The sequence below is a fragment of the Lynx rufus genome, unplaced genomic scaffold (assembly GCF_022079265.1).
Source record: "Lynx rufus isolate CCGP_SWC_20201006 ecotype Redwood Valley unplaced genomic scaffold, mLynRuf1.p SCAF_1, whole genome shotgun sequence".
Classification (NCBI taxonomy): domain Eukaryota; kingdom Metazoa; phylum Chordata; class Mammalia; order Carnivora; family Felidae; genus Lynx; species Lynx rufus.
In genome coordinates, this window is record NW_025814823.1 from 87,005,307 (window position 1) to 87,077,395 (window position 72,089).

General features: G+C 36.4%; 1 protein-coding gene across 2 annotated transcripts; it reads right to left on the minus strand.

The window, feature by feature from the left end:
* Nucleotides 1–10,950: 10,950 nt before the first annotated feature.
* Nucleotides 10,951–57,740, minus strand: GCSAML (germinal center associated signaling and motility like). Of its 2 annotated transcripts, XM_047082264.1 has the most exons (5): nt 57,568–57,740; nt 49,858–49,917; nt 43,871–43,920; nt 12,567–12,595; nt 10,951–11,689 (listed from the first exon to the last, which is right to left on the minus strand). In XM_047082264.1, exons 1-5 carry the CDS (start codon nt 57,594–57,596, stop codon nt 11,447–11,449), a joined length of 411 nt encoding a protein of 136 aa, XP_046938220.1. In that variant the 5' UTR covers nt 57,597–57,740; the 3' UTR covers nt 10,951–11,446. The 2 variants fall into 2 exon arrangements, with proteins under 2 accessions (XP_046938220.1, XP_046938222.1); XM_047082266.1 differs by lacking the exon at nt 49,858–49,917 and having other exon boundaries at nt 57,568–57,738.
* Nucleotides 57,741–72,089: the final 14,349 nt, after the last annotated feature.

Genomic DNA, 72,089 nt, shown 5'->3' on the forward strand with positions numbered 1-72,089 from the left:
GTTTCCCTCTCTCTCTTTTTTTTCCTTTTGCTCATTTTTTTCTGTTTCTTAAATTCCACGTATGAGTGAAATCATATATGTGTCTTTCTCTGAATGACTTATTTCACTTATACACTCATTTCCATCCACATTGGTGCAAATGGTAAGGTTTCATTCTTTTTGATAGCAGAGTAATATTCCACTGTGTGTGTGTGTGTGTGTGTGTGTGTGTGTAGCCACTCTTCTTTATCCATTCATCAGTTGTCAGGTTACTCTTTATATGGGTCAGAGCATCACACGCAAATAAATAATATGTTGTCTGAAAAATCCAAAAAGGCCCCCAAGTATTGTGAATCATTTTTTTGCTTAAAAGAGGGTCACATGCAGTTATTTATCCTTTACCTTACAAGGGATATCTCAACATGCCCCACACTACTGGGCCCCTAGAAATTTCACTGGGGTAAATGATCTCTGAATTTTAGTTGGATTTATTCTCACCCTACTGCTCAGCACATAAATGACTTAACAATAAGTCTAAAAATAACAATAAGTCTGTAAAATCATCAGAACCCAGAAGAGAGGCATGAAACAGACTTCCCCTTATCAGCCCAAGAAAAATCCAACTCTCTGACACTTTGATCTCACACTTTAATCTCAGACTTTCCAGCCTTTAGAATTGTGAGAAAATTAATTTCTGTTGTTTAGGTCATCTAGTCTGTGGAACTAGCAAACAAATACACCTGATTATCCAAGTATATTTATAATAGCTTTATTCATACTGTCAAATATCCATCAGCAAGTGATTATATTAATAAATCATGGTATAATCATCGAGTAATACTACTGAAAAAATATATTGACTACTAATGTAAGATAAAAAAAATGGATGAATCTCAAAAGCATGATGAATGCAAGATGCCTTACGCATTAAAAAAATACTGAAAGGGACAATTTCTATGAATCTCCAGCACAAACAAATATAATGTATAGTTATACTATGCAGATCATAGGTTGCCAGGACTGGAAAAATTGACTGAAAAAAGAGCACGATAGAGTACAAATGCTCTATCTCCTGATAGGAAAGTGATTACTGGGTGAATACATTTGGAAAAATTCTTATAACTCTGTCCTTAGGGTGGTTACATTTTGTTGTATACAATTATAGTTCAGGAAATTTTACTTAAAATATAAATTATAAAGTTCCAAATATTTAGATGCATAAAAAATTAATGATGAGAAAACAGCTTATGGATTAAGAAACACTTTTACAACAATAGTTCTTTGCTTTTGCAGCTGCATAAAATAGGAATTTTTTTTAATTCTGCTTTGATGAGAAACTGAATCTCAGAAAGATTAATTGGTTTATCCATGACTTATGATTAAGGAACAGGTCATATTTAAGCATTTCAATTTTAATGTTCTTTCTACTAAACAAGACTATTCATTAATCGATTACCTGACCCTTCTGTAATACCACACCTTTTTGTTTTATTGATGGTTTCCTTTTCTGTGCATAACATATTTATTTGGATACAGTCTCAAAGAGTAAAAATTTGTATAAAACATCTAAGTTAGTGATGTCTATCAATTGATGTTTGTCAATGACCAAAAGGTCAATATGTCATAATTGTATAGAAAAACGAATCCTAAATGTGTTGTCAGTTTTAAAAAGTTGACATTTTATTTGTTTATATTTATTTATTTATTTTTAATAATTTATTGTCACATTACCTAACATTCAGTGTATACAGTGTAATCTTGGCATCGGGAGTAGATTCCCATGATTCATTACTTACATACAAAAGTAGCCTTAGTAATAAAGGTAAAAATAGAGGGATTATTTACCAATTTGCATGAATTTTATTTATTTTTATTATTGAAGTAAATTAATATACAGTGTTTTATTAGTTTCAGGTGCACAGTATAATGATTCAACAATTCTATATATTTCTCAGTATTCATCAAGGTAAGTGTACTCATAATTCCCTTTATCTTTTTCACCCATCCACCCCACCCACCTCCTCTCTAGTAACCACCAGTCTGTTCTCTGCATTTAAGAGTCCATTTTCCTTTGCTTCTTTTTTCTTGGTTTGCTCATTTGATTTATTTCTTAAATTCTGAATGAGTGAGACTACATGGTACTTGTCTTTCCCTCTCTAACTTATTTCACTTAGCATTATATCCTCTTTTCTGTTGTTGAAAATGGCAAGATCTCATTCATTATTATGGCTGAGTAATCTCCCATTGTTTATATTTAACATGACTTTTCTATCCATTATCTACTCTCCAGTATCTATGCGTGGACAGTTAGGTTGCTTCCATATCTTGATCATATATCATATATATGCTACAGTAAATATACAGATGTATATAATCATACATACATATATATATATAATCATATATAATGCTACAGTAAATATACAGATGTATATATCTCTGTGAATTAGTGTTTTTTTTTATCCTTTGGATAAATACCCAGTCATGGAATCACTGGATCATATCATAATCTTATTTTGAATGTTTTCAGGAAACTCCATAGTGTTTTTCCAAGGTGGCTGCAGCAGTTTGCACTTAAATCAACAGTCCATGAAAGTTCTTCTTTCTCCATATTTTTGCCAGCACTACTTATTGTCTTTTTGATTTAGTCATTTTTACAAGTGTGAGGTAGTATCTCATTGTGGTTTTGATTTTCATTCCCTGGATGATTAGGGATGTCAGGCATCTTTTTATGTATCTGTTGACCATATTTATGTCTCCTTTGGAAAAATATCTTTTCAAGTCATCTGCCTATTTTAATTGGATTATTTGGGGTTTTTAGGTTTTAAGTTATATAAGTTCTTTATATATTTGTGATATTAACCCCTTATTGAAAATATCATTTGCAAAAATGTTTTTCTTATTCTGTATGCTGCCTTTTTGTTTTGTTGATGGTTTCCTTTACTGTGCATAAGATATTTATTTTGATAGAGTCCCAAAGTTTAACTCAGCTTTATTTCCCTTGTCTAAAGAGGCATATCTAGATAAATAGTTCTACAGCTTATGTCAAAGAAATTACTGCCAACAATTTCTTCTAGGATTCTTATGGTTTTCAGGTCTCTGAATGTATGTATGTAGGTCTTTAATCTATCTGAGGTTTATTTTTTATGTATGGTATAAGAATGTAGCTTTTAAGTTTTCCCACACCACTTATTGAAGAGACTATATTATCTGCATTACAAATTATTGCCTCCTTTGCCCTAGATTAATTGACCATATATATGTGGGTTTATGTCTGGACTCTGTATTCTGCACCATGGATCCATGTGTCTATTTTTGTGCCAGTACTCTACTGTTTTTATTACTACTGCTTTGAAGTATATTTTGAAATCTGGGATTGCAGTACCTCCAGCTCTATTCTTCTTTCTCAAGAATGCTTTGGCTATTCAGGTTCTCTTCTGGTCCCATACAAATTTTAGATATTTGTCCTAGCTCTGTGAAAAATGCTATTGGTATTTGGATAGAGATTCCCTTACATATGTAGAGTGCTTTGGGTAGTATACACATTCTAACAATATTGGTTCTTCCAATCCATAAGCATGGTGTATCTTTCCATTTGCTTGTGTTGTCTTCAATTTCTTTCAGCAGTGTTTTATAGTTTTGAGAGCATAAGTCTTTCACCTGCTGGGTAAGTTTATTCCTAGGTGTTTTATTCTTTTTGGTGCAATTGTAAATGAGAGTGTTTTCTTAATTTCTCTGCTATTTCACTATTAGTATATAGAAATGCAACCTATTTCTTTATGTTAATTTTTATCTTGTGGATTTGCTGAATTCATTTATCAGTTCTAATATTTTTTGGTGGAGTCTTTAGGATTTTCTATGTATAGTAGCATGTCATCTACAAAAAAGTGACAGTTTTACTTATTCCTTATCAATTTAGATGGGTTTTATTTTTTTGTCTTGTCTGATAACTGGGGCTAGGACTTCCAATAATATGTTAAATAAAAATGGGGAGAGTGGACATTCTTTTCTTGTCTCTGATCCTAAAGTATCTTAGCTCTCAGTTTTCCACCACTGAATATAATGTTAGCTATGGGTTTTTCACATATGGCCTTTATCACATTGAGTTATGTTCCCTCTAAACCTACCCTTTTGAGAGTTTTTTTAATCATGAATGGAGGCTCAGTTTTGTCAAATGCTTTTTCTGTGTCTATTGAAATGATCATATTGGTTTTATCTTTTCTCTTGTTAATGTTACGTGTCACATTGATTTGCAAATATTGAACCACCAAATATTGAACCAGTTTCATCCCTAAAAAAATCCCACGATCATGGTGAATGATTTTTTAATGCATTGTTGGATTCTTTTTGGTAATATTTTGGGCAGTTTTGCATCTATGTTCATCAGGGATTTTGGCCTGAAATTTGCCTGATGTTTTCTTTGTTTGCAGTGTCTTCATCTGGTTTTGATATCAGGGTGATGCTAGCTTCATAGAATGAATTTGGAATCTCTCCTTCTATTTTTTTTAAATAGTTTGAGAAGCATATTTATTCATTCTTCTTTAAAAGTTTGGTAGAATTAACTTGTGAAGTCAACTATTCTTGAACTTCTCTTTGTTGGGAGTTTTTTTTTTTTAATGTTTATTTGTTTTTGAGAGAGAGAGACAGAGACAGAATGTGAGGGCAGAGAGAGAGGGAGACACAGAATCTGAAACAGGCTCCAGGCTCTGTGTTTCTGTCAGCACAGAACCCGACACAGGGCTTGAACTCATGAACCACAAGATCATGACCTAAGCCGAAGTCAGACACTTAACCGACTGAGCCACCCAGGGATCCCTGTTTTTTGGGAGTTTTTATTATTGTTATTACTGACTCAACTTTATTTCTAGTAACCAGTCTGTTCAAATATTCTATTTATTCCTGAATCAGTTTTGAAAGGTGACATATTTCTTGGAATTTATCTATTTCTTTAGGTTGTCTAACTTGTTGGCAAACACTTTTTCATAATATTCTCTTATAATCCTTTGTATTTCTGTTATTTTTTGTTTTTATAATGTTTATTCAAATTTCAGTTAGTTAACATACAGTGTGATATTAGTTTCAGTTTGCGTTGGTTTTTATTTCTGCTCTTTTATTTCTGATTTTATTTATTTGACTCACTTCTTTTTTTTTTGTTGATGAATGTGATTAAAAGTTTATCAATTTTGTTTTTTTGTTGTTGATCTTTTCAAAGAACCAGCTCCTGGTTTCATTCTTGTGTTCTATTTTTTTTTCTCTATTTTATACATTTCTGATATAATTTTTATTATTTAATTTTTTTTTCTGCTGGCTTTGGATTTTGTTCTTCTTTTTCTAGGTCCCTTATCTGTCAGATTAAGTTGTTTAGTTCATGTTTTTCTTGCTTCTTGAGGTAGGTCTATATTGCTAAAAAATATCCCTTTTAGAACAGCTGTTGCTACATCCTAAAGATTTTGAACCATTGTATTTTCAATTTCATTTGTCTCCATGGCATTTTTTTTTCATTCCCTTTTGATTTCTTGGTTGACTCATTTATTGTTTAGTAGCATGTAATTTAGCCTAAAGGTATTTTGTAATTTTCCCAGATATATTTCTGGGATTGATTTCTAGTTCCATACCATTCTAGTCAGAAAAGGTGTATGATATGATTTCTATCTTTTTTAATGTATTAAGACTTGTTTTGTGGCCTAAGATGTGATCTATTCTGAAGAATGTTCTATGTGTACTTGAAAGTAATGTGTAACCCACTGTTCTAAATGCAGTGTTTTGAATATATGTTAGATCCATCTGGTCCAATATGTCATTCAAAGCCAGTTTCATTGTTTTTCTGTCTGGATAATCTATCCATTGATGTAAGTGTGTTTTTTATTTTTTTTTTTTAATTTTTTTTTCAACGTTTTTTATTTATTTTTGGGACAGAGAGAGACAGAGCATGAACGGGGGAGGGGCCGAGAGAGAGGGAGACACAGAATCGGAAACAGGCTCCAGGCTCTGAGCCATCAGCCCAGAGCCTGACGCGGGGCTCGAACTCCTGGACCGCGAGATCGTGACCTGGCTGAAGTCGGTCGCTTAACCGACTGCGCCACCCAGGCGCCCCTAAGTGTGTTTTTTAAAAGTCCTTTGCTATTATTGTATTTCTGTCATTTTGCCCTTTATTTCTGTTTTACATATTTAGGTGTTTTCCATGTTTGGTGCATATATATTTATAATTTTTATATCCTTAGGTTACCTCTTTTATCATTATATAGAGTTATTCTGAGTCTCTTATTCCATTCTGTTTTCAAGTATATTTTGTCCAATATAAGTATTGCTACCCCAGGTTTCCTTTTGCTTCCATTTACATTAGTAAATATTTCTCTATCCCCTCACTTTCAATCTGCAGGTATCTTTAGGTCTGAAGTGACTCCTCTTGTAGGCAGCATATAGATGAGTCTTGCTTTTTTATCCATTCAGCCTCTCTGTCTGCCATACAGTGTTATATTAGTTTCAGGTGTATAATATAGAGATTCAGTAATTCTATACATTACTCAGTGCTCATCATGATAAGTATACTCTTAATCCCCTTCACTTATTTCACCCATCCCCCACCCACTTCCCCTCTAGTAACCATCAGTTTGTTCTCTCTACATAGGAGACTGTTTTTTGTTTGTCTCTTTTTTCTTTGTTTATTTTGTTTCTTAAATTCCGCATATGAATGAAATCATATGGTATTTATCTTTCTCTGATTGACCTATTCACTAAGCATTACACTTTCTAGATCTATCAATGTTGTTGCAAATTGCAAGATTTCATTATTTTCTTGTATTAGTTTTATATATATATATTATATATAACATATATATACATAATACACCATATATCTAGTATCACTATATATGTTACTATATATATAGTATTACCATATATATTATGCATATATATAATACGCTATATATATAGTATTTCTATATATATTACTATATCTATAGTATTACTATATCTATATCTATATCTATATCTATATCTATATCTATATCTATTCAAATTGGAGTCTTTGTATTCTTTAGGTAAATATCCAGTAGTGAAGTTACTGGATTGTATGGTATTTCTATTTTTAATTATCTGAAGAATGTCTATACTGTTTTTAAGTGGCTGCACCAATTTGCATTCCCACCAACAATGCACAAGAGTTCCTTTTTCTCCACATCCTTGCCAATATGTGTTTCTTGTGCATGTGTGTGTGTGTGTGTGTGTGTGTGTGTGTGTGTTTCTTTTAGCCATTTCGACAGGTGTGAGGAAATATCTTATCATGGTTTTAATTTCAATTTCCCATAGATGAATGATGTTGAGCATCTTTTTATGTGTCTGTTGGAAATCTGGATGTCTTCTCTGGAGAAATGTTTGTGCATGTCTCTGCCAAACACCCTATGTCTTTTGATTGGAGCATTTAGTTTATTTAGATTTAAAGTAATTATTGATTGGTATGTACTTATTGTCATTTTATTTCTCACTTTGTGGTTGTTTTTGTAATTCTTGTGTGTTCCTTTCATTTTGTCTTACTATTTTCACTATTTCTTTAGTGGAATGCTTTAAAATCCTTTAAAATTTTTGTTTATCTGTTATAGGTTTTTTAATTGTGTTTACCATTAGGTTCACATATAACATCTTATTAATATAGTAGTCTACATTATCACTAAAGTTTGAACCCATTTTAAAAGCACTAGATTTTTACTCCACTCTGCATATTTTATGTATATTATGTCATAGTTTACATTCTTTATTTTGTGCATCCCTTGGCTGATTTTTGAATTTATAATTTATTTTACTGCTTTTGTGTTTTAAGCACCATGCTGATTTTATAATGATTAATCTACTACCTTTTTATATGTTTGCATTACCTTTTAAAGGTTTTCCTTTTATAATATTCTTTCTCCTGATTATGGTATTTTCTTTCCACTCAAATAATTCCCTATCATATTTTTTGTAAGGCTGGTTAAATGATAATAAACTCTTTTAACTCTTGTTTATCTGGGAAATTTTATAACCCCTTCTATTCTGAATAGTAATTTTGCTGGATTTTCTTGGCTTCAGGATTTTTTTTTAATCTTTTGAGGGCTTTGAATATATCATGCTTCCTTCTTTTGGCTTGTAAAGTTTTTGTTAAAAGATCAGTTGATATAGGTCACCTGATGGCTGAGTCGGTTAACTGTCCAAGTCTTGGTTTTTTTTTAATTTTTTTTTTCAACGTTTATTTATTTTTGGGACAGAGAGAGACAGAGCATGAACGGGGGAGGGGCAGAGAGAGAGGGAGACACAGAATCAGAAACAGGCTCCAGGCTCTGAGCCATCAGCCCAGAGCCCGACGCGGGGCTCGAACTCACGGACCGCGAGATCGTGACCTGGCTGAAGTCGGACGCTTAACCGACTGCGCCACCCAGGCGCCCCCAAGTCTTGGTTTTGACTCAGGTCATGATGTCATGATTTGTGAGGTCAAGCCCCTGCATTGGACTCTGTGCTAACAGTGTGGAGCCTGTTTCACATTCTCTCTCTCCTTCTCTCTCTGCCCCTCCCTTGCTTACTTTCTGTCTCTCTCTCTCTCAGATTAAATAAATAAATTAATTAATTAATTAAACTAAAAGAAAATTTTTTAAAAGATCAGCTGATAGCTTTATGGGATTTCCCTTGTATATAACTTTTCTCTTCTCTACTGCTTTTAAAGTTCTTTTATCACTACTTTTTACCATTTTATTTGTTATGTGTCTTGGTGTACATATCCTGGGGTTGATTTTTCGGGGGTTTTCTGTGCCTCCTGGATGTGGCTATCTGTTTTCTTCCCCAGATTAGGGAAATTTTCAGCTATTATTTCTTTAAACAAATGTTTTGCCCCCATCTCTCTGTCTTCTCTTTCTGGTATCTTTATAATGCAAATGTAGGTTTGATAATGTCACCTAATTCCCTTAACCTATTCTTATATTTTTTACAATTTTTTTCTCTTTGCTGTTTAGCTTCATTGCTTTCCATTATGCTGTCTTCCAGATCATTGATCTGCTCTTCTGCTCCCTCTAATATGCTATTGATTCCCTTTACTGTATGTTTTATTTCAGTTATTGAGATCTTTATCTCTGGTTCTTTTTTATATTTTCTCTCTCTTTGTTGAAGGTCTCACTGAGATTTTCTCCTCTTTCCTCAAGTCCAGTGAGTATCTTTATGACCATTACTTTGAATTTTCTAACAGGCATATTGCCTATTTGTTTCATTTTGCTCTTTTGCTGTGGCATTGTGCTATTCTTTTATTTGAGACATATCCCTCTATCTCCTCATTGTGTCTGACTGTCTGTATTTGTTTCTATGTATTAAGAAAGTCATCTATGTTCCTGATCTTGAAAGTAGTGCTTTATGAAGAAGAGTCCTATGGTGCCTTGTAGCACAATATCTCCTGTTCACCAGAACCAAGCACTCCAGGTGCATCTTCCATGTCAGTTGTATGTTCCCAACTCTTGCAGCTGAGCCATGTTTGTTTTCAGTCCAATTGTCTGCAGTGACCCATTTTGCCTGTTATATGCACACTAAGCTGGGTTTGGTTCTAGTTCTGTTAATGGGCTTGTCTCCAGCTGCCATGGGCTTGTAGTTGGCAGTGTCAGTAGTCAGAGCTGATGCCTCCCTCAGCCTATTTGCTGGGACTGCTGTCACAGTGAATGCAGGGCACTTTCACTATGCTGCCTCCTGAGAAACTTTTGTTGTTGGGATGATCTGGCCATCAGACCAGATGACTACTCTAAATCCATCTATTGAGACTTCAGTCACACCAACTTGAAAGGTGCTCTCCCTGTATTGTCCCCTGAAAAGCTTTCATTGGTGGGCGAGATCAGTTAGACTAGATGCCTGCCCCCAGTTCATCCACTTGGGTTGAAATTGCACTGATCAGTCAAGCACTGTCTCTGTGCTGCCAGCTATAAGATTCAGTTGCTGGGACTGCTGGTACACTGGTCTGATTATCTTCTCTTTTCCCCAGGGCAGGAGTCACTTCCAAGTGGTACTAGTCCCTGTTGGGGTTGCTTCCAGGGTGTGTTGGGGCTTGAGGCACTTTGGAGGGAGGCCTACAGAGTGGGGTGGGTTAGAGGGTGTAGATCTGCAGGGAAATGTGTGGGTGAAGTGCATGGAATTAGCAATGTGGAAGACATTCCTGCAAATATTGTCTGGTTATTTAGAAAATGGTGACCACCAGTATTTTTATTCTTGGTGAAGCCTTTTAATGATACCTGCCCCTCCAATACATGTTCTGAGATTAGTAAATAAATCTCTTGTACACTCTAGGCACTTTTCAAACTGCTGCTTCTATGCTGCATCTCAGCAGGGTTCACTCTTATGTTGTCTCCTTAAGGGTGGGCACTCAGTTTCCTATTGCCCTCCAGCTGTCCTAGAGATAAACCCACTGATTTTTAAAGTACCTGGAGTTAAGGCCCACTGACTATAGAAACCCACTTGTTTCCAAAGCCAAATGTTATGGGCACTTGTCTTAGTTCAGGTCCCCCATGCCTGGGGTATCTAGTGTAGACGTCTTATCTTCTTGTTTTACTATGCTTGTGGTGGCTTTCTCATTTGTGATTAGTCTTGACAAGTATTTGTTTCCCAACTATGTATCTTCCTTTTCTACTTTTTTCAATATGGCCTCCTCTTTATGATTAACTATGGAAGATCTGTTCTCCCAGTCTTCAGGACCTTTTCAGAGTTGGTTGCATTGATGTGTCTGTTATCTCAATGTCTCTGTGGGGCGAAGTGATCTCAGGATCTTCCTATGCCTTCCATCTTCCCAGAAATCCAATATACTGAATTTTAAGACTCAAAACTATTCACCTTCCTTCAGCAGAAGTAGCTAGTCATAGATTAAATTAATTAGTATGTTGTGAACAAAGCTATATGCACAAACCTTATATTTGTTTTTTACTAATCTTTGAATCTTGATTTACCATTGAAGGAAAATACAATAAACAACTAAATTTGATACATTTATTCTTTTATAATGACTCCCAGCTTCTCCTCTCAGAAAGGTCAATATCAAAACCTATGGATTTTTGAACTGTGACCTCAAATTAACAAGCAAAAACTTCCAATATGTGAAAAAAATCAAAATTTAAGTAAAAATCAGATTAACAAATGGTCTGGTCATTGATCTTATATTTTAAAAGTTTATTGAGTAGATTATACCTCAAAAATGAAATAGATTATGAGTGGAAATTTTGTCATTTGAAATTTGTAGAGCAGTGTTGGAATTGGATGTTAGGTCATATATTGATGGATGTTCAATGCCCTAGGAAGATTCCACCATTTCCATGTCCTCAAACCTTACAAAGAAATGTAGAATACTCTATAACCTTATGTCAATTTATATGGCTTAACCCAAACCACAAAGATGTCATGTTTCAGAGATGCAGAAACACTCCTTTGGAGGCTACTAGTTTGTATCATCTTTTTTGGTGGAAGCATGAGATTTCTAGTGGGGAAGCACAAGTTCATAATCATGGTCAGCGGTACAGGAAGAAGGCCTAGTAGCACAAGTCATCCTGAGAAGGGCATATTCTGTTTCGGGCCCATTTCTAAATGGCTTCACTGTCTTTGTGGTGGAGTCTATATTCTCATAACCATCATCGTTGGAGCTCAGGGAAGGCCTCCGATAGGAACTGTGGCTAATGACAGTGTAGCACACTTCCTCAGAACCACTGCCATTCTCATGTTCCTGCCAAGCACAGAAAAATAAAAATAATAATAAATAAAGGATCCAGGATCATCTATCAAATTTGAGCTCAACATCTGCCCTTTGTTTCTTCTTGTCTGATGGTGATCTTACATTAGGTATCCAAACTACTACTCATTATACTTTCATTTCACTTCAAATATTAAAAGGGAAAAGAAGGATACTATTATCCTTCTGAATATTTTTTTTAAAAAGTAATGATATACATTAAGTCACAGATATTCAGACATAATATATGCAATAATTATATGTCAATAAGTAGTTAGTCAAACTACATAAAAAATAAAGTGTCATAAGATAAAATACGATTAAAATTTTGAGCTTAAATACATTTTTGTTGCATAGACCATGAAAAAAAATGGAAAACATTAAAATACTGCATTATAATTAAATCAATAAAATGCTTGTGATATAGTATTAAAAGGAATAAACATTCTTTATGTGTCTATTAACCACCATGTGGTCCACCATGCTTGTAAATATAAATGCTAATTCCTGGGTTTAAACATTAGAAGGCAATATGGAAAGCTGAAAAGAATTAATGTTTTTGGTGGTCAAATTATAAGTGTAAATTGACTTAATTTTATTTTTGTTACAGTAGTTTTGAAAATTAAAATGATAAGCTTCAGTAGAATTAGGACAACAATAAGGACAACAACAAACTTGCCAATCATTTAAATCAGTTAAAATATATATTTTTTTAATTTTACAATTTTTGCATTAAAAATATAAGGAAAATTATTTAAAACATAAAGTGCTTTGCAAGTTCATTCAGAAATTATCAGAAGGACCTATAGCTACCCTTAAATAAAGTCATCTGTATTTTGACATTTATCACACAAGTTAATATTTTTATTACCTGATTAGAGGCAGATAAAACTTCTTTGCCTAAAGGATAAAAACAAAAATTGACATTTTTGGACTATCACAAGTTAGGGGGAAAAGGTTTTCAATACAGTGATCTAACTGCAAAGAAGCCCCTCATCTAAGCATGTGACACTATCTCATGTTGTTATGGAGGTTCTCAGACCTGAATGACAAGATCAAGAAAGAATTATGTTCAGGAAGCATTAATACTATGTTTCTGTGTAAGTGACATGCACCATATTTGCTGAATAAATATGGATTTTGGAATTGGGTAATAAAATTTTCTCCACAAACATGCCATAAAGATAAAGTATGGAAAGTTCAAAGAAAAAAAATTATATATGAAATTTAGGATATAAATTTGATTAAAGTATCATAGGGAAATCATATGTATTTTTTTTAATTTTTTAAAGTTTACTAACTTTTGAGAAAGGGAGAGACAGAGTGCAAGCGGCGTAGGAGCAAAGAGAGAGCAGGAGACAAAGAATCTGAAGCAGACCCCAGGCTCTTGAGCTGTCAGCACAGGGTCTGATGTAGGGCTTGAACTTGCAAACTGCGAGATCATTACCTGAGCCAAAGTCAGATGCTTAACCGACTGAGCCACCCAGACACCCCATATAATTTTTAAAGATAAGCAATCATAGAGATAGATACTCAAATAACAAGATTAACTATTTCAAATTAAATACAAATATATTCAGGCTAATTATATCTGTCAATGCTGAAGTAGTTTGTATTTTTGTTGTTAAGATTAGATTCACAAGTACCATTTTTTAGATACTTATATATTCACTTGTTCATGTCAATTTTTAAGAGTTTATTTGGTTTTTCATTTCCTTGCCTCAGGAGACATATCTAGAAAGAACTTGCTACAGACAATGCCAGAGAGGTTACAAAACTAAAAAGGTAACCTACAAAATGATAGAAGATATTTACAAATGACATATTTGATAAAGGTTTAGTATCTAAAACATATTAAGAACTTATAAAACTCAATACCCAAAAAACATAATCCAATTACAAAATGGGCAGAAGACTTAAATAGACATTTTTCCAAAGAAGACATCCAGATGACCAACAGACACATGAAAATATGCTTAACATCACTCATTATCAGGTTAATACAAATTAAAGCCATGTTGATACCACCTCACACCTGTCAGAATGGCTAAAATTAACAGGTGTTGGTGAGGATGTGGAAAAAGGGGAACCTTCTTGCACTGTTGGTGGGGATGCAAACTGGTGCAGCAACTGTAGAAAACAGTACGGAGGTTCTCTAAAAAGTTATAGTGTTTGTTTTAAAGTATAAATTGTCCAATATAAGTATTGCTACTCTGGATTTCTTTTGACATACATTTGCATGATAAATGTTTCTCTAGCCCTTCACTTTCAGTCTTTTGGAAGAGCAATTTAAGATCACTCAATGGCTGTTCCTACCCATTCAGCAGCCTGAACAGTGGGAGCTGCAGACTAGTTTTCAGTGGCAAGCTGAGTACTCCAGTCTTCAGTAGGGAACTGCTGAATAGGCGCAGAGGGCACCTGCATGCCTTCAGGGCAGTCTGCGACTTCAGGATGAGTGAACTCAGGAGGTGAAAAAGTACATTCACCTGGAAATTGCTCCTTGATCACAGTCTTTTCAGCAGAGGTGTGCTCTTTCTTTTCAGGATCTCTGTAGAAGTAGAGATCAGGTATGATATCCCTAAGTGTTCACAGGCTATATCATTCATTCAAACAACTTCCTGGGCAAGCATCCACCAGATCAGACCCATTTAGTGAGCTCCCTATTGTTGCACAAGATGGCAATGTCCACATAGTGCAGAGGAGAGTCTGTGTTACACAGAGCGATGGTAAGCAGGTTAACATAAGATGCCTCTGTGAGAGCTGCTTGTCAGCCCTGGGATCAGTAGCCATCAGAGGTCTTGGTTCCCAGAAGACCTCCTGGATCTAGTTAGTGAAGTTTCCAAAAATGAAATGGCCAGCAATAAGTGTGGCTCCAGTAGCATCAACACACTGCAGCCCAGCTCGCTGGCCAGTACTCCTGGATGGGATAACACTGACATCAGCCAGGTTTTCAATGGCAACACAGGCACAAGCTGCCAGCAGAAGCTTCTCTCAGGTTCTCTTCAGATCTATGATGTAGATGCCATAATTTTTCTTTTGTAGATATACTGTTCCATTTGGAAGTCAAGGTTGGTGCCACCTACCACAAGGAATTTGAGGACATCCTCCTCATTCATTTGCAGGACATCAAGTCTCTGGATTTTTCCCTTTCAGTTATGACTAGAATGCAATATCATATGAATCCCTCCCTGGGTAGCATGGAAAAGGATGGGTCTTTATTTTTTCAATCCATTCTGACACTTTATGTGTTTTGAGTGAAGTATTTAGTCCACTTACATTCAAAATAATTATTGATAGATATGTATTTATTGCCATTTTATTACTTATTTTGTGGTTGTTTCTGGAGATTTTCTCTGATCCTTGCTTGTCTTTCTATGCTTTCCTGATTTTCTTTAATGGTATATTTGGATTCTTTCTCTTTATTGTTTGCATGTTTACTACTGGTTCTTACTATATGGTTACTATTACATTTGTATACAAACTCTTCTTCAAAATGAAATCTATATTAAGTTGATAGTCATTCAAGTTTCAACCCATTTTTCCCCTTCCCTCCCCTGTTTTATGTTATCATATTTTATAACCCTTTTTTCTAGTGTGAGTTCCTTGACCAAATTTTATAGATATATTCATTTTTACTACTTTTCTGTTTCATGTGTTTACACTGTCACTTGAGATCTCTCCTTTGCACTTAAAGAGTCCTCTTTAGACTCAGGGAGACAAAATTTCAGAGGCAGCTGGGAAGATGGCAGCGTAGGAGGGCGCTGGGCCAACTGCGTGTCCTGCTGGTCACTTAGATTCCACTTACACCTGCCTAAATAACCCAGAAAACCAACAGAAGACTAGCATAACAGAGTCCACAGAGCCAAGTGCAGACGAGAGGCCCAAAGAAGAGGGGCCCCTCCCGAAGCGGATCTCCGAAGGAAAAGTGAGCTGAGCCTGCCCCTCCCGCCTCTGTGCACTTTGCCGATCCACCCCAGCTAATAAGCCAGATCCCCAGCACCACAAGCCTGGCAGTGTGCAAGTAGCCCAGATGGGCCACACCACCCCACAGTGAATCCCGCCCTAGGAGAGGGGAAGAGAAGGCACACACCAGTCTGAGAGTGGCCCCAGCGGTGGGCTGGGGGCAGACATCAACCTGACTGTGGCCCCGCCCACCAACTCAAGTTATTCAAGACAGCACAGGGGAAGTGCCCTTCAGTTCCGCACCACACCAGGGACTATCCAAAATGACGAAATGGAAGAATTCCCCTCAAAAAAACGTCCAGGAAAAAACAACAGGTAACGAACTGATCAAAAACGATTTAAACAATATAACAGAAAGTGAATTTAGAATAATAGTCATAAAATTAATCGCTGTGGTTGCAAACAGTATAAAGGACAGCAGAGAATCTATTGCTACAGAGATCCAGGGACTAAGGAACAGACAGGAGGAGCTAAAAAATGCTATCAATGAGCTGCAAAATAAAATGGAGACAACCACGGGATGGATTGAAGAGGCAGAGGAGAGAATAGGTGAACGAGAAGATAAAATTATGGAAAAAGAAGAAGCTGAGAAAAAGAGAGATGAAAAAATCCAGGAGTATGAGGGGAAAAGTAGAGAACTAAGTGATGCACTAAAGGGAAATAATCTACACATAATTGGTATTCCAGAGGAGGAAGAGAGAGGGAAAGGTGCTGAAGGTGTACTGAAGAAATCATAGCTGAGAACTTCCCTGAACTGGGGAAGGAAAAAGGCATTGAAATCCAAGAGGCACAGAGAACTGCCTTCAGACGTAACTTGAATCGATCTTCTGCATGACATATCATAGTAAAACTGGCAAAATACAAGGATAAAGAAAGAATTCTGAAAGTAGCTAGAGATGAATGTGCTGTAACATATAAAGGGAGACCTATAAGACTCGTGACCGATCTCTCTACTGAAACTTAGCAGGCCAGAAAGGAATGGCAGTAGATCTTCAACGTGATGAACAGAAAAAATATGCAGCCAAGAATCCTTTATCCAGCAAGTCTGTCATTTAGAATAGAAGGAGAGATAAAGGTCTTCCAAACAAACAAAAACTGAAGGAATTCGTCACCACTAAACCATCCCTACAAGAGATCCTAAGGGGGATCCTGTGAGACAAAGTACCAGAGACATGACTACAAGCATGAAACCTACGGACATGACAATGACTCTAAACCCATATCTTTCTATAATAACACTGAATGTAAATGGACTAAATGCGCCAACCAAAAGACATAGGGTATCAGAATGGATAAAAAAACAAGACCCATCTATTTGCTGTCTACAAGAGACTCATTTTAGACCTGAGGACACCTTCAGATTGAGAGTGAGGGGATGGAGAACTATTTGTCATGCTACTGGAAGTCAAAAGAAAGCTGGAGTAGCCATACTTATATCAGACAAACTAGACTTTAAATTAAAGGCTGTAACAAGAGATGAAGAAGGGCATTATAGAATAATCACAGGGTCTATCCATCAGGAAGAGCTAACAATTATGAATGTCTATGTGCCGAATACAGGAGCCCCCAAATATATAAAACATGACTCGCAAACATAACCAACCTTACTGATAAGAATGTGGTAATTGCAGGGGACTTTAACACTCCACTTACAGAAATGAATAGATCATCTAGACACATGGTCAATAAAGAAACAAGCCCTGAAGGATACATTGGATCAGATGGACTTGACAGATATATTTAGAAATCTGCATCCCAAAGCAATAGAATATACTTTCTTCTCGAGTGCACATGGAATATTCTCCAAGATAGATCATATACTGGGTCACAAAACAGCCCTTCATAAGTATACAAGAATTGAAATCATACCATGCATACTTTCAGACCACAATGCTATGAAGCTTGAAATCAACCACAGGAAAAAGTCTGGAAAACCTCCAAAAACATGGAGGTTAAAGAACACCCTACTAAAGAATGAGTGGGTCAACCGGGCCAAAAGCTTTGGGATGCAGCGAAGGCAGTCCTGAGAGGAAAATACATTGCAATCCAGGCCTATCTCAAGAAACAAGAAAATCCCAAATACAAAATCTAACAGCACACCTAAAGGAAATAGAAGCAGAACAGCAAAGACAGCCTAAACCCAGCAGAAGAGGAGAAATAAGAAAGATCAGAGCAGAAATAAACAATATAGAATCTAAATAAACTGTAGAGCAGATCAACGAAACCAAGAGTTGGTTTTTTGAAAAAATAAACAAAATTCATAAACCTCTAGCCAGGCTTCTCAAAAAGAAAATGGAGATGACCCAAATAGATAAAATCATGAATGAAAATGGAATAATTACACCAATCCCTCAGAGATACAAGCAATTATCAGGGAATACTATGAAAAATTATATGGCAACAAACTGGACAACCTGGAAGAAATGGACAAATTCCTAAACACTCACACGCTTCCAAAACTCAATCAGGAGGAAATAGAAAGCTTGAACAGACCCATAACCAGCGAAGAAATTGAATCAGTCATCAAAAATGTCCCAACAAATAAGAGTCCAGGGCCAGATGGCTTCCCAGGGGAGTTCTACCAGACATTTAAAGCAGAGATAATACCTATCCTTCTAAAGCTATTCCAAAAAATAGAAAGGGAAGGAAAACTTCCAGACTCATTCTATGAAGCCAGTATTACTTTGATTCCTAAACCAGACAGAGACCCAGTAAAAAAAGAGAACTACAGGCCAATATCCCTGATGAAGATGGATGCAAAAATTCTCCATAAGATACTAGCAAATCGAATTCAACAGCATATACAAAGAATTATTCACCATGATCAAGTGGGATTCATTCCTGGGATGCAGAGCTGGTTCAACATTCGCAAATTAATCAACGTGATACATCACATTAAGAAAAGATAAGAACCATATGATCCTGTCAATCGATGCAGAAAAAGCATTTGACAAAATTCAGCACCTTTTCTTAATAAAAACCCTCAAGAAAGTCGGGATAGAAGGAACATACTTACATATCATCAAAGCCATTTATGAAAAGCCCACAGCTAACATCATCCTCAATGGGGAAAAACTGAGAGCTTTTTCCCTGAGATCAGGAACACGACAGGGATGTCCACTCTCACCACTGTTGTTTAACATAGTGTTGGAAGTTCTAGCATCAGCAATCAGACAACAAAAGGAAATCAAAGGCATCAAAATTGGCAAAGATGAAGTTAAGCTTTCACTTTTTGCAGATGACATGATATTATACATGGAAAATCCGATAGATTCCACCAAAAGTCTGCTAGAACTGATACATGAATTCAGCAAAGTTGGAGTATACAAAATCAATGTGCACAAATCAGTTGCATTCTTATACACTAATAATGAAGCAACAGAAAGACAAATAAAGAAATTTATCCCATTCACAATTGCACTAAGAAGCATAAAATACCTAGGAATAAACCTAACCAAAGATGTAAAAGATCTGTATGCTGGAAACTCTACAAAGCTTATGAAGGAAATTGAAGAAGATATAAAGAAATGGAAAAACATTCCATGCTCAGGGATTGGAAGAATAAATGTTGTCAAAATGTCAATACTACCCAAAGCTATCTACACATTCAATGCAATCCCAATCAAAATTGCACCAGCATTCTTCTCGAAACTAGAACAAGCAATCCTAAAATTCTTATGGAACCACAAAAGGACCCGAATAGCCAAAGTAATTTTGAAGAAGAAGACCAAAGCAGGAGGCATCACAATCCCAGACTTTAGCCTCTACTACAAAGCTGTCATCATCAAGACAGCATGGTATTGGCACAAAAACAGACACATAAACCAATGGAATAGAATAGAAACCCCAGAACTAGACCCACAAACGTATGGCCAACTCATCTTTGACAAAGCAGGAAAGAACATCCAATGGAAAAAAGACAGTCTCTTTAACAAATGGTGCTGGAAGAACTGGACAGCAACATGCAAAAGATTGAAACTAGACCACTTTCTCACACCATTCACAAAAATAAACTCAAAATGGATGAAGGACCTGAATGTGACACAGGAAACCATCAAAACCCTAGAGGAGAAAGCAGGAAAAGACCTCTCTGACCTCAGCCGTAGCAATCTCTTACTTGACACATCCCCAGAGGCAAGGGAATTAAAAGCAAAAATGAACTACTGGGACCTGATGAAGATAAAAAGCTTCTGCACAGCAAAGGAAACAACCAACAACACTAAAAGGCAGCCAACGGAATGGGAAAAGATATTTGCAAATGACATATCAGACAAAGGGCTAGTATCCAAAATCTATAAAGAGCTCACCGAACTCCCCACCTGAAAAACAAATAACCCAGTGAAGAAATGGGCAGAAAACATGAATAGACACTTCTCTAAAGAAGACATCCAGATGGCCAACAGGCACATGAAAAGATGCTCAATGTCACTCCTCATCAGGGAAATACAAATCAAAACCACACTCAGATATCACCTCACACCAGTCAGAGTGGCCAAAATGAACAAATCAGGAGACTATAGATGCTGGAGAGGATGTGGAGAAACGGGAACCCTCTTGCACTGTTGGTGGGAATGCAAATTGGTGCAGCCGCTCTGGAAAGCAGTGTGGAGGTTCCTCAGAAAATTAAAAATAGACCTACCCTATGACCCAGCAATAGCACTGCTAGGAATTTACCCAAGGGATACAGGAGTACTGATGCAGAGGGGCACTTGTACCCCAATGTTTATAGCAGCACTCTCAACAATAGCCAAATTATGGAAAGAGCCTAAATGTCCATCAACTGATGAATGGATAAAGAAATTGTGGTTTATATACACAATGGAGTACTTTGTGGCAATGAGAAAGAATGAAATATAGCCCTTTGTAGCAACGTGCATGGAACTGGAGAGTGTAATGCTAAGTGAAATAAGCCATACAGAGAAAGACAGATCACTCTTATGTGGATTCTGAAAAACTTAACAGAAACCCATGGGGGAAGGAAAGGAAAAAAAAAGGAGGTTAGAGTGGGAGAGAGTCAAAGCAGAAGAGACTCTTAAAAACTGAGAACAAACTGAGGGTTGATAGGAGGTGGGAGGGAGGAGAGGGTGGGTGATGGGTATTGAGGAGGGCACCTTTTGGGATGAGCACTGGGTGTTGTATGGAAACCAATTTGACAATAAACTTCATATATTGAAAAAAACAAAATTTCAGTTTAAAAAAAAGGGTCCTTTTTAATATTTCTTGCAAGGCTGGTTCAATGGTCACAAACTCCTCTCATGTTTTTGTGTCTGGGAAACTCATTATCTCTCCTTCTATTCTGAAAGTCCTGGTGGACAAAGTATTCTTGGATGCAGATTTTTCCATTTATCATGTCTTATATAGCATGCCACTCCCTCTGGCCTACCAAGTTTCTGTTAAGAAATCTCCATCTAGGGGCGCCTGGGTGGCACAGTCGGTTGAGCGTCCGACTTCAGCCAGGTCACAATCTCGCGGTCCGTGAGTTCGAGCCCTGCGTCAGGCTCTGGGCTGATGGCTCAGAGCCTGGAGCCTGTTTCCGATTCTGTGTCTCCCTCTCTCTCTGCCCCTCCCCCGTTCATGCTCTGTCTCTCTCTGTCACAAAAATAAATAAACGTTGAAAAAAAATTAAAAAAAAAAAAAAAAGAAATCTCCATCTAGCGTTATGGCCCTCCATGTAAGTTAATAACTTCTTTTGTCTTGCTGCTTTTATGGTTTTCTCTTTATTGCTCTATTTTGCAAATGTATTTACAATGTCTTGGTGTTGGTTGGCATTTATTGATCTTGAAGGGAGTTCTCTGTGTCTCCTGGCTCTGGATGTCTGTTTCCTTCCCCAGATGAGGGAAGGTTTCAGCCATTATTTCTTCAAGTAAATTTTTTATGCCCCTTTCTCTCTTTTCTTCTTTTAGAACTACTATGATATGAATGTTATTATATTTGATGGAATCACTGGGTTCCCTAAATCTATTCTCCTTTTCATAATTCTTCCTTCTGTCTTTGTTCAGCTTCGTCGCATTCCACTACTTTGTCTCACAGACCATTAATTCATTCCTCTGACTCTCCTACCCTGCTGCTCCTTGCATCAAGTGCGTTTTTAATCTTGTTTATTTCATCCTTCATCTCTGATTGTTGTTTTTTGTTTTGTCCCTGTGGTAAGGGTCTCACTGTTGTCTTCTATTCTTTTCTCAAGCCCAGTGAGTATCTATATGATCATTGCCTTGAATTCTATATCAGGCATGTTACTTATATACGTTTCACTTAGATCTCTGCCCAAGGCCTTATGTTGTTCTTTCATTTGGGATAAATTCCTCTGTCTTCACATTTTGTCTAAGTCTCTGACTTCTTTTGTGTGTTAGAAAAGCCACTTATGTCTCCTATTCCTGAAAGTAATGGCCTTGTGAAAAAGAAGTTAGGTAGTGGCTAGCACCTCAGGGAGTGTGTTGTGTGTGCTGTGTGTGCTCTGCTCTTGTCTTCTGGCTGCTCCATCCTTCATGCCAGTCATCTGTAGAGGCTCTCCTTGCCTGCAATCGTCAGTATTTTGCCCCTAGTCAGAATGTGGTGAGTTTTAACTAGGTGTGCTTTGATATGCTTGTGTAATGAAACTTGACACCAGTACCACTGGAAGTGAGGCCCTGCAGAACTCTCTTGTTTTCTTGGGAAACATGGTGTGGGGAGGGGTTTTAGCTGGTCTTCTGGGGAAGTCCCATGCTGGGAGTGATGCAAATGTGACTGAAAAGAGCAGTTCACCAGATCACAGTTCCGTTGGTCTTGGTGTAAGCAAATTATCCAGTGTCTGCACTATGCTGTTTTTTGCAGGTGATCTGTGCTTATGCTGAGGTGTGCAGGTGATGGAAATGGCACTGGCCAGATCCTTTGTTCCCAGAGAAGTGTCTCCATGAAAGCTACCTCTCAGGGATGCATTCTGAGAAGACCAAATAATCTCCCACCCGTGTGCCCCAACTCCTTCAAATCATTGTTTCCATGCTGTCTGCTCCCAGGTTGTCAGCCCAGCATGCTGCCATTTAAAATTCCAACTTTTAGGCCCTACTGGTTGCAAGAACTCACAAAATTCAGGTGCTCTCATTTTCTAAGCCAATGGTTTTGGGGAAATGTTCTCCTTGTTCATTCCTCTGTTTGCTAATCTCTCTCCCATCCTTCTCTGCAACCATGGCTACCTCCCTTCTATAGCACCCGTGATCTTTTTCTCCCCGAAACTACATTTCTGCACTTCCTCCCTTCTTCATTGTGGTTTCTTCTTTCCCTTTCATTGTTGAGTTTGTTCTGTTACTCTTGCCCTCCATTTGTGGGGTATTTAGGATAATTTGCTTATCTAGTCATGTTTTTGGAATGAGGGAAGACTAGATTCCTCCTACTCCACTGCCATTTTCCTGCTCCCCACAACTAGTATTTTTTAAATTAGCAATATAGAATGAGGGAAGTCACAGAGTACTAAATATGGCAAAAATCCCAATTTATAAGAGGAATATTGAGTAATTCTTAAATTTACAACTTAATCGACTTGATGGTGACCCATAAAATCTTTGTATATATTAAATAAATTTAACAGTTTCTGCAAAACAACAATATGTTAATAATTTCTCATAGCTCACTATTTTTCATAAATAAAAAGTCATGTTCAATGCACTGATTTCATGTATAGAATAACATATATGTATGTATATACGTACATATACATATATATGTATATATATATAACTTTATAAATGTATTCATATACAATTATTTAATTAAACAAAATATCGACCTTAATACTGTTTTATTATCATGAACTGAGGGAATTACATGGCCTTAATACAATTCAATTATACCATTAACAAAAATTTGAAGAACCAACTATCCATATAAAGGGGATGAGAAAATCAGACTACTGGGTGAAGTAGTTATCATTATTGATGCTGAAGATGTTAAAATTTTCAGGAACAAGCATATTTAGTCTCAGGTTAAAAACATGGAACATGCCATGACTGCACTAAAGTCCAGTTGAATTAAGATTCAGAGTAGATTTCTTATTTAAAGTTAGGGTATTGATTAGAAAAGAATATGACTCTTAAAGTCAGAATGATAATATCTGGGAGAATTTCTGATGACTACAATTACCCTGAATCCCAACCTCCAAGGCTTTTGTCAGATGAGGCACTCCTTCTGTTACTGGATAATGAGGCTCTTCATACTGAAAACCTTGAAGACATCATCTTGTAAGAAAAAGTCAAAGATTATGCCTTATCAAAAGCACTTCAATGTATTTATCCTCAAAATGAAAATCAGACCCAACATGTCTTTGAAATGGGGTAGATTGTAATAGCAAGGTATTATGCTAAGAAAACACCAAATCAAGAAAACAAAAGTGTTAATTCAGCATCATGGTTTTGTTATTGAATGAATTCCTAGATTTTGAGGAAAGCATACGTATTTTATATGACTAAATGAATGTCTTCATATCAGTGCACTTACCAGAGGGTCTGGACTTAATACTGCAACTCAGAGATTTAAAAGCACTTCTAATCATTAATTAGAGTGGATGCCTAGAAATTGATCTCAGCAATGGCAAAATTAGCAAAATTAGCTCCAGTGTTTCATGTTGTATTAGTCTCCTTTTGCTGCTATAACCAATTACCACAAACCTGATGGTTAAAACAATACATGTTAATTATCTTAAATACTGGAGATCAGAATTACAAAATGAGTCTCACATCAAGGAATTGATATGGCTGAACTCATTTGTGCAGACCTTAGGGGAGTTACATTCTTTGTCTTTTCTAACTTCTAGAAGGTGGCCTCAGTCCTTGGATAATAAACCCCCTTTTTTCAATGCCTGTGATATAAAACCAGCATTGGCTGTTTGAATTTTACTCCTACTACATTATTATGACACTGTTTCTGCTGTTCCTCTCTTACACCATTTAAAGACCTTTGTGTTTACACTGGCCTCACCTGGATAAACCAGGATAGTCTCAGATGAAAATATGACACCACATACCCAAAATGTGGAGAGGAGAGGAGTGAAGAATGGATCCAAAGTTAAATAACCATCAACTTAATAAGACTGCTACATGCAGAAGTTGTTATAAACAAACCTAATGTTAACCACAAATCAAAAACTAGTAAAAAATACAAAGAATAAGGAAAAAGAAATTTAACTGTAACACTAAAGAAAATCAGCAAACTATAGAAGAGAGAACAAGAATGTAACAAAGAAAATATTCAGAAACAACCACAACAAAACAAGTAATAAAATGGCAATAAATATGTATCTACCAATAACCACATTGAATGTAAATGAACTAAATGGTCCAATCAAAAGACCAAAAGGATTTTAAAAAAAGACAATACTCATCTATATACTGCCTACAAGAGACTCATTTGAGAACTAAAGATATTCGGGGCACCTGGGTGGCTCAGTCAGTTAAGCAGCTGATTTTAGCTCAGGTCATGATCTCACGGTTCATGGGTGTAAGCCCCACATAGGGCTCTGTGCTGACAGCTCAGAGCCTGGAGCCTGCTTCAGATTCTGTGTCTCCTTCTCTTTCTACCCCTCCCCTACTGGTGCTCTGTTTCTCTTTGTCTCTCAAAAATAAATAAAACTCTTTAAAAATTAAAAAAAAAAGAAATAAAGATACTTGCTAATTGAAAGGGAGTGGGAGAAACATCTATTATGCAAGTGGATGTCAAAAGAAAGTTAGAGTACAATACTTATATTGTACAAAATAAGCTTTAAAATAAGTAATAAGAGAAAAAAAGGACACTATATAATAATAACAGGGACAATCTAGCATGAAGAACTAACAATTGTAAATATTTATGCACATAGCATAGGTGCTCCCAAATCCATAAAACAGTTAATAAGAAACATAAAACAATAAATTGATAATAATACAATAGCAACAGGGGACTTTCACACCCCATTGCATCAATGAACATGTTGTCTAAATGAAAATCAACAAAGAAACAATGGTTTTGAACAGCACGCTGGACAGATGGACTTGACAGTTATATTCAGAACATTCCATCCTAAAACAACAGAATACACATTTTTTTCAAGTGCAGATGACATTCTCCAGAATATATCACATATTAGGCCAAAAAACAAACCTCAACAAATTGAAAAAGATTGAAATCATACAATGCAACTTTTCTGACCACAACACTATGAAACTAGAAGTCAACCAAAAGAAAAAATCTGGACAGAACACATATATATGGAGGTTAAATGATATGCTACTAAATAATGAATGGATTAACCAAGAAATCAAAGAATAAATTTTTAAAAAGTACATGGAAAAGGGTGAAAATGAAAGCACAACTGTCAAAAACCTTTCGGATACAGCAAAAGTGGTCATAAGAGAGAATTATATAGCAATGCAGATCTACCTCAAGAAGCAAGAAAATTTTCAAATCAACAGCCTAATCTTACACCCAAAGGAGCTAGAAAAAGAACAAGTGAAACCTAAAGCCAGAAGAAGAGGAAATAATAAAGATTAGAGCAGAAATAAATGATATAGAAACAATGAAAAAAGCAGAAAAGATCAATGAAACTAGAAGCTATTCTTAGAAAAAAATAGTAAAATTGATAAGCCTGTGGTCAGACTACTCAGAAGAAAAGATAAAGGACTCAAATAAATAAAATCACAAATGAGAGAGCAAAAATAAGAAAAATCACAGAATAACAATTATAAGAGAATATTATAAAAAACTATCAGCCAGCAAATTGGACAACCTAGTAGAAATGGAAAAATTCCTAGAAACATATAAATTACCAAAATTGAAACAGAAAGAGTAAACCTGAAAAGATGAATTACCAGCAAAGTAATTCAAACGGTAATCAAAAACCTCCCAACAAACAAAAGTCCAGGGCCAGATGATTTCATAGGCAATTTCTACCAAACATTTAAAGAGAGTTAGTATCTATTCTTCTCAAACTAAAATAGAAAAGGAATGAAAACTTCTAAATTTCTATGAACCTAGAATTACACTACTTGCAAAACCAGATAGACTCCACTAAAAAAAGAAAACTACAGGCCAATATCTCTGATGAACACAGATGCAAAAATCCTTGACAACATAGTATCAAACAATTTCAACAAAACATGAAAAAGGTAAGAGAAAGGATAACAGCCATATGATAATTTCAATACATCCAGATAAAGCATTTGACAAACTACAACATCAATTCATGAAAAAAAAATTAACAAAGTAGCTTTAGAAAGAACACACTTCAACACAATAAAGGCCTTATATAAAAAACCAACAGCTATCATCATTTGTAATGAATGAAAACGGAGAGCTTTTCCCTTAAGGTCAAGAATAAGAAAAGGATATCCACTCTCACCTCTTTTATTCAATATAGTAATGGAGGCCCTAGCCACCACAATCAGACATACATACATACATACATACATGGCATGTGATCAGTAAGGAAGAAGTAAAAACTTTCACTATCTTCAGATGACATGATACCCTATATAGAAAACTTGAAAGGCTCATCCAAAAAACTGCTAGGACTGGTGAATAAATTCAGTAACATCACAGGATGCAAAACCCCTGTACAGAAATCTGTTGCATTTCTATAATTAATAATGAAGCTGCAGAAAAAGAAATTAAGGAATCAATCCCAATTAGAATTGCACTGAAAATAATAAGATGCTTAGGAATAGACCTAACCAAAGAGGTAAAAGACCTGTACTCTTAAACTATAAAACACTAGTGAAAGAAATTGAAAAGAACACAAAGAAATGGAAAGATATTCTATGCTAGTGGATTGGAAGAACAAATATTGTTCAAATGTCTATACTACCCAAAGCAATCTATCAAGGTAATCCTTATCAAAAGACTAACATTTTTCACAGAACTGTAATGAACAATTTTAAAATTTGTATGAAGCCATAAAAGAACCTGAATATCCACAGCAATTTTGAAAAAGAAAAGCAAAGCTGGAGGCAACACAATCTGGACTTCAAATTATATCACAGAGCTATAGTAATCCAAACAATATGATACTTGCACAAAAATAGACACATAGATCAATGGAACAAAATAGAAAACCCAGAAATAAGTCCACAATTATGTGGTCAAATATTTTCACAAAATCAAGAAATAATATCCAATGAGAAAAAGACAGTATCTTCAACAAATGGTGTTGGGAAACTGGACACTAACATAAAAAAAAAAGAAATTGGACTGCTTTCTTATACCATACACAAAAATAAATTCAAAATGGGATTAAAGACCTAAATGTGAGACCCAAAGCCACAAAAATCCTAGAGAATAGGAGAAAATATTTGCAAATGAATTAACCAATAAAGGATTAGTATCCAAAATATATAATGAACTTATAAAATTCAGCACCCAAAAACCAAATAATCCAATTAAAAATGAGCAGAAGGCATGAACAGACATTTCTCCAAAGAAGACATCCAGATGGCCAAAAGACACATGAAAAGATGCTCATCATGACTTATCATTAGGGAAATGCAAATCAAAACTCCAATTAGATATCACCTTGCCATTGTCAGAATAGTTAAAATTAACAACACAAGAAACAACAGGCATTGGGGAGGTTGTGGAGAAAGGGGAACCCTCTTACAGTGTTGGTGGGAATGCAAACTGGCACAGCCACTCTGGACAACTATATGGTGGTTTCTGAAAAAGTTAAAAGTAGAACTACCCTATGATCCAGCAATCCCACTACTGGGTATTTACCCAAAGATTGCAAAAACACCAGTTCAAAAGAATACATGCATCCCAATGTTTATAGCAATATTACCTATAATAGCCAAAACATGGAAGCAGTCAAGTGTCCATCAACTGATGAATGGATAAAGAACATGTGGTATATACATGATTTCACTCATACGTGGAATTTTAAAAAAATGATGAATGTAGGGGTTTTGGAAAAAAGATTCAAACCAGCAAACAGACTCTTAACTATAGAGAACAAATTGAGAGTTGCTGGAGGGGAAGTGGGTAGCAGGATGGGTTCTATGGGTGATGGGTATTAAGGAGGGCACTTGTAATGAGAACTGGGTGTTATACGTAAGTGATGAATCACTAAATTATACACCTGAAACTAATATTACATTGTATGTTAACTAACTGGAATTAAAATAAAAAACTAAAAAGAAAAAAATCCAGGATACTCTCCCCATTTTAAGATTCTTAATTATATCCTCAAAAATCCCTTTTTTCATATTAAAGAAAAAATAATTCAGATTTAAATTGGATATCTTTGGGGCCTTAATTCTGCCTACCACACATGTATTCCTTAGTATTGAAAAAAACAAAAATATCTCAAGATTTGGGACTATATGAACATTAAAATAAATATATACATATATATTTAATGTTTATTTATTTTTTAGAGAGAGAGACAGACAGACAGACAGAATACGAGCAGGGGAGGGGCAGAGAGAGGGGGAGACACAGAATCCAAAGCAGGCTCCAGGTTCTGAGCTGTCAACACAGAGCCCGACATGGGGCTCCAACTCACAAGCTGTGAGATCATGACCTGTGCGGAAGTCGGATGCTTAACTGACTGAGCCACCCGGGAGCCCCTTAAAGAAAATATATTAATGTAACCTGCTCATCCATCCCCCACATTTCATAAAATAGCACAAAAAAAATATTTTTCCCAAGTCCCTTATACCATGAGCATTATATTGCTTTCTGAAACACAAAATTAACTCACTGTTTGTTTCCTTTTTAGGAAGTCTGGTAGTCCTATTATTTGTGAGATGTTAGTGAACTGCAATGTCTTTTCTGCAATTCAACCCAATATTTATGACCGAACCGCAACAGTTGGTTCCATGAATGATTGAAGGTAACAAACTCTCCAAAATATGAAAACCTGGTTTTAGTTTTACCACCTGGTTTTGTTTGGAAGTAGAGAGGATCACAATGGTATTGAAATATGAGACACAAGTGGTCCACAGCACACACAGCAAAGAGTTTGTTAAAGTTAACTTGTAGTTCCCCAAGTGGAAAAGGCCAGCATAAACACTTCAACAGGCCATTATGGAAAGAATGAGGAGTATAAAGATTGGAGCTATAAACTTATTGCTTCTGAAGCACATAAACAGAGATCATGAGACAATCATTTGTAATTCAAGACCAAATAAATTTGGTCAAAAGGCCGAATGAAATTGCTTTGAAAGGATCTCCTTCGTACCTTAGCCCACTAGTCAGAGTAAAGGAGAAAATATTTTCTTCCCTGTACTTGTTTCAGAATGAGAGGAAAGGATTCATAAACACATCCTGTGAATTTCACCACACCATGAAAACATGGGTAAAATAGTTATGTTAACAATGGGCAGCAGCATCACATTGTTTCTCCTGTTCTCCGGTGACCTGGTCCAAATGGAATGTAAACAAACTAATCAACAGCAGTGTATCTTCCCCTAAGGAAATCAGGAAAAGATATAAAGGTGGTGATTTTTTTTAAAGTTTTTATTTAATTTCCAGGTAGTTAACATACGGTGTAATATTAGTTGCAGGTGTACAATACAGTGAATCAACAATTCCATACAAGAGGTGCTCATCAAAAGTACACTCATAAATCCCCAACTTCCCCATTTAATTTCCCTTTTTTGGACATTTTCACAAATTCAATTAAATGGCAAGTTCAATCACATTTATTACTTCAATTGAGGTCTGTTTACTTGAGTAAAGTAATACAATGACAGACATCTAACATGCATTTTATTTTACGTGGAGGGACATCAGCACAGCTACATTAGTGTATTCCGGGCTCTATCAATTTCTGTCTTTTGGTGAAAATATGCTTTGCAGAAATATTGATCATTTCGTATATCCATGGTCTACTACATGGAGAACATAAAGCTAAGTGTAGGTGAACAGGAAGGGTCAGGTACCCTAGGTTACTTTAAATGCATGTCTAAGGAAAATGAAAGAGCCAGCATCTCAGTGAATTTTCTGAATTATTTCAGGGTAAAGCCATCCAAATCATTTCGCATCTCTGTTTGCTGTCAAAACAGCACAGTATTTTGTGAGTCTCTTTGATTTTGAGTAAACCATATACCACTTTAAATTGGACCCAGAAAGAGATTCTCCTGTGGTAGAGGACTAATACAAAATTTGATTTCATAAAACTATTAATGAAATGAACACTAGCAAAACTGATTAATTAAAAAACAGATGGAAAGCACACACACATGCATCCACACACAGAAACATTAGAAATGAGCAAGAAGCACCACTATAGATCCTGTAAACATTAAATACATACAGAGATATAATAACAATTGTAAGATTTAAGACTTTAAAATTTTAATTGAAAAAGACCAATTTAATGAGAAATGGAAATTGTAAGGCTGACAAGATGAAACAGAAAATAAGAATAGTCTGTAATCACAGAAGCATTTTTATCTGTACGCAAAGAAGTTTTTAAGTAAATGTCATCGCCCTAGATACCTTCACCAGAAAATTCTACCAAAGACTACAAGAAGAAAGATTAATCAGACACAAATCTTCATGCAAGTAGAAAAAAATCCAAGGCTGGATTACTGAAGGACACCAGAATTTTAGGTGTCCCCAAGAAAGGGCAGTGTCAGGTAGCATAAAGGTTACTGTGACCTAAGATAGTGTAGAGGTCAGAGAAATGGAGGAAGGAACGATGTTAAGAGGGAGATGTTGAGCAATGTTTGTAAGTGCTAGAGATAAGATAATTGAAACTAACATTGACAATTGTCCTTTAGACTCTGTAGTTACATTTTGGCAGAGGCATTCATATTTTTTTAAACAAAACACACAGTTAGACATATATTTTATACCATACTTTAGTACGATCATTTACATAGACATACAATCAATATAATTGTCTTATATGACAATTTTATGTGTAATGCACTATGATGCTTTTCAAAATATGTTATTCTATTTATGGCTGTGATGAGGTTTAATGAAATACATTTATTTCATAGCCCATGAAATGTGCTCAATGAAACAGTAGTACCACAAGCATGTCACCATGAGCTGAGAGGTGATTAAGAAATGCAAAGTTTCAAATGATGAGGCTACACAATTTTTTTTTAACACACTTGGTTGTAAAATGAGAAGACAGTTGAAGAATAGCTATAAGAAGTGAGTTTGTTTCAGATATGTCTGTCCCACAAACATATTGTTGTTCATAACTGTTTATTCTGAGAAGTTAACATGATTACTGCACCTGGATACTATGTCAAAAAAGTGAAGACTAGCCCAAAACAAAAAAGAAAAGGAAAAGAAAAAAGAAACACATAACACAAGCTCATATTCAAAATGGTCCTATTTAAAACATCTATACATAAATTAAAATCAGCAGGATTTAGGTTAATTACTTCCCATAGAAGTTTATAAAGTATATAAATATATTTATAAATATATATATATATATTTATAAAGTATAAATAAATCATATAAAATAGTTTAATTTTGGTTTTGTTTCCCTTGTCAGATAAAACATATCTTTTAAAAAAAATGTGTATATGACCAATGTCAAAGGAGTGACTGCCTGTGTTTTCTTGTTTCTGTGTTTTATGGTTTCAGGTCTCACATTTTGGTCTTTCATTCATTTGAGGTGTGTGTGTGTGTGTGTGTGTGTGTGTGGTGTAAAGAAGTGGTCCAATTTCATTCTCTCACATGTTGCTGTCCAGTTTTCCCAACGTCATTTGTTGAAAAGACTTTTTCCAATTACATATTCTTGCTGCTTTATCATAGATTAATTGACTGTGTAAGTGTGGATTTATTACTGGGGTCTTTATTCTGTTCCATTGATCTATGTGTCTATTTTTATGCCAGTACTATACTGTTTTGATTACTACAGCTTTGTAGTATAACTTAGAATCTGACATTGTAATATTTCTGGTTTTGTTCTTTTTCAAAATTGCTTTGGCTATTCAGGGTCTTTCCTGGTTCCATACAAATTTTGTTATTTGTTCTAGTTTTGTGAAAACTTTGGCATTTTGATGAGGATTTCCTTAAATCTGTAGATTGTTTTGGGTAATGTGTACCTTTTAACAATACTGGTTCTTGCAATCCATAAACATGGAATATCCTTTCCATTTATTTGTGTTATCTTCAATTTATTCCCTCAATGTTTTATGGTTTTCAGAGTCCAGGTTTTTAACCTCCTTGGTTCAGTTTATTCTAAGATATATTATTCTCTTTAGTGCAAACATAAATGGTATTGTTCTTTTTCTTTAATTTCTCTTTCTTCTACTTCATTATTAGTGCATAGAAATGCAGCAGATTTCTGTATACTAATTTTGAATTTTGCAAATTTACTAAATTCATTTATCAGTTCTACTAGTTTTTGATGGAGTCTTCAGGGTTTTCTATATATAGTGTCACATTATCTGCAAATGAAAGTTTTACGTATTCCTCGTCAATTTGGATGTCTTTTATTTCTTTCTCTTGTTTGATTATTGTGGCTAGTACTTCCAGTACTATGTTGAATCAAAGAGTTAGGAGTAATTACACCATAACTTTTTGCAAAAAAAACAAAAGTTTTTGCAAAGGTAGCCATCAGCAAAACAAAAAGGAAACCAATTCAGTAGGACAAGACATTTGCAAATGATGTACCTTATATATAAAGATTTAATATCCAAAATGTGTAAATAACTTACACAAATCAACACCAAAAACAATCAATTACAAAAATGGACAGGGGAACTGAATAGATATTTGTGCAGAAAGCACATACAGATAACCAATAGACACATGAGAAGATGCTCAACATCACTCATCATAGGAGAATACAAACCAAAACTAAATGAGGTATCACTTCACACCAGTCAGAATGGTTAAAATTAACAGCACGGGAAACAACAGGTGTTGATGACAATGTGGGGAAAAAGGAACACTTTTACACTATTGGTAGGAATGCAAACTGGCACAGTGACTCTGGAAAATAGTATGGATGTTCCTCAAAAAGTTAAAAATAGAACTACCTTATAACCCAGTAATCACACTACTGGTCATTTACCCAAAAATACAAAAACAATTTCAAAGGGATACACGTATTCCTATGTTTATAGCAGCATTATTTACTATAGCTAAGTTATGGAAGCAACTCAAGCAACATATATACATATAATATGTATATATGTGCAATAGAATATTATCCTATTCTATTTTATTCTATAGAATATTATTCATATGTATGTATATGTATGCAATAGAATATTATTCAGTAGTAAAACAAGAATGAAATTTTGCCATTTGCAATGACATGAATGAAACTAGAGAGTATTATGCTAAGAAAATAAGTCAGTCAGAGAAAGGCAAATATCATATGACTTCACTCATACATGGAATTTAACAAAACTAGTGAACTAAGGAACAAAAAAGGAGAGAGAGGAGAGAGAGAGGCAAACCAAGAAACATTGTTAATTATAAAGAAGAAACTGATGGTTACCAGTGGGGTGGTGGATGAAAGGATGAGTGAAGTAGGTGATGGTTACTAAGAAATATACTTGTGAGGGGATATGCTTGCCCCAAATGGCAGAGAGACAGGGGGATCCATCTGTCCCGTGTCCCTCAAACAAAGAAGTGTAGAAGCCAAAGGACTTTGAACACCAGAGCCTGGGAGGAAAAGAGACTGAATCTACTAGGAAGAAAATGGGAAAACTAGAGAAAAGATAGGTGGGTGATTGTGAACTGGAGGAGATAAAAAAGGCTGCATGGGAATAGAGGGGAGGGACCCCTTTCTGCAGAGAAACAAAGGGAAGAGAAAGAGCAGATAGGGAATTGTCGGACCATATCTAGACAGGAGAAAGACCTTGGACTGAGACTGAGAGGGATCTGATCTCTAACTGCGGGGATTTTCTTCGGACTGGGGCCAGATCCGTGTTTACGCACCTGGGGAAGTGGGGAGCCAGGACTGGGTGAGGTTGTAGGTCAGAAACTCAGTCCACAGCTGGAGAAAGTGGTTCACTCCCTGAGGGCTGCATGATAGCATATAACCTGCCTGCATCTGCCACCCCTGGGTGCAGTGGTTGGACATAGGGCTCAGTCTGCAGGAGGATAAGGCCGCCATTTCTCTGCAGTGTTGTGGGAAAAGACAAAGCCTACCTGTGTCTGCCACCCTGGGGGCTGGTGACGATGAGGGCTGTGACTCAGTCCACAGGGAGGCAGTCCTCCCTGACATGCGGCTGCACAAAGCCAGCTGGGACCACATATCGCCACACAGAGAGGCACTTCCCCAGTGCCAGAGCACAGAGTGGGATGTTGAATCCTAGCCAAGCACGGGGTCATGGGACTTGGTGGCATGAGAAGGCCGCCCCCATCTGCACCCACTGGCACAGTGAGAATGATTCAGTGTCCACTGGGTCTGGCTCCATGGAAAAGAGATGGGAAATCACCATTCTCCCACCACCACCACCACCATCAAGGCAGGGCCTCAGGGGTCACTCCCTGGGCCCATAGTGGAGGTGGGTCCAGAAAACATCAAACCGTGCCCCCTTGTACTGAGTAACTGCATATCCACCAGAGTAGCACAGACCCTAGAGACAGTTACTACCTACAAGTGATGCAGCATTACCTGGATTAACACTAGGGCTATTCCAAGGAACAAATCAAAACACACCTGGTGGGGGGGTACAAAATATTACTACGAATAGGGTAATAAAATACCAAAGTCACAACAACAAAGAGCAAGTAGCAATCCCCGAAAAACACCTCTTGAAGGGCCATGGACAGTCTATGGCCATCTTTTAATATGAAAGTGCTTGCAGGTGTAGAGGACAAAAGCTTTTAAAATGGTAAGGGAAAGAAAAATAGCCAAAATGATGAAATGGAAGAATCCTCCTCAAAAGAAACTGCAGGAAGTAGCAACAGCTAATGAATACATAAAAAACAATTTAAGCAATATAATGGAATAAGAATTTGGGAAAATAGTCATAAAATTAATCGCTGGGCTTGAAAAAATCATAGAGGACAGCAGAGAATCTATTGCTACAGAGATCAAGGACTAAAAGATAGTCATGATGAATTAAAAAATGCTATAAATTAGGTGCAAAATAAAATGGAGGCGGCCACAGTGGGGATTGAAGATGCAGAGGACAGAATAGGTGAATTAGAAGATAAAACTATGGATAAAGAAGAAGCTGAGAAAAAGAGATTTAAAAATCCAGGAGTATGAGGGGAGCATTAGAGAACTAAGTGATGCAATAAAAGGGAACAATACTCATATCATAGGAATTCCAGGAGAAGAAGAGAGAGACAAAGGGGCTGAAGGCATATTTAAAAAAATCATAGCTGTGAACTTCCCTGATGTGGGGAAGTAAAAAGGCAGTGAAATCCAAGAACAGAGAACTCCCTTCACACTTGATCTTCTGCACGACATATCATAGTGAAACTGGCAAAATACAAGGATAAAGAGAGAATTCTGAAAGCAGCTAGGGATAAACAGGCTCTAACTTATAAAGGGAGACCCATAAGAGTAGTGGCAGACCTATCTAATGAAACTTGGCAAGCCAGAAAGGAATGGCAGGAAATCTTCAATGTGATGAACAGAAAGCATATGCAGCCATGAATCCTTTATCCAGCAACTCTGTCATTCAGAATAGAAGGACAGATAAACGTCTTCCCAAACAAACAATAACTGAAGGAATTCATCACCACTAAACCAGCCCTACAAGAGATCCTAAGGGGGATTCTGTGAGTGAAATGTTGCAAGGACCACAAAGTACCAGAGACATCACTACAAGCATAAAACATACAGACATCACAATGACTCTACCCATATCTCTCAATAATAACACCAAATGTAAATGCACTAAATGCTCCAACCAAAAGACATAGGGTATCAGAATGGATAAAAAAAACAGGACCCATTTAATTGCTGTCTACAAGAGACTCATTTTAGACCTGAGGACACCTTCAGATTGAAAGTGAGGGGATGGACTACTATCTACCATGCCACTGGAAGTCCAAAGAAAGCTGGAGTAGCCATACTTATATCAGACAAACTAGACTTCAAATTAAAGGCTGTAACAAGAGATGAAGAAGGGCATTATGTAATAATTACAGGGTCTATCCATCAGGAAGAGCTAACAATTATAAATGTCTAAGTGCTGAATACGGGAGCCTGCAAATACATAAAACAATTAATCACAAACAAACCAACCTTATTGATAAGAATGTGGCAATTGCAGGGGACTTTAATTATCCACTTACAGTAATGGATACATCATCTTGACACAGGATCAATAAAGAAACAAGGCCCATGAATGATACATTGGATCATGTGGACATGACAGATATATGTAGAACTCTGCACCCCAAAGCAACAGAATGCACTTTCTTCTCCAGGGCACATGAAACATTCTGCAAGATATATCACATACTGGGTCACAAAACAGCCCTTCATAAGTATACAAGAATTGAGATCGTACCATGCACACTTTCAGACAACAATGCTATGAAACTTGAAATCAACCACAGGAAAAAGTCTGGAAAACCTCCAAAAGCATGGAGGTTAAAGAACACCCTACTAAAGAATGAGTGGGTCAACCGGGCAATTAGAGAAGAAATTAAACAACATATGGAAACAAATGAAAATCAAAATATAACAATTTAAATGCTTTGGGATGCAGCGAAGGCAGCCCTGAGAGGAGAATACATTGCAATCCAGGTCTATCTCCAGAAATAAGAAAAATCCCAAATACAAAATCTAACAGCACACCTAAAGGAAATACAAGCAGAACAGCAAAGATACCCCAAACCCAGCAGAAGAAGAGAAATAATGAAGATCAGAGCAGAAGTAAACAATATAGAATCTAAAAAAAACCTTAGAACAGATCAATGAAACCAAAAGTTGGTTTTTTGAAAAAAAAAAAAAAAAAAAACAAAGATAAACCTCTACCCAGGCTTCTCAAAAAGAAAAGGGAGATGACACAAATAGATAAAATCATGAATGAAATGGAATTATTACAACCAATCCCTCAGAAATAAAAGCAATTATCAGGGAATACTATGAAAAATTATATGGCAACAAACTGGACAACCTGGAAGAAACGAACAAATTCCTAAGCACCCACACACTTCCAAAACTCAAACAGGAAGAAATAAAAAACTTGACTAGAGCCATAACCAGCGAACAAATTGGATCAGTTATCAAAAATCTCCCAATAAGACTCCAGGACCAGACGGCTTCCCTGGGGAATTGTACCAGACATTTAAAGTAGATATGTTTCCTATCTTTCTCATGCTGCTCCAAAACATAGAAAGGGAAGGAAACCTTCCAGAATTGTTCTATGAAGCTAGCATTACTTTGATTCCCAAACTAGAGACCCAGCCAAAAAAGGGAACTACAGGCCAATATCCCTGATGAATATGGATACAAAAATTCTCAATAAGATACTAGCAAATCAAATTCAACAGCATATAAAAAGAATTATTCACCATGATCAAGTGGGATTCATTCCTGGGATGCAGGGCTGGTTCAACATTCACAAATCAATCAATGTGATACATCACATTAATAAAAGAAAAGATAAGAACCATATGATCCTGTCAATTGATGCAGAAAAGGCATTTGAAAAAATTCAGCACCCTTTCTTAATAAAAACCTTTCAGAAAGTCGGGATAGAAGGAACATACTTAAACGTCATAAAAGCCATTTATGAAAAGCCCACAGCTAATATCATCCTCAATGGGGAAAAACTGAGAGCTTTTTCCCTGAGATCAGGAACACGACAGGGATGTCCACTCTCACCACTGTTGTTTAACATAGTGTTGGAAGTTCTAGCATCAGCAATCAGACAACAAAAGGAAATCAAAGGCATCAAAATTGGCAAAGATGAAGTCAAGCTTTCGCTTTTTGCAGATGACATGATACTATACATGGAAACTCCGATAGACTCCGCCAAATGTCTGCTAGAACTGATACATGAATTCAGCAAAGTTGCAGTATACAAAATCAATGTACACAAATCAGTTGCATTCTTATACACTAACAATGAAGCAACAAAAGACAAATAAAGAAATTTATCCCATTCACAATTGCACTAAGAAGCATAAAATACCTAGGAATAAATCTAACCAAAGATGTAAAAGATCTGTATGCTGAAAACTATAGAAAGTTTATGAAGGAAATTGAAGAAGATATACAGAAATGGAAAGACATTCCCTGCTCATGGATTGGAAGAATAAATATTGTGAAAATGTCAATACTACCCAAAGCTATCTACACATTCAATGCAATCCCAATCAAAATTGCACCAGCATTCTTCTCGAAACTAGAACAAGCAATCCTAAAATTCTTATGGAACCACAAAAGGACCCGAATAGCCAAAGTAATTTTGAAGAAGACCAAAGCAATTTTGAAGAAGACCAAAGCAGGAGGCATTACAATCCCAGACTTGAGCCTCTACTACAAAGCTGTAATCATCAAGACAGCATGGTATTGGCACAAAAACAGACACATAAACCAATGGAATAGAATAGAAACCCCAGAACTAAATCCACAAACGTATGGCCAACTCATCTTTGACAAAGCAGGAAAGAACATCCAATGGAAAAAAGACAGTCTCTTTAACAAATGGTGCTGGGAGAACTGGACAGCAGCATGCAGAAGCTTGAAACTAGACCACTTTCTCACACCATTCACAAAAATAAACTCAAAATGGATGAAGGACCTGAATGTGACACAGGAAACCATCAAAACCCTAGAGGAGAAAGCAGGAAAAGACCTCTCTGACCTCAGCCGTAGCAATCTCTTACTTGACACAACCCCAGAGGCAAGGGAATTAAAAGCAAAAATGAACTACTGGGACCTGATGAAGATAAAAAGCTTCTGCACAGCAAAGGAAACAACCAACAACACTAAAAGGCAGCCAACGGAATGGGAAAAGATATTTGCAAATGACATATCAGACAAAGGGCTAGTATCCAAAATCTATAAAGAGCTCACCGAACTCCCCACCTGAAAAACAAATAACCCAGTGAAGAAATGGGCAGAAAACATGAATAGACACTTCTCTAAAGAAGACATCCAGATGGCCAACAGGCACATGAAAAGATGCTCAACGTCCCTCCTCATCAGGGAAATACAAATCAAAACCACACTCAGATATCACCTCACGTCAGTCAGAGTGGCCAAAATGAACAAATCAGGAGACTATAGATGCTGGAGAGGATGTGGAGAAACGGGAACCCTCTTGCACTGTTGGTGGGAATGCAAATTGGTGCAGCCACTCTGGAAAGCAGTGTGGAGGTTCCTCAGAAAATTAAAAGTAGACCTACCCTATGACCCAGCAGTAGCACTGCTAAGAATTTACCCAAGGGATACAGGAGTACTGATGCATAGGGACACTTGTACCCCAATGTTTATAGCAGCACTCTCAACAATAGCCAAATTATGGAAAGAGCCTAAATGTCCATCAACTGATGAATGGATAAAGAAATTGTGGTTTATATAAGAATGGAGTACTTTGTGGCAATGAGAAAGAATGAAATATGGCCCTTTGTAGCAATGTGGATGGAACTGGAGAGTGTAATGCTAAGTGAAATAAGCCATACAGAGAAAGACAGATACCATATGTTTTCACTCTTATGTGGATCCTGAGAAACTTAACAGAAACCCATGGGGGAGGGGAAGGAAAAAAAAAGAGGTTAGAGTGGGAGAAAGCCAAAGTATAAGTGACTCTTAAAAACTGAGAAGAAACTGAGGGTTGATGGGGGGTGGGAGGGAGGGGAGGGTGGGTGATGGGTATTGAGGAAGGCACCTTTTGGGATGAGCACTGGGTGTTGTATGGAATCCAATTTGGCAACAAATTCCATACATTGGAAAAAAAAATAAAGTAGATATATTGCCTACCTTTCTCAAGCTGTTCCAAAACATAGAACGGGAAGGAAAACTTCCAGGCTTATTCTATGAAGCTAGCATTACTTTGATTCCCAAACCAGAGACCCAGTCAAAAAAGGGAACTACAGGCCAATATCCCTGATGAATATGGATACAAAAATTCTCAATAAGATACTAGCAAATCGAATTCAACAGCATATAGAAAGAATTATTCACCATGATCAAGTGGGATTCATTCCTGGGAGGCAGGGCTGGTTCAACATTCACAAATCAATCAATGTGATACATCACATTAATAAAAGAAAAGATAAGAACCATATGATCCTGTCAATTGATGCAGAAAAGGCATTTGAAAAAATTCAGCACCCTTTCTTAATAAAAACCTTTCAGAAAGTCGGGATAGAAGGAACATACTTAAACGTCATAAAAGCCATTTATGAAAAGCCCACAGCTAATATCCTCAATTAGGAAAAACTGACAGCTTTCCCCCTGAGATCAGGAACACGACAAGGGTGTCCACTCTCACCACTGTTGTTTAACATAGTGTTGGAAGTTCTAGCATCAGCAATCAGAAAACAAAAGGAAATCAAAGGCATCAAAATTGGCAAAGATGAAGTTAAGCTTTCACTTTTTGCAGATAACATGATACTATACATGGAAAAACTGAGAGACTGCACCAAAAGTCTTCTAGAACTGGTACATGAATTCAGCAAAGTCTCAGGATATAAAACTAATGTACAGAAATCAGTTGCATTCTTATACACTAATAATGAAGCAAAAAAAAAAAAGAAATAAAGAAACTGATCCCATTCACAATTGCACCAAGAATCATAAAATACCTAGGAATAAACCTAACAAAGATGTAAAAGATCTGTATGCTGAGAATTGTAGAAAGCTTATGAAATTGAGGAAATTCAAAGAAATGGAAAAACTTTCCGTGCTCATGAATTGGAAGAATAAATACTGTTAAATATCAATACTACCCAAAGAAATCTACACATTCAATACAATCCCAATCAAAATTGCACCAGCATTCTTCTCAAAGCTAGAACAAGCAATCCTAAAATTGGTATGGAACCACAAAAGACCGCAAATAGCCAAAGTAACTTTGAAGAAGACCAAAACGGGAGGCATCACAATCCCAGAGTATAGCATCTCCTACCAAGCTGTAATCATCAAGACAGCATGGTATTGGCACAAAAACAGACACATAGGCCAATGGAGTAGAATAGAAGCCCCAGAATTAGACCCACAAAAGGATGGCCAACTAATCTTTGACAAAGCAGGAAAGAATATCCAATGGAAAAAAGTCTCTTTAACAAATGGTGCTGGGAGAACTGGACAGCAACATGCAGAAGAATGAAACTAGACCACTTTCTTACACCATTCACAAAAGTAAACTCAAAATGGATGAAGGTCCTGAATGTGAGACAGGAAACCATCAAAACCCTAGAGGAGAAAGCAGGAAAAAAACTTCTCTGACCTCAGCTGCTGCAGTTTCTTACTTGACACATCTCCAAAGATAAGGGAATTAAAAGCAAAAATGAACAATTGGGATCTCTTGCAGATAACAAGCTTCTGCATTGCAAAGGAAACAATCAACAAAACTCAAAGGCAACGAACGGAATGGCAAAAGATATTTGCAAATGACATATCAGACAAAGGGCTAGTATCCAAAATCTATAAAGAACTCACCAAAGTCCACACCCAAAAAACAATAATCCAGTGAAGAAATGGGCAGAAAACATAAATAGACTCTTCTCTAAAGAAGACATCCAGTGGTGCCTGGGTAGCTCAGTTGTTTGGGCGTCCAACTTCGGCTCAGGTCATGATCTCGTGGTTTGTGAGTTTGAGCCCTCACGTCAGGTCTGTGCTGACAGCTCAGAACCAGGAGCCTGCTTTGGATTCGGTGTCTCCCTCTCTCTCTTCCCCTCCCCTACTTATACTCTGTCTCTCTCTCTCCTTCAAAAATAAACATTAAAAAAAATTTAAAAAAGACATCCAATGGCCAACAGGCACATGAAAAGATGTTCAACGTCACTCCTCATCAGGGAAATAAAAATCAGAATCACACTGAGATATCACCTCATGCCAGTCAGAGTGGCTAAAATGAACAAATCAGGAGACTATAGATGCTGGAGAGGATGTGGAGAAATGGGAATCCTCTTGCACTGTTGGTGGGAATGCAAACTGGTTCAGCCACTCTGGAAAACAGTGTGGAGGTTCCACAAAAAATTAAAAATAGATGTACCTTATGACCCAGCAATAGCACTGCTAGGAATTAACCCAAGGGATACAGAAGTGCTGATGCAGGGGTTCTTGTACCCCAATGTTTATAGCAGCTCTTTCAACAGTAGCCAAATTATGGAAAGAGCCTAAATGTCCATCAACTGATGAATGGATAAAGAAATTGTGGTTTATATACACAATGGAATATTACGTGGCAATGAGAATGAAAGATATATGGCCTTTTGTAGCAACATGGATGGAACTGGAGAGTGTTATGCTAAGTGAAATAAGTCATACAGAGAAAGACAGATACCGTATGTTTTCACTCTTATGTGGATCCTGAGAAACTTAACAGAAGACCATTGGGGAAGGGTAGTGGAAAAAAAAATTTACAGACAGGGAAGGAGGCAAACAATAAGAGACTCTTAAAAACTGAGAATAAACTGAAGGTTGTGGGGGGGGGGCGGTGGGAGGGAGGGGTAAGTGGGTGATGGACATTGAAGAGGGCACATGTTGGGATGAGCACTGGGTTTTGTATGGAAGCCAATTTGGCAATAAGTTTCATATTTTTTTTTAAAAAAAGTATACTTGTCAAGATGAGCACTGGGTAATGTATAGAATTGTTGAATCACTATATTGTACACCTGAAACTAATATACCACTGTATGTTAAATATACTAGAATTTTCAAAAAACCTAATAAATAAATAAAAATGTACAATTCACAAGAAAAAAAAAGAAATTCAGGCTACCCAAGAAAAACTTAAATATTTCTAATAGGGCATATAGCTAAGAATCTGTTTTTTTTTTTTCCTGTATGTTACATGTCATTTGGTCAACAGTCTTTGGATTATTAGATTTTTAACAAGGTAAATAAATTATATCTCTAATAAAAAAATGACTACAAAAGTGTAAAAAAAAAGTAAAAATCTAAGGAAAACAATATAAATAAAACAAAATAAATCATAAATAAATCATTACTGTCATACAAAAAGTAATAAGATCAGTTTTCTTAGACAAAATAATAATAATAATAATAATAATGATAATGATAATAGTGACACCAAGCAGTGCTTCCTTCAATCCTGTCTAACATAGTATCAGAACCACTTTAGGTGTTTAAACTTACAAATTCCCTTGTATGAAAAATATCATGAAGCAATGACTTACTTTTCTTATCTTGAACTGGATTTTCTCTCTCAAATGTAGCCATTTCCTGCCTACAAAGGAAAGAGATAATAACATGATACACTCCAGTTATCTGAAGCTGAAAACACACTTGAAGGAAATGTTTCACTGGTCTTAACATAAAGTCATTGGTAGATTTAGAATTCAAGTGTTATTTGAAATTAAATCCTGCTTACTTTGTTTCAGAAAAACCATGAAATAGAGCTGATAACCCTGTGAGAGTTGATGATTATGTTAATTAAGTTGATGAGGGGGGTTCTTTTCACAAAGTATACATAAATCACATTTGCTTTAAGTATTTTAAAATTTTGTCAATTATAACCCAATGAAGCAGGAAAGAAAAACCCAAAGTCTAGCAAAAGAATAAGAAGCAGAGAATAAAACTCCATATTTTATGAAACTTAAAGAATTACTAGACTATCATACTAGGTATAATATCATATGTATGTGGAACATATGTGCAATATAGTGAAATTTGGAACAACTTGAGGGAGAATATTGAAAGCCAATTTATTTCTCTGTTGTTCTTGATGAGGGAGGTAAATAAGGTAAAAAAAAAAAAAAGGAAGAAAACAAAGGAAGGTAAATAAGAAGGTCCAAAAAATTCAGAACACAAATTTACAATGACCTAAATTAATAAGTGCAGACTGGTGATGAGAGAAATAGAGATTATCTCTACAGTGACACGATTCCACACCAGAACAGGGAGTGAGTGGCTAAAAGGAGATTGAGTACCAACACATGGTCTACTATTTCTCTGTCTCCCAGTCTCATAAACTTGAGGGAAAATGTAGACAAAGAATTTTGTAATGACCTGCCCACCTCAAAGAGGGCAATATACACAGAACAGAGATGTGCCCACTGCAGAGGAAGAATTTTTGGTGAGGAGGCAGTCCGAGACAACATACCAAAAGCAAAGCCTGAATCTTAGCTTATTTCTCCTTTGCATCTTCCCTAAAGAAATACACAAAGGTAAACACACACCATGTTATCTCACCTACTTCCATTCAAAACACTAAGCACAAAGTTGCAAACATGAATTAGATAAAATAATAATAATAATAATAATAATAATAATAAAAAGAAAACAGAAAATATATTAAAGGCAGATAGATGTAATATGTTAATTATTATTAAAAATAATAAATGGATAAAGTAAGTGGCTAGCATAAAGCAGGAAAACAATTGAAAGAAACAATAAAATATTTAGAGAGATTAAAACAGCACTAAAAGCATCAATACGTAAAATCAATTATTTCTAAAACAAGCCAGCGGCATATGCTTGAAATAAACATTAACTTGTAGAAAATGAGAATGTAGTATGGTTAGAGAAAGGAAAATAAAACATAAAGAGATGATGTCATACATACAGAATAGTTAATCTTGGAGATGAGAACCACATAAATGAAACAAAACCATTCAAAGATACAATAAGATACCTGAAATAAAGACTTCAGCCTGAAAATTGATTTTATGGAGAACTAACACAAATCACATGGAACATTGAGATGTGCAATAGATTCTGCACTTCAAGAATAATGATAAATTCTAAAACATCCATGAGGAAAACATTGTGAAACTACTTCATCAGTGAGGTGCGTTTAAGGTAGCCCAAACTTCCATCTGAAGGCAAGCCCACAAAATGGTGAGGAAAATAGGATTACAAGAATCCTATGACTCTCCAATAAATGAAAATGGGTATTGTCAAATATATTAGTATTGAGGGGATATAAAACCTATGAATTCTTTAGGAAAAAAGAACAAATCAGAAGATGACTGTAAAACCACATTTCAATTTTATAAAATGCAAAGTCATGTTATAAAGAAGTTGTTGAATGATGAATCTAACCTGTGCAGCCAGCTCTGTGGTTGAAGGTCTGGCCATAATTCATCTAATTTGAGTTTTGTCCTTATAAGAAGAGGCAATTTCGACACAGATAGTCATAGAGCAAAGATGATATGAAGACACAGGGAAAAGATAGGGATATAAGCCAAAGTGAGAGGCCTGAGAAGAGACTCACTCCCTAGCACTTTGATCTTGGATTTGAGGCATCAAGAATTGTGACAAAATATATTTCTGTTGAATTTCCCAGTTTATGGAACTTCATCATGGTAGCCCAAGCAAAACGAATGCAGCCTAATATGTAGAAATTAGTTCAGACAATATTAAGTGTTAATACATACTCACTCTTATCCTCTTTGTTTCCTGCAGGGGAGTTGCCTGCTATTCCCCAACCTACCTTGACCCTTCCACCACATCGGTCTACACACATATTACAAGATAAAGACAATAAACTGCTCTCATTTCAGAACAAAGATGGACAGGATATGACATAGATAAAGACAAAACCACAAATACCTACAATTATGATGAACTATTACTTACCAAAATAGAATCAATATGAAGGAAAGAAAAAAAATGAACATGAACGGAAACAAAGTAGTAGTAGATTAATTTCTCTCAGACAGCAAGAAAAAATCAAGAAAAATAAGAACAGAGAATATCTGAAATACATAATTAATCAAGTTTCCTGGGGCACCTGGGTGGCTCAGTTGGTTAAGCGCTACCTTCAGCTTAGGTCAAGATCTCGTAGTCTGTGAATTCAAGCCCCGCATCAGGTTCTGTGCTGACAGCTCAGAGCCTGGAGCCTTCTTCAGGTTCTGTGTCCCTTTCTCTCTCTGTCCCTCTCCTGCTTGCTCTCTCTCTCTCTCTCTCTCAAATGAATAAACATTAAAAAAATTTAAACATCAAGTTTTCCTAATAGATAAATTTCAAAAAGTATGACCCTTAAAAAAACCCGTCATTGTAATTTTCAAAGTCTACGGGGCATAATAAACAAAATGCTAACTAATACTTATCAAATGCTGGTTCCACTCAGGCATTGTACTAACATATGAATGTTAATTTTTAAAATGTTACCTTTACAATCTAAAGTTACAGTATTTTTAATTTTAAAATTATTTTCCATATGAAGAAACCACAATTTAAAGAATATAAGTAACTTGTTTCAATGTTGAGGCACAATAGATGGTAAAGAATTTTGATAAAATCCACAAGCAGAAATAACATTATAATGCAATAAAATCAGAACTTATTATCAAAAATAGAAAACAAATTTGGAATTAAAAACAACTCATATTCAAGAAAACATAAAAAGCAAAGTAACAAAATGTTGGAAAATAATATTTCCTTTAGCAACACATGGGATACATACAGATAAAATATTATTTAGAGAAAAATTTATATTCTTGCATGTCCAATTTTTAAATAAGAAAAAAAGTAGAAAACACAAAATTTAAGTTTTGAATTCTAAGCAATTAGAAGACCAACAGTGAAAAAATAAGGAAAGCAAAAATAAAAACCTCATAATGATAAAAGCAATGATACTGTGACATCTTGAGAAAAAAAGCAAAACAGAAATCAGATCAGTGGTTGCCAGGGGTTGCTCGTGAGGGGAAAAGCGATAAAAATATTCCATATCTTAATTGAGATGACATGAATATATGTTTTCCTAAACTTATCATACAATTTACCTAACAGTGTGAACTTTATAGTACTATAGCTCTATAAAACTATATTTTAAAAAATTAAGTGACTTGAAAGAGCTCATACTATCCTTAAACATATGTTTAAAATAATGAATTAAATGATAATATTCTAGTGAAAATAAGATAACCAAAACTGACTCAGGAAGATGCACAGAACATAACATCATTCAAAGAACATCATCCTATCAAGCTAGCCAAAAATGAAACTGAATTTAATTCTAGCCCACTTAAGTCTTATATTATATATATGATTACAATTGACTTGGGTAGTCAAAACAATTGAAATCTTCCTCACCAAGCTGACTGGTTAAAATTCTGAATCCTATTCATAAAATTTGCAGTCACTCTGGAAAATGGTTTGGAGGTTCCTCTAAAAGTTCAAAATAGAACTACACTGATGATCCAGCAATCACACTACTAGGTATTTACCCAAAGGATACAAAAACACAAATTCAAATGGATATATGCACCCTGATGTTTATAGCAGCATTATCTACAATAGCCAAGATATGGAAGCCCAAATATCCATGGAATATTACTCAGGCATAAAAAAAGAATGAAATCTTTTCATCTGCAATGACATGGATGGAGCTAGAGAGCATTATGCTAAGTGAAATAAGTTGATCAGACAAATGCCACATGATCTCACTCATATGTGGAATTTAAGAAACAAAATAGATGAGTAAAGGGTAAAGAAAGAGAGAAAGAAAGGCAAACCAAGAAGCAGACTATTAACTATAGACAGCAAACTGATGGCTACCAGAGGGGAGGTGGGTGGGGGGATGAATGAAATAGATGAAGGGGATTAAGTCCCCCCTTAGCATGATAAGCACTGAGTAATCTATAGAATATTGAATCAATATATTGTATGCCTGAAACTAATATAACACTCTATGTTAACTAACTGGAATTAAAATAAAACTTTAAAAAAATCGTTTGGATGGGAACACCGTAGAACATTTCATTTTTCTTCATTTAGTTATTGTCTGTTTATAATAAAAACTTGCATGTATTTGAAAATGTCAACATTTCAATTCCTTTAAAAGGGAAAATTAGAAAAGAACAGTAGCATAGATCTCATTTCAGACATGATAAAGCAAAAGTCGAGTTTAAATGACTTTGCGTTGTACAGAATGTATTTGTGGCAGCCTGAGAAAAGGATCTTGGTTCAATAACATCACCTCTTCAGCCACACACTATAAAGGGGGGTTCATTACAATGGCGGCATAGCCACCCTACTGTCTCTACCTTTTCCTCTGTGAAAAGAAAGCGTAAATTAAATACTTAGGGAATGGCTAATTACTCCAAACATCATTTCATATCACCAACAAATATGGGCCTTCCCCTCAATCCCTCATTGTTTCACACTTAGAGAAAAAGAAACCATCTCATAGATAAAAACCCAGATGGTGAGATGCAATGATTAGGAAAGAGGTTGAATACAAAGATATGAAAATCCCATGGTCAGCAAAGAAGGGAGGGTGTTTCTATATAAGCTGGGGCAAGTTATCAGTGTGAGAAAGCTGTTGTTTTTCCACTCTTTTTTTTTTCCTTTGAGTATCTTGCAAAGGTTGGGCAACAGAGAGACAATGGCAAGTCAAGCAGTGGTCAGAGATCCAAAGAGCACATGGACTATAAAAAGCTAAACTAACAAATATAAGATTACCAGTTGATAGAAAGGTTTAATGCAGTACAGGAAATCCATAGGGTGTGGATGCAATGTTCTCACATCATGTACTTAAGGACATTTTTGGGAGAACAGTGTGAGAGTCAAAATTTCCAGGAAGAGATACTTTCAGGCATAAGGACGGAAAATAAAAACCATGAGTGCTAAAAGAGCAGTACTAGTGCACAGTAGGGCATTGACTTCAGGCTGAGCTTGGTGGCTTAAAGAACATTAAATGACAGCAGAATTCCTGGAAGATAATGGATGAGGATGGGGAGTGGGGAATGAGAGTAGAGAGGCATTCAGGGGTCAATCCTTATAGGATTGTAGTCCCTGGTGAAGAGTTTGTATTTTATTCTGAATACAGTGGAGAACAATTGAAGGGTCTCGAGGAAAAAGCATGATGAGACTTATATTTCCCAAAAATTATTCTACGTGTGAAGAATAAGTTGGAAGTGTGTCCATTGTAAATAGCCAACCTGAAATAACCATCCTTTATTTCAGTTCTGTTTGTACATGTACTTTGTATAACCATGAAGAAATGAAACATGTGCACCAATAGCCCATTATTTTTAGGGTCTCCAAATAAACTTCTGCCAAGTCTTAGAGGCAAAGACCAAAGAATTCTATCATTCTGTCCAGCTCTTAAGAGGTCTCAAATAAGATGTTAACTTTTGTGAGACAGAGATTCTCAGTCTCTTGTGAGACAGAGATAAATCTCAGAGAAAAATACTCTGATATGCTGTGTTCTTACCATTTTCTTTCCACATGTTGGTTTACTTTCTTGTGCTTCTTTTGATTGTTTCTCAGGCAACTAGATGGAAACACATAGAAAAGAAGAGATTCTTATCTCCCTTCAAATGTCTTCACCCCCTTTTCTTGCTTTCCTTACTGTTAAAACAAAGTCTGCCTTTTCTTTTTGACAAACTTCTTTGTCCTTTAGAAAGGGCAGTCACAGATATAGAATGCAGTTCAGAAATTAACCACAAGAGGCCAAGCCTACAATAGGATGAAATGGCTACAGTCTGATCTGTCAGAAGGTGGTGGGAGGGGCCAAGAATAGAGAAAGATCCTAACCACAGAAAGGCTTGACTTCTCTAGGATGACCAGAGGAGACCAGCATCTCAGGTGCATCCATCCCTGTGGAATACTAGCACTATCAACCTTAGTCATGTGATCCAGAGCAAGATTCTTCAAGCCTTGCTGTTTGGCCATACATTATGATCCTCACCCACCTTCAGAGAAGTTGGTTGTGTATATTACTCTTGATGTTTTCCCACCAACTATCATCATCCTTTTAAGAATCAAGCAAGCACTCAGTGATGGAACTGAGGTGAGAGAAATCAGTGGCTTTCTTGCTTATACAATAGTGAGATACAGACCCAAGCTTGTGATTCAGTGAATCAAATTTTCTTCTACACCAGTTGTCCAAATCGTATTTCTTTGAATGTTTTCTTTTCCTACATTATCACATCCCAAACATGTGTCTGTTCTCCTGCTTCTATATAGAAGATTGTATGCAAAATATCCCAGACTATGATAGCAAGATCCCCACTCTTGCTTGCCATCAATATTTACAGAAGGTATTTCCTCAGTGTTCATATTTAAAAGCTCAATATCATCATCATATATGGGCATATTTGACCAGTAAGCAAAGAATAGAATACATATGTATTTGTTAAATACAAAGTAAATCAGATTTTTGGAAGAAGAGTCCTTTGTGGAGATAAGTTCTGACATACAGATTTCTGGATAATATTCACTAATGGTTAAATTTGGATGTAATGATTACCAAATAGCATAGACTGCAAATCAGACAACATTTAATTTTAGTGTCCTATGTGCTCTCTTCTTTTTCCCTAGAGCCTGGTTTTCTCATAATTCCACTTTTCTAAAGTGGCCAATGAAGAATCTTATAAAACAATTCTCCTTGAGATTATTAATAGTTCACTGACTTATCCTTCTAAGACATGTTTGCATTTTAAAGTTAAAAAAATAAAATAAAATCCTTAACATTAGCAGGAACCTAATTGAAGTTCTATGTCATTATTACTGAACAGAAATGAACACTAAATTCTGCTGTACACTAAGTATTTCTTTAATCAAGCAAAATTTAGATGTCAGGCCATAAACATTTGTTGACTGAATTAAGGAATCATTAAAACTAATAATTAAAACAATAGACATTAAATTAACCTTAAAATGTATCTTGGTCAAAGTGTTGAGATCAAACGTAATTTTTCCATACTTTCTGTGTTTTTTGACAATTATTTTTTTTTACTTCCCAAATATTTGGCATAAGTTGCAGACATTATAACTTCATAAAGGAAATCTAAATACCAAAAAATCAACAATTTTCACTTGATTTCTTTTTTTTTAATTTTTTTAACGTTTATTTATTTTTGAGACAGAGAGAGACAGAGCATGAACAGGGGAGGGACAGAGAGAGAGGGAGACACAGAATCCGAAGCAAGATCCAGGCTCTGAGCCATCAGCCCAGAGCCCGAGGCAGGGCTTGAACTCACAGACTGCGAGATTGTGACCTGAGTTGAAGTCGGACGCTTAACTGACTGAGCCACCCAGGTGCCCTTTCACCTGATTGCTTTATGAAGTCAATCGAAAATCAAAAATTAAATATCTAAAAATGTACATATGTCAGGCACTGTAATGTAATAAGTAATCCTTATTTTAAAGAAGGAAACAATAAAGAAAATTTCCTGAAATACTCTTAAAATGATATGAAAGCCATAGAAGACAATTTTCAAGATATAAATAAAGGGAAATGTGAAGAAAATGAGCTGTTAAAATACATTCATAAGAAGAAACAAATGATTGAAAATGACAACATAAGCAGATATCTCAAGAAGTTGGAAAAAAGAAAGAAGAAAGAAGGAAAGTTATGGAAAGAAATGTGGTAGAGAACTAAATATTAGAAAAGGATAAAATTGGCAGGATGAGCAAAAATCTGGCAAAGTCGATTAAGTAAAAAGAAAAGGGGAATTAAACAAACATGAAAACACATTTCAGAAAGTTGCCTGAGTGGCTCAGTCAGTTAAGTATCCGACTCGCTTTCAGTTCAGGTCATGATCACAGGGTCGTGAGATTGGGCCCCACATTCTGTGCTGACAACATGTAACCTGCTTGGGATTCTCTCTCTTCCCCTCTCTCTCTGCCCCTCCTCTGCTTGCTCTCTCGCACTTTAAATAAATAAATAAATAAATAAATAAATAAATCAGAATAAGTGCTACAGAGATAAAAACAAATAGTATGAACTATTACATAATAAACATGATGACTTAAAATAGATATCTCAGAAAAACAAAGTGCAAGGGACACCTGGGTGGCTCAGTTGGTTGAGCGTCCAACTCTTGATTTTGGCTCAGGTCATGATCTGAGAACTTGTGAGATCAAGCCCTGAGTCAGGCTCTGCTCTGACAGCACAGAGCCTGCTTGGGATGCTCTGTCTCCCTCTCTGTCTGCCGCTCCCTGGTTCATCGTCTCTCTCTCTCTCTCTCTCTCTCTCTCTCTCTCTTTCTCAAAAATAAACATTTTTTTAAAGTCTTTAAGAATTTCACAAGATTATCTCATTATTTTCTATAATTACTGTATGATGTGGTTGTTATTATTACCCTCATATACTATGATCATGAAATAAATAAACAGGCAAATAAATGTGGGTTGCACGGTTGGACATATTGATTAATTGGTAATGGGAGATATTTTATTCCAGTAAGTAAAATAAGGTAATTTCTGTCTAGAGCACCCCTTTCACTGGTGAATTTTTTTATTTATCCAGAATATTTTTTTTACATTACAAAACAATTTTGTCAATTATATCTTAGTAAAGTTAGGGAAAAAATATGTACCTCCTAAGGAAAGTCTACAAACTGCCTATGGAGTATCCCTCTCTGCCAACTTCAACCTTGGATTTGATCAAGAAGCTAGATATAAACATCAGTTTATAATTACAACTTATAAAAGACATATTTGAAACAACAGCATACAAATGTAACCAATAAAATCCAGATCATTTCTTCAACAGATAAATTCCAAGAGGGATAAACAAGAGTGGAAAAAACCCTAACAGTTCAAAGGAACTTTATACAGCTATTACTTAATTGGAATATTTGGGTAGTATTTGGATTTTTTTAAGTTTTTATTTTAATTTCAGTTACCTAATATACAGTATTATATTAATTTCAAATTTTCAATATACTAATTCAATGCTTCCATATATTACCGGGTGCTCATCAAAACAAGTGTACTCCTTAATCCCCAACAATGATGTAATCCATCCCCACACCCGCCTCCCCTCTGGTAGCCATTAGTTTTTCTCTCTATAATTAAGAGGTCATTTCTTGATTTGTCTCTCTCTTATTTTTTTCCATTGGCTCATTTGTTTTGTTTCTTAAATTCCATATATGAGTGAAATCATATAGTATTTGTCTTTCTCTGACTTATTTTGCTTAACATAATACTCTCTACCTCCATCCATGTCATTGTAAATGGCAAGATTTCATTCTCTTTTGTGGCTAAATAATATTCCATTGTATATACATACCACATCTTTATCCATTCATCAATCCATGGATACTGGGGTTGCCTCTATATCTTGGCTATTGTAAACAATGCTGCTATAAACAAAGGGGTGCATGTATCCCTTTGAATTAGTGTTCCTGTATTATTTGAGTAAATTATTGGTGAACTTTGGAAAGCACATTAGCATCATTGCTTGGAGATCATACAATTAGATAAAAAGGGAATAGATAGTTCCCAATAAATTTCACCTTGGAAATCCCTTCTTGCTTTTCCTATAGTACTGGATACATTCCTTGGTTTCTTTGATTCCATATCCCCATATTCAAAGTAGGGGTATGAATATTGCCAGATCCTAGATTTAGTAGTGAAGATAAAATGAAACAATTCATATAAGCTAGAAAGAACATGGTAGGTGATTAATCAGTGATAGCTGTTTTTTAACTACTTGTTTTCAGGTTCTTGTGCTATATAGTGTATATTTTGTCTCAGTGAATCACTCACAGGAATTATGTAGTTCACAAGGAACATCATGCAATGAATATTCATCCTCTGACTCCTGGAAGTAATCACTGACTGCAGATTATTTTATCTATGCAGTCACAAACTCTCTAAGAGCCAAATATCTGCATGCGTGTTTTCTTCCCCAAGTTTAGAACTTCTTTAGAATCATTTTCCCTTTAGTTTCAAATTTAGTTGCATTATGACCAGACAACTGGTGTGGAGTTAAGTGCCCATGTTTCAAATGGTGTTATTATCAGAGTGCCAGCATGGCTCAATCAATTAAGTGTCCAACTCTTGATTTTGGTTCAGGTCATGATCTCATGTTTTGTGACACTGAGCCCCACACTGGGCTCTGTTCTGACAGCATGGAGCCTGCTTGGAATACTCTCTCCCTTTTTCTCTGCTCCCCACTGCTCTTTATCTCCCTCCCCCACTCTTTCTCTCAAAATAAACATTAAAAAATAAAATTTAAAAATCAATGCAAAAAGGGACACGACTAAAAATGGAAAACTCCTTTTAATCTCAGTATTCTGAAGCAGATCATCGTTCTGGAATGAGAATTATACATGCTTCTTCATAACAGCCAAAAGAAAAAAAATATATATATATATAGAAAGCCTACTTTCCATAGAACATAAGCACAAGTTTCAGGGATTTTTCAGGTTTTAAAGGCACTGTCATTGTAATCAGAGTATCCATAATCTAAAAGACTTGTGTATGTATAATCATGACACTAGGTAGAATGTGGTTAGCGTCATAAATGCACATAAACCATTTACAAGTCACAAAAAAAGTGAAAGGATAATTTCTGGCAGAGATAAGAAAGATGTAGCATTTGGCCAGGGCATTGCAGAATGAATATTTTGATAAGGAAAGATGGTTGAAAATGTACTTTTGATTAAGAGTTCTGATAGCCAGTGCACACAAGCTTAAAATTAAAAGAGTAACCAGTGGTCAGATTGATAAGGATATAAGGTCCATAAAACATATTTATGGTAGAAAGGGCAGAAAAGTATATTTAACAAAATTAATTATACTTTATTTAAATCCTTGCTTTGTGCTAAGTTCTAGAGAGACACAGAGACAAGGCAACAATTACCCTTGAGAGATTCCCTAGTAAATAGAAAAAAGTTGATTAGAATTTGGTTGCTAAGTCAAGTGATGGAGGCAGTGCCCAAAGTGATAAGAGAACAAGAAGGAGGGACTTAGTAAAACAGAATATATAAGACCTCAAATTGCAAAACAAGTGGTATATAATTTACATGTTAGGTAGTGGGAAATGGATGTGCCCGCTGAAACACAGGAGTAAGGTGATTAGAGTTTTGCCATGGGCAGATTAACGCAGCTGTGTCAAAGAACACAACCAAGTGGCCAAAAGTTACATTAAATAGTGCTCAACATTACTAATCACTAGGGAAACACACATCAAAACCACTTTTTCTCCCTCAAAATAAATAAACTTAAAAAAAAAAGTGGGCAGAGGATCTAAATAGACATTGTTCCAAATAAGACATACAGATGGCCAATAGGTCCATGAAAATATGTTCCATGTCACTAATTAGTGGGGGAATGCAAATCAAAACCACAATGAGATATCACCTCACACCTGTTAGAATAGCTACCATCAAGAAGAAGAAATCAAGTGTTGGCAAGGATGTAGAGAAAATGGAACCCTTTTACACTGTTGGTAGAAATGTAAGTTGACCTAGCCACTATGGAAAGCAATATTTGAATTAAAAATTGAACTACCATATAATTCAACAATCCCACTTCTGTATATACGGCCAAAGGAAATGAAAACAGGGTATCAAAGAGATATCTGCACTGCAATGTTTATTGCAAAATGACTTACACTACTCAGGATGTGGAAACAACCTAAGTGACTATCAATAGACAAGTATATAGAGAAGATGTGACAGATGATGGATGGATGGATAGATAGATAGATAGATAGATAATATATGTTATGTATTATATAATATAAGGCATGACCTTGAGGGCATTATGCTAAGTGAAATAAGCCAGACAGAGAAAGACAAATATCCCGTATCTGTGCAATTTTAAAAAGCTAAATTAGTACAAACCAAGAGTAGAATGGTGGTTACCAGGGCCGGGGGTGGGGAATTAGGGAGATATTATTTAAGGGCCCAAACTTGCAATGAATACATAAATATGTCCTGGAGATGTAACTCACAGTATAGTGATTATAATCAATAAGATTATATTGTAAATTTCAAACTTGCTAAGGGACTAGATCTTAATTGTTCCAATCACAAAAAAAAAAAGAAATGATAATTTATGTGTTGTGATAGAGGTGTTTGTTAACACTATGGCAGTAACACAGTACAACATATATATGTATCAAAGTAGCAAGTGGTGCACTTTAAATGTGTACAATGTTACATGTAAATTATATCTTAATTTTATTTTTACTTTTTAAAATTGTTTTAATGTTTCTTTATTTCTGAGACAGAGAGAGACAGAGCATGAGCGGAGGAGGGGCAGAGAGAGAGAGGGAGACACAGAATCAGAAGCAGGCTCCAGGCTCTGAGCTGTCAGCACAGAGCCCGACGCGGGGCTTGAACTCACAAACCGTGAGATCATGACCTGAGCCGAAGTTGGTTGCTCAACCGACTGAGCCACCCAGGCGTCCCTATATCTTAATTTTAAAGATCTACTCGTGCTATATAACACAAGATAATAAGATTGTGTGGAAGGAGTTAGGGTAAGTGGATGGGAGAGTGAGGTGCTGAAAAACAATCCTCTAAGATTAAGCAGAGTGATGCCTATTATCCATATGTATTCTACAACTTCAAAAGCACTCAAAGAACATAAGGAAGGATAAAGTCACCACAAAAAGGCACTACTTAGATCAAAAGGATTGGTGTACATTATTTCGTATCCATGACTTTCAAGAACCTGACTGTTTATTCTCATACAGAGAGACCCCATGAAGTTGAAGAGTGGGAAGATAAATCCCATACCCAGATGAGAATAGAAAGGTGCAGAAAGATTCAAGTGACTACAGACCAAGGCTCCTGAATAAAATGCAAAATGCACAGTTAAATTTGAATTTCAGATAAAGAACAAATAATTTGTTTAGTATAAGTATGACCAAGCAATAATGCTCCAAATATTACATAAGGCATATATACACTAAAAAAAATTGTTTACCTGAATTCAAACTTGAATTGGCATCCTGTGTTTTTATTTTCTAAATATGGTAACCTTACAACCTTTCCAAAGTAAGGCAAAAGAAGGAGTGAGTAAATTGAGGCAGCGAGAGGTCACTGTGAGTTCTTAAAGAATGCTGTCTTCAGGTACACACCTCTTAAAGCAAACTGTCTCATCATTCAAAATGTATACACCCAGTCTCTTTTTCCCTCTTCTTCCAAGAAACAGCCTTGCCCATAGCCAGACTTACTTGAGTTCTCTCAGTAGAGAATTCCCCATTTTCTCACTGTGACCCTGTTTTTCAGCTCCTGAGTTTCACTCCACTTTCGGCAAAAATGGGCACAGTTATGAGCAGGACGTTGCATCTGACCACTGGCTTGTGTGGTCACAACCATGAGCTGCTAAGGGCTGGGCATGGTAGAGAAGGCAGGAACTGCTCTGAAGGGGAGGGGGAAAGGAAGACATGCGTGTGTGCTTGTGTATAAAGAAAAATCAAGCTGAAACATCAGAGATTAAACCTAACGTTCTGTGTTCACTTTGCTTCCAAGGAAATTCCAGATTGGAGAGTCAGAAGGGGTAGGAGCTTTCCCATTCTTCAGAAATCTGAGATCTCCAAAATACCAATATTTTTTTGTCCTCTTCCAAACACACAAAAAGAAAGCTTCTTGTAGGGAATGTGTAAAAAAAAAAGTGAAATTTGCTTGTTCCTGGGGTTGTAAAAGTTAAATCAAACATAAATGTTTTTCCTAAGAGGTCTAATACTTCAAAAAAATAAGATGGAAAAAAGAGAGAAAAAGTATTAAAATAGAAGAGTACTGATGTTATTCAAGCTAGGTAAAGAAGCAAATGTGCTTCTTCCTGTTGTTCCAAGGCTAGTGTTGCAATGGGGAAAGAGAAGAGCCTGACAGACCCATCTCTACCATCTGGTCTCCCACTTCCTCCCCTACACCACCCAGCAGAGCCACAGAGTACAAGCTGGCCTCAGTGATAATTTCCAGACAGGCGATTAGCTGACTGCTGACCCTGAGTTGTGGCTGTTGGGGGAATGAAGTAGCTTATTTACAATGTCTCTCACCCAACAGAGTGTAGAACAGATAAAAATTTCAGTTTTTATCCAACAAGGAATTGATTTGCTAACTGCAGAATTATATGCTCATCTATCCCAAAGTGTTTTTTTAAACTGTATGATGACACCAAGACTGAGGAAGTTTGTTACTGCTCCCCATCAGCAGAGCTCAAGGGTTTCAAATGCTTTGCAATCATTTCTAAATATTGTATTACTCTTTTTTGTTTCAATCAGAGCATGGGAAAACTGTATTTGAAGCAGGACTGTCACACACCGCATGCTGGGATTATGCTTTACCAAATTCATATTTGAGAACTTATGCACCAGACCCTGTTTCCCAGACTTTCACATCTTACCAATCATCAGAGGACTCTGTTAAATGCAAATTCTGATTCTGTCAAACTCAGCTCAACATTCTGCCATTCTAACAAGCTGCTGGTCATGCCACTCCAGCAGTTCCTTTGAGTAGCTAGACACTAGGCCACCAATCCTCCGAGTGTTGTTATTGAATATAGTTACACTCTGGTGAATTTGGCTGTATATACACAGTCATGATAATACCATCATCACAATCAAAGTTATAAGGGTATATATCACCTCCAAAAGTAGTTTCCTTATGTCCTTTTGGGCTGTGTGTGTGTGTTAAAAATACTTAACATGAGTTATATTCTTCTAACAAATTTTTAAGATTTTAAGTGTGCTTTTGTCCCTTTACTTTACCTTGATAAGGTGGTATATAAGCTCTCATATTTTATTGCTCCATTAGAAATTCACTTCCTTGCTGTGAAACTCCATGAATGTAAAACTAAAAATTAATAAATTTGTAAGCTTTGTCTCGGTTAATCTTTCTGTTGTTAGTTTAATTCACAAGACCCCAGGAACCATGTTTTTACTGAAGCTTTTACTAAGTTTTATCTAAAGTTTTCTTCCCTTATAATTTCTTGGCTGATGATCTCTATCATGATCATGATTGCTTTGTGCTTAAGAACTATATAATTGGCCTAATTGGTCCTCATCAGGAATTTGTTGGGAATGTACCTACCTTGGTGGTCACAAAATATTTGCAAATGTAGAAGAAAAATTTCCTATTATGATGCCACTTGCCTGAATATGTCACAATGAAGTGTTGTGTTTCCTCCAGTGCTGTTGCCCAAAAATGACCAGAAATTTGAAGGCTACAGAAGTCAAAGTGTTGGAGGATTTGAGGAGGTCCTATCCACCATCCTTTTTAGGATCAGAACCTAGTTGAAAACATTTGCCTGAATGATGAATGTTGCAGTTTGGTTTGACAAACTGCACAGATTTGTGGCCTTACTGCATGTGTCCGGAATGCAAGTATTTAACCTTTCATTAGCACACCTGTTATGAACATTCTTCCTGTAACTTCCTGGGAACTTTCCTCTCAGCAGATTTCATGGTGCACTTTTCCCCAGGCATATTGTCTCTTGTCTGGACTACCTCAGCTGCCTTTAGTGCTCTGATACTCTGTTGTTTTCTTTGACACTAGGAATTAGCAAATTTTAAGGTTTCTAGTGCTTATGTTCTAACAATATTAGAGGTAAAGCTGTAGAAATTGATGTTATTATGCACTTATCACTGATAGAAAAGCAGGTGGTTTTAGATTTGTTGTAAGTATAAAGTTAAAATTATATATAATTTAGTAATCTTAATTTTGTCACTGTAGAATAACATAAAAATCTCTATTATTCAAAATGTTCTTAGAACAAGCTCTCTTGGGGCGCCTGGGTGGCGCAGTCGGTTAAGCGGCCGACTTCAGCTCAGGTCACGATCTTGCGGTCCGTGAGTTCGAGCCCCGCGTCAGGCTCTGGGCTGATGGCTCAGAGCCTGGAGCCTGTTTCTGATTCTGTGTCTCCCTCTCTCTCTGCCCCTCCCCCCTTCATGCTCTGTCTCTCTCTGTCTCAAAAATAAATAAACATTCAAAAAAAAAAAAAGAACAAGCTCTCTTGTCAATCTGCTATGTCCTTCAATAATTAATAGGAGAAGAAGAAGAAGAAGAGGAGGAGGAGGAGGAGGAAGGAGGAAGTCAATAAAAATATTTTCACATATTCCTCAAAATAAAATTTGAACATTCTGCTTTCTTTTCCGGTAGAAAGACACATCATACTGAGGACAATTAATCAGGTTTTATGGTTAAATTACATATGCATGGGCATTTCCTTCTCCTATTTTCTTTCTTTTTTAAATTATGTCCATTTCTTTCTTTTTTTAAAGTATGAGCCTGGGTGGCTCAGTTGGTGAAGCGTCCGACTTCGGCTCAGGTCATGATCTCGTGGTTTGTGAGTTCCAGCCCCGCGTAGGGCTCTGTGATGACAGCTCAGAGCCTGGAGCCTCCTTTGGATTCTGTGTTATTCCTCTCTCTTCCCCTCCCATGCTTATGCTGTGTCTCTCTCTGTCTTTCAATATTAAATATGCGTTTAAAAAAATTTAAGTATGCCAACACCTTTAATTTTTTACTAAGATATACTTGACATATAATATTGTAGAAGTATAAGATGTATAAGATAATGTGTTGATTTGATACATTCATACAGCACAAAATGATTACCACCTGCATTGTCAATTAGCTACCAGCTCTATCCTATCACTATGATTTTTTTTCACTTCAAAACCATTTTTAATTGATATAGTTGACATGAAAAGTTAACTTACATTCAGGTGTACAACATGGTGATTCAACAATTTTGTACATTACACTATACTCACCACAACTGTAGCAACCATCTGCCCCATTACAAACTATTATAGCATAATTTACTACATTCCTTATGCTGTCCCTTTTATACCCATGACTTCTTCATTCCATAACTGGAAGCCTGTACCTTCCACTCCCCTTAGCCCATTTTACCCAACACCCCCCACTCTATTCCCCCTGGGAACAATCAGTTTTTTCTTTGTACTTGTAGGTCTGATTCTAATTTTATATTTTGTTCATTGGGTTTTTTTAAGATGCCACATATGAGTGAAATCATATGGTATTTGTCTTTATCAGTTTGATTTTTTTCACTTAGCAGAATACCAACTAGGTCTATCCATGTTGTCTTAAATGGCACAATCTCTTCCTCTGTATGACTAATATTCCACTTAAACTGGACACAAAAATCAATGTGAAAGAATAGAGGGCCCAGAAATAAACCTACAATTATATGGTCAATTAGTTTATGACAAAGGAGGAAAGAATATACGATGAATAAAAGACAGTCTTTTCAACAAATGGTGGTAGGAAAACAACAGCTACATGCAAAAAGAATACAACTGGATCACTTTTTGACAGCATACACAAAAACAAACTTAGAATGGATTAAAGATCTAAATGTGATACCTGAAACTATAAAAATCCTAGGAGAAGGCACAGGCAGTAATTTCTTTGAAATAGGCGAATGCAACATTTTTCTAGATATGTCTCCTGAGGCAAGGGAAACAAAAGCAAAATTAAACCATTGGGACTACATTAAAATAAAAAGCTTTTGCACAGTGAAGAAAATCATTAAATAAAATGAAAAGGCAACCTATTGGATGGGAGAAGCTATTTGCAAATCATACACTTGATAAGGGGCTAAATCCAAAACATATAAAGATCTTACATAATTTAATGTCAAAACACAAAAAACCCAACTTTTAAAAATGAGCAGACTTGAATAGACATTCTTCTAAGCAGATATACCAATGGTCAACAGGCTCATGAGACTATACTCAACATCACTAGTATCAGGAAAACCAAATCAAAACCACAATGAGATATCACCTCACATCTGTCAGTTTGACTATTATTATAAGACAAAAATAAAAAGAATTGGTGAGGATGTGGAGAAAAGGGAACATTCATACACTGTGGTAAAAATATAAATTGGTGTAGTATAGAGGTTTCTCAAAAAATTAAAAACAGAACTACCATATGATCCAACAATTCCAGTTCTAGGTTTTCACCCAAATAAAGTGAAAACACCTATTTGAACTCATATGTTCATTGCATTATTATTTATAATATCCAATATATGGAAGTAACTGAGTGCCCATTGACAGATGAATGGGTAAAGATGTGATACACACACACACACACACATATATATATATATATATATATATATACATACATATAACTTGGATGGACCTTGAGGGTATTATGCTAAATGGAATAAGTCAGAAAAAGACAAATATGATTTAAGTTATATGTGTAATCTGAAAAAGAAATAGCAAACAAAACAGAAACAGACTCCTAGAAACAGGGAAAAATATCTGTTGGTTATCAGAGATGGGAGGTGTTGGGAATGGGTAAAATGGGTGAAGGGGTTAAGAAGTATAAATTTTCAGCTATAAAACTAATAAATCTTAAGGATGTAAAGTACATCATAGGGAATAAAGTCAATAATAATTTAATAACTTTGTATGGTGACAGATGGTACCTGGACTCGTGGGGATTGTTTCATAACATAAAAAGATCTAATAACTATGATGTATAGCTAAAATTGATTGGATATTGTATGTCAATTATACTTCAATTAAAAAAAGAAAAAGAAAAGAAACAATATGAAAATACCTAATTGAATAGATTATTATCAAAATTGCCCTCTCTATGGGTCCCTAGATACATTATAATAAGCCACAGAAAATGGAGCTCATCCAGATGGGGAGCTGAGCTCTGCCTTATCCTGGAAATGAAACAAGCCCATAGAGAGTTATTAAAGCTACTGATTCAAACTTTTACTCTGGATAGTGGATCCAGAATCCCTGACAGTAAAGGGTCTGCATTCTTGAAGCATATCATGTCTGTGGTGCTCATGGTGCACAGCTCATGGGCTGTGCTTTGTTAGAATATATGTTTGTGAAAAGGTTCTCAGTAAGAATGACACAGAGCTGGCTTTAGGATGTGGAGTACCCCATACCCCATATTCCTGGACCAGAGATCAGCATTCTTACTTTCTAAAAAAATTTAGTTAGTTAGAATTGCTTTTTTTTAAAAAAACTGTATTTATTTAAAGTATACAACATGATGGGGGATATCTCAGGAAGATGGCAGAGTAGGAGGACCCTGACCTCAGCATATCCTATATTTTCAACTAGATATCATCCACATTCAAGTTAATAAACCAGAGAGGGATCCCAAGACTGACAGAACAAACTCCACAACTAAATACAGAGACATTGAATCTGAAAGATTAAGAAAGGGGAGCTCCTGGGTGAGTTAGTTGGTAAGTATTCAACTCAGTTTAGGCTCAGGTCCTGATCTCATGGTCCCTGAGATCAAGTCGCATGTAGGGCTCTGCATAGTGCAGAGCCTGCTTGGGAATCTCTTTTCTTCTCTCTCTCTCTGCCCTTCCCACCTTGTGCTCTCTCTCTACCTCAAAATAAATAAACTCTAAAAAAATAAAATCTTAAAAAAATAATTCTTGAAAGGTTAGGAAAGTCAGATAGCCAAAGGGAGGTTGCTTGTAGGAGAGAGAGCAGGAGCTCTGCATTCAGAGAGGGCACAGAAATAGGCCTTCACCAGGGAACCCAATCAGGAAGACTAATCTTCACAATATTTGTCTTTAACATCCAAAGGGGCTGAATTTCATGAGTTTTTTTTTTTTAACCAGTGGGACATGGAGCCTGGAACATTAAAAGTCCACTGACTCAGCACTGGACAAGTCAGGAAAGCAAGTGATACCTGAGTCACAAATCTAAGATACAGCAACCTGTGCAGAGAGGCAGTATAAAAACTGGCAGGTTACTCAATGCTGGGCACTAATGAGAGACAGATCTGTTCATACTGTTTCCAGAGCATGTTGGGGGACTTCTTTAAAAAGTAGGGAGATGGCAGATGCCATTTTCCTCCCCTGCCCATCAGCATAAACACAGAGCCACCTGCGGGAAGTCAGGTTGCACAGACATTTGTAGCCTAAATCCAGGTCTCATGTCACATTTTGTTAAATCTCCGAATGGGCCTACCCACCATCACAAACCAGGCCCAGCCATGCCCAGCCATGCCATGGCGCTCTGTGCTCAGCCTCACACACACCCACTGCCCCCCATGAAATCCCCCAGCTGCTACAGTGCTTCAGGGGATCCAGCATAAGACTAGTGGCTAAACACAAATTCTTCTAATACCACATGCTACTCCCAAGTTCCCTGGCAGACATGGTTCCTTAGAGCTCATCTGGCAGGGTTTTATAATGCAACAAAGAGCTAGCAAGACCCATAACAGGCAGAGAGTCGGTGCAGAAAACCACACTCAAAAGAAAGGTGACTCAGACACAACAGCAGAGTGTAAGCAACACAGATAGGACACTCTCCTGAAGAGCCAGGTTCTGGTGAACAGGTGATAATGCACTGCAGGGCATGACAGGACCTCTCTTCATAAAGTCACTACTGTCAAGAGCACAAGACACAGTTGAATTTCTCAACACAAAGAAACACACACACAACCAAAAACCGTAAGATACCTAGGAATGAACCTTAACCAGAGAAGTAAAAGATCTGTATTCTAAAATCTATAAAACACTTATAAAATAAATTTGAGTTAAAAGGAATAAAGAAATGGAAAACATTTCATGCTCATGGACTGGAAGTACAAACATTTTTTATATACTTTTATTTTTTTTTTAATTTTTTTTTTCAACGTTTATTTATTTTTGGGACAGAGAGAGACAGAGCATGAACGGGGGAGGGGCAGAGAGAGAGGGAGACACAGAATCGGAAACAGGCTCCAGGCTCTGAGCCATCAGCCCGGAGCCTGACGCGGGGCTCGAACTCACGGACCGCGAGATCGTGACCTGGCTGAAGTCAGACGCTTAACCGACTGCGCCACCCAGGCGCCCCTATACTTTTATTTTTTTAATTATAGGTAATTACATTATGATTTACATATTCATAGTAAATAAGGGTGGGGTTTTTTGTAATTTACATACAAGTTCATTAGCGTATAGTGCAACAATGATTTCAGTAGATTCCTTAATGCCCCTTACCCATTTAGACCATCCCCCCTCCCACAATCCTTCCATCAATCCTCTGTTCTCCATATTTAAGTATTTTATATTTTTCCCCCTCCTTGTTTTTAAATTATTTTTGCTTCCCTTCCTTTATGTTCATCTGTTTTGTATCTTAAAGTCCTCATATGAGTGAAGTCATATGATATTTGTCTTTCTCTGACTAATTTTGCTTAACATATGCCCTCTAGTTCCATCCACGTAGTTGCAAATGGCATGATTTCATTCTTTTTTATTGCTGAGTAATACTCCATTGTATATATACACCACATCTTCTTTATCCATTCATCCATCAGTGGACATTTGGGCTCTTTCCATACTTTGGCTATTGATGATAGCGCTGCTATAAACATTGGGGTACATGTGCCCCTTCAAAACAGCACACCTGTATCCCTTGGATAAATACCTAGTAGTGCAATTGCTGGGTCATAGGGTAGTTTTGTATTGTTGTTGTGGTTTTGTTTTTGTTTTGTTTTTGTTTTTTTAGGAAACTCCATACTGTTTTTCCAGAGTGGCTGCCCCCAGTTTGCATTCCCACCAGCAGTGCAAAGGAAATCCTCTTTCTCCACATCCTTGCCAACATCTGTCATTGCCTGAGTTGTTAACTTTAGCCATTCTGACTGGAGTAAGTGTTATCTCATTGTGGTTTTAATTTGTATTTCCCTGATGATGAGTGATGTTGAGCATTTTTTCATGTTGGCCATCTGGATATCTTCTTTGGAAGTGCCCATTCATGTCTTTTGCCCATGTCTTCACTGGATTATTTGTTTCTTGGGTGTTGAGTTTGATAAGTTCTTTATAGATTTTGGATACTAACACTTTATCTGCATTGTCGTTTGCAAATATCTTCTCCCATTCCATAGGTTGCCTTTTTGTTTTGTTGATTGTTTCCTTCACTGTGCAGAATCTTTTTTTTTTTTTTTGATGAGGTCCCAATAGCTCAGTTTTGCTTTTGTTTTCCTTGCCTCCAGAGATGTGTTGAGTAAGAATGCTGGGCCGAGGTCAAAGAGGTTTTTTCTGCTTTCTCTTCTAGGATTTTGATGGCTTCCTGTCTTACATTTAGGTCTTTCATCCATTTTTGAGTTTATTTTTGTTTATGGTATAAGAAAATGGTCTAGGTTCATTTTTCTGCATGTTGCTGTTCAGTTCTCCCAGCACCATTTGCTGAAGAGACTGTCTTTATTCAATTAGATATTCTTTCCTGATTTGTCAAAGATTAGTTGGCCATACATTTGTGGGTACATTTCTGCGCTCTCTATTCTGTTCCACGGATCTGAGTGTCTGTTTTTGTGCCTCTACCATATTTTTTTCATGATTACAGCTTTGTAATATATCTTGAATGGATGTACAAATATATTTTTTAAGTTCATACTACCCAAAGCAATCTACACATTTAATGCAATCCCTACAAAATACCAATAGCATTTTTCACAGAGCTAGGACAGACCTATGGTACCACAAAAGACCCTGAATAGTCAAAACAAATTTGAAAAAGAAAAGCAAAGATGGAGGCATCAAGATTCTGGACTTCAAGCTGTATATACACACAGATATATAATATATATACATACACGTACAAATAGGAATATTACTCAGCCATTAGGAAGAATGAAATCTTGCCATTTGCAATGAATGACTTGTATGGTGCTAGACTTATTATGCTAAGAAAAATAAGTCAGTCAGAGAAAGACAAATACTATATGATTTCAATTATATGTGGAATTTAAGAAACAAAACAGATGAATATGGCAGAAAGAAGAAAAAGGAGAGAACAAGATAAATCATAAAAGAGACTTTTAACTATAAAGAACAAACCGAGGGTTGCTGGAGGACAAGCAGATGGGAGATGAGCTAAATGCGTGATGGTCATTAAAGAGGGCACTTGTTGTGATGACCACTGGGTGTTATATGTAAATGATGAATCACTTAATTCTACTCCTGAAACCAAAAACAACAACAGCAACAACAAAAACAATAAAACAATATTCACCACGCTGTTCATTAGATCCTCAGAACTTAATTATCTAATAACTAAAAGTTTGTACCCTTTGAGTAGTATCTCCCCATTTTTCCCACTCCCTAGCCCTTAACAACCTTCATTTTATTATCTGCTTCTATGAGTTTGAATTCCTTCCTTCCTTCCTTTACCTCTCATTTTCTTTCTTTCTTTCTTTCTTTCTTTCTTTCTTTCTTTCTTCTTTCTTTTTCTTTCTTTCTTTCTTTCTTTCTTTCCTCTTCCCTTTTTCATTTCCACATGTAGATGACATTATACAGTATTTTTTCTCTCTGTATGACTTATTTCACTTAGCATAACACCCTCCGGTTTCACCAATGTTGTTTCAAATGGCAGGATTTCACTTTTATGGCTGAATAATATTCCATTGTATATCCATATATTCTTTATCTATTCACCCTCCAATAGACACAGGTTATTTCCATATTTTGGCTACTGTGAATAAGGTTACAATGAACATGGAAAACCAGGTACATAAAAAGGGGGCTTAACACCACTCGTCATTAGGAATTGCAAATTAAAACCATAATAAGATAGCACTTCACACCTGCTGGAATCTTTATTTTCAAAAAGATAAGAGATAACAAAAATAAGTGAGAATGTGGAAAAAAGGAACTTATGTGCATTGTTGGTAGGACTCTAAATTGATACAGATACTGTGGAAAACAGTATGGATGTTCCTCAGCATCCACAGTTTAAATCTCAATTAATTCCATAGATCATGATCAGTTAAGCAAAGAAACAGTAAAAAAAATAATAATAACCAAGTCAAATAGCATCCTGCTTTTGTTTTTCCAAAACCAGCAAGCTGCTCTAATGTATCTGTGGTATTAGAAAAATTTCTTTTCTATTTCTGTAAGTAGACTGAATGATACTCAGATGCTAACCTGTGTTTCAGCAAAGATGGTGGATAATAATAGGATGTGTATTTGTGGGTGTATGTGTATGTGAATGTGTGCAGCCATGCACACAGGTATCATGAGTCTTTGCCTAAGTAAAATTTGTCTTCTCAAATTGGAAGGGATGTAAGAACTCACATGCTAGCCTGAGAGGTGTCCTTTGTGACATTGTTTCTGTATTGCTTGCTTAAATGAGAGTTTTAGAATTTGTCAGAGCTAACATGAGGGTATAAGCTTTCAGCTATAGGATTCATAAGTTCTGGTGGTGTAATATACAACACAGTGATTGTAGCTAAAAATCCTGTTATATACTTGAAATGTGCTAAAATGGGCACCTGGGTAGCTCAGTCAGTTGAGCATCTGACTCTTGATTTCAGCTCAGGTCATGATCTCATAGTTATGAGAACAAGCCCCATGGTGGGCACTGTCCTGAGTGTGGAACCTGCTTAATATTCTCTCTCTCTTCCTCTGTTCCTCTCTCCCACTCCCACTCTCACTCTCTCTCTCTTTCTGGAAAAGAAAAAAAAAAGGAATGTGCTAAAAGAATAAGTCTATGTTCTCACCACACACAGGGGCCAAAAAGGCAAAAAATGTGTGGTGATGGATAGGTTAATTATCTTAATTAAGGGAATCATTTTGCAATGCATACATATGTAAAAATATTGCTATGCACACCTTAAATATATACATTTGTCAATCATGTCTCAATAAAACAGAAAAAAAATTGAACTTTTTCCTCTTAAGGCATTGACCATTGTTCTGAACTTTTAGAATTGAAAAACCACAGTGCTACGGACTGAATTATGTCCCCCCCCCCATTCATATTTTGAAGGCTTGATTCCAGTACCTTAGAATGCATATTTGAATATAGAATCCTTAAAGCAGTAATTAACTTGAAATAAGGCCAATAGGGTGGGTAGTAATCCAAAATGACTGGTGTTATAAAAAGAGATTTGGACACCCAGACACCAGAAATGCACACATAGAGGGGAAAAAAAAGCATGTCAAGACACAAAAAGGTGTTACCATCTACAAGCCAAGGAGAGATGTCTCAGGATAAACCAACCCTGATGGAACCTTGATCTTTAAGGAACCGTATCCTCCAGAACAGTGAGAAATAAATTCCTGTTGCTTTAGATACTCATTTTTTTCATATTTTGTTCTATCAACATTAGCAAACTAATGCATATGTTCCCATCACAGTTTGCCACACACATATTAACTCACTAACACAAACACAAGGAAAGAAAAATTAAAAGTGCATTTCTTTCACTGTAGATGGGAGTTACACTGGAGATTGGGGGTGGAGGGACACAATTCAGTCCATAACACCACCCAACAAAGATTCAGTAAAGGCAGTTAGCTACATAAATCTGAAGTTTGGCGTAGAGGTGCTGGTCACAGATATAATTTGGAAAGTCTTCAGGATTTAGTATTTGAAGGGATTACACTAGGTCACTAAGGAAGTGCATGAAATATAAAAGAAAAATCACTTAGAAGTGCAAGCTTATGTGCAGTCCTTGCTCTACCCTTTAATAGCCATTTGACCTTTAGCAAGCCCATTCAAAGCCCCAGGGGCCCCATTTCTAAGGTGGCATTCATAATAGCCCTTTACAGAGTTAAATTAGGAGTAATCTGGATAATTCAGGGATAATTCAAAAATCAGATAAAATTATTTTGGATGTAAAATGACTCATATAGGAGTAAATCATGTCAATTGCATATTCCAATGACTATATTCCTGTGTTATATCAAAAGCATTATACACTCTTAAACAGAATAGACCCAGAATCATTCATTCATTGATTAATAATAATAATAATAATGTATATGTATTGGATGCTGTCATATCAAGGCATATATTAGGATAAGGCACAATGTAATAGTAACTAGGGTAAATATAGCCCTTATCTTCACAGAATTTAAAAATTTAGAATTATATTCTGCAAATATTTTAATATACATATCAAAAAATGGAAGGCAAGTAATTTAAGAGGCTAGACTAGATTCTGGGAAGATGGTGGCGTAGGAGGACGCTGGGCTCACCGCGCGTCCTGCTGATCACTTAGATTCCACCTACACCTGCCTAAATAACCCAGAAAACCGCCAGAGGATTAGCAGAACGGAGTCACCAGACCCAAGTGCAGACGAGAGGCCCACGGAAGAGGGGCCCCTCCTGAAGTGGATCACCTAAGGAGAAGCGAGCTAAGCCTGCCCCCCCTGCCGCCGTGCACCTTGCCTTCCCACCCCAGCTAATACGCCAGATCCCCAGCATCACAAGCCTGGCAGTGTGCAAGTAGCCCAGACGGGCCACGCCACCCCACAGTGAATCCCGCCCCTAGGACAGGGGAAGAGAAGGCACACACCAGTCTGACTGTGGCCCCAGCGGTGGGCTGGGGGCAGACATCAGGTCGGACTGCGGCCCCGCCCACCAACTCCAGTTATACACCACAGCACAGGGGAAGTGCCCTGCAGGCCCTCACCACACCAGGGACTATCCAAAATGACCAAGCGGAAGAATTCCCCTCAGAAGAATCTCCAGGAAATAACAACAGCTAATGAGCTGATCAAAAAGGATTTAAATAATATAACAGAAAGTGAATTTAGAATAATAGTCATAAAATTAATCGCTGGGCTGGAAAACACCATACAGGACAGCAGAGAATCTCTTGCTACAGAGATCAAGGGACTAAGGAACAGTCACGAGGAGCTGAGAAACGCTTTAAAGGAAATGCAAAACAAAATGCAAACCACCACGGCTCGGATGGAAGAGGCAGAGGAGAGAATAGGTGAACTAGAAGATAAAGTTATGGAAAAAGAGGAAGCTGAGAAAAAGAGAGATAAAAAAATCCAGGAGTAGGAGGGGAAAATTAGAGAACTAAGTGATACACTAAAAAGAAATAATATACGCATAATTGGTATCCCAGAGGAGGAAGAGAGAGGGAAAGGTGCTGAAGGGGTACTTGAAGAAATAAGAGCTGAGAACTTCCCTGAACTGGGGAAGGAAAAAGGCATTGAAATCCAAGAGGCACAGAGAACTCCCTTCAGACGTAACTTGAATCGATCTTCTGCACGACATATCATAGTGAAACTGGCAAAATACAAGGATAAAGAGAAAATTCTGAAAGCAGCAAGGGGTAAACGTGCCCTCACATATAAAGGGAGACCTATAAGACTCGTGACTGATCTCTCTTTTGAAACTTGGCAGGCCAGAAAGAATTGGCACGAGATTTTCAGTGTGCTAGACAGAAAAAATATGCAGCCGAGAATCCTTTATCCAGCAAGTCTGTCATTTAGAATAGAAGGAGAGATAAAGGTCTTCCCAAACAAACAAAAACTGAAGGAATTTGTCACCACTAAACCAGCCCTACAAGAGATCCTAAGGGGGACCCTGTGAGACAAAGTACCAGAGACATCACTACAAGCATAAAACATACAGACATCACAATGACTCTAAACCCGTATCTTTCTATAATAACACTGAATGTAAATGGATTAAATGCGCCCACCAAAAGACATAGGGTATCAGAATGGATAAAAAAACAAGACCCATCTATTTGCTGTCTACAAGAGACTCATTTTAGACCTGAGGACACCTTCAGATTGAGAGTGAGGGGATGGAGAACTATTTGTCATGCTACTGGAAGTCAAAAGAAAGCTGGAGTAGCCATACTTATATCAGACAAACTAGACTTTAAATTAAAGGCTGTAACAAGAGATGAAGAAGGGCATTATAGAATAATCACAGGGTCTATCCATCAGGAAGAGCTAACAATTATAAATGTCTATGCGCCGAATACCGGAGCCCCC

What these genes read in the sequence shown, in the direction of transcription:
- GCSAML (XM_047082264.1), bottom strand. Translation starts at nt 57,596, where the DNA reads ATGGGGAATTCTCTACTGAGAGAACTCAA. An exon ending in TCTCTACTGAGAGAACTCAA is followed by an intron (nt 49,918 to 57,567) that starts GTAAGTCTGGCT and finishes GTTTCCATCTAG; the next exon opens with TTGCCTGAGAAACAATCAAA. An exon ending in TTTTATCTGCCTCTAATCAG is followed by an intron (nt 11,690 to 12,566) that starts GTAATAAAAATA and finishes TGTGCTTGGCAG; the next exon opens with GAACATGAGAATGGCAGTGG.